Here is a 55,896-nt window from a genome sequence, read left to right as displayed (position 1 = left end):
CTTAAAATGGGGGGGAAAGTAGGGTCAACCCCTCCTTCCTTTTTCCCCCCCCGCACCCGGGTGTGGCGGATTGGGGGCCCCCCCGGCCCCCCCGGGAATTTCCCGGTGGCGACCTGGGGGTCCCGGGCCCCCCACAGGATCCCCCCCCGGGCCCCCCAAAAAACCCGGGGGGGCCCCCGGGGGGGGGAAAAGCCCCCCCCCCCCTTGGGGGCGGGTTTTTTAATTTTTTAAATTTTTTTTTTTATTTATCTTTTTTTCCTACTTTCAAATCAAATTAATTTTCCACTGCTTGTATATATATGATTAGACCAAAAACCCCCTCCCAAAACCCAAATTCCACTACTTTTATTCTTCTTGAAAGCAAGTTGTAAAGGCGTTCAATCTTATTCTATCTTATCTACCCCCTTATTCCCCTGTAACAATATTTTTTTCCTAAAGTCTCCCAAAAGGGATAAAGGTCAAAACTATATATCTAAACAAAGGGCCTCTTTCCTATTCCTTACCATCCCTTGTCTACACTTCCTCCTTTCTTTTGTGATATCATTTACAGCTACTTTTTTTACACTTAGGTTTATATATTCTCTTAATAATATGGTTTATTTTACATAAAAGCTACCCTAAAAACCACATTCATATAATCACACTTTTTGCACCTATTTTTAATCCCAAAATAGTTTTTTTACTTCTGTACCATTTTTTTTCCCAAACTGCACCTGTTTGTTCCTAACGTCACTTTTTTAAAAAGGCCCCAAACATTCTCCTTTCCCTTTTTTAATCCAGATTTTTTTTTTTTTCTAAAAAAGGGTCCTTCACCGCCGGTTAGTACTTGTTTGGGCCCCCTAACCCCTCAAGGTAAAAAAATAAATAAAAAAGATAAAAAATAAACAAAACTATTTTTTCCTTTTCCCACCCCCCTGTTCCCGACAGCCCCCCCTTCTCTCCCCATTTGGGGGAAGCGGTACCCCAAACAGAATTTAGCCTCCCTGTCGACCCCGTTTTGGGCCGGGGCTATGATGGACCAATCCCCCTGGGGCTTTTTGTGCGGCCAATCGGAAGGTTTCTGTTAGCTTTTCCCAAAGGTTTGGGCCCCCCCTGAACAAGCAGGAATTTTGACATCTCCCCCATCTTACAGGAGAAAAACACAAAAGATGCCAGCCAAATTCCCCCCACCCTATCTATACTCGGAAAACCGCCCCTTTAATTTTATACTCTCGGTTCCCCGTTACTAGGGCAACCCTCGTTTTTGATAATTTTAAAAACCACCCGTTACAATGCAGGCCTCCCTCCCCGTCAGGGTTTTTTAATAACCAAAAACCAATAACCAAAAACCAAATTCCCATTTTTTTGCACTCTCAATTACCATTTTTACACCCCTTCTATAAACTAAAATTCAATTTCGTCCTCCCATCCCCTTTTTTCCTACCTGTTTTTAGTAAAAAAATGCCTTGTCTCCGTTGGAGGGGGGGCTCTCTGAAACTTCACCCAAAATTGTTTAGCTAAAAAAATTTACTTACCTTATAAATTTCCCCCCCGTTTGTAAAACTTTGATCCCGGTATGGATTACGCAGCTGCCTTTTTTCTACTCAACAAATTGGGGGGGTTTCATCAAAAGGCCCTTTTTCCAAAAATAAGGCTATTGGATTTTTTTTTTTTAAAACTTTTTAGCTTTTTGTTAAATAAAGTACAAAGAATAAAAGAATGAATTAAAAAATTTTTTCTTTCCCCATTTTTTTTTTTTTGGTTTTGCGTTTTTTTTGGTTTTTTCTTTTTTTTTGGGGGTTTTTTTCGTAGAGAAATTAATTTGGTAAATTAAAATATTTTTTGGGTCAAAATGTTTGGTTTTTTCAAGAAAATGAATTTTTAATGACGGTTTTAATTTGTGTTTATTTTTAACAAAAAGGTTAATTTTAGGGTTTTTTTAAATTCAAAAAAAATTTTAAATTGCCCCAGTGAAATTTTTTTAAGTATGGAGGGCATTGATCAAAAGAAACAACATCCAACAAGGGTATTTTCCAAAATTTTTTTCAAAATGCATTAGCCGTGATGTTGCGGCCCTGTGTCCACTAGGAGGATTTTGGGTTTTTTTTTTTTTTTATTCTGCTGAACTGGAATGAATTTTTTAAAAATTTCCCAAAATTTTGGAAATTATGTTTTTAAAAACAAAAAATGGGAAAAACTTTTTTATGAATTTTCTTAGATTTCGTATTCTATTGGGTACATGAAAAAAAATTATTTTCTCAAGTTAATTGCTATTTTTTTGCTTAAATTTTCTTTTAATATCTCAAAAAGAAAAAATAAAACCCGGACATCATTAGAAAGGTCGAAATTTACAAGGTTTCAGATGGAGAAGCGTTTATTGGGCAAACGAACCGCTTTGAAATTTATGGGTTAAAAAGGGCTTTTAAAGGGGGTTAAAATTTTAATTAATGTTTCATTTGAGTCAAATTTCTTTTACGTGTGGTAAGGACTTTTGGCGGGTTTACAATGAGCCGTTTTAAATGTGTTCTAAAAAAAATTATCTTTTTTTCCCCCATTAGGTTTTCAATTTAGAAGTTAGGGCCAAATAACAGAAAATTACGCCTTTCAAGTGAAACTGTTATAAGTATTCCCCTGTTCCATCATTTTTTCTTTTTCTTTTTTAAAAATTTTCTGTAGTGGATAATGTACCCAGCAAAGCTTGTTTTGGGAAGAAAGAAAAAAGGGAAAAAATAATTTTTTTTTATTTTTTATGTATGTAATTTTATTTTTTCCTAAGGGGAAAGGTTTTTTTTTTTTCTTTTGATCTCACCCTTCGTTTCTCCTTCCTTTTCTTTTTTCCTTTCTTTTTTTCCTTTTTTTTTCTTTTTTTCCTTTTTTCCATTTTTTTTCCTTTTTTTTAATTTCATATTATTTTACCTTGAAAATTAAATTTTTTTTTTTTATTTTTTATCTGGTACTAATATCAAAAAACCCTTTTTAAACTTACCTGGTATTTAGGAACTTTTTAAACTTTCAGTTTTATTAATGGGGAAAGACAAATGTCATTTGCTTTGTCTTTTTGTCCTCAATTCCCCTTTCTTCATTTTGTGTCTTTCTTATTTTTTCTTTATATAATTTTAACGGACACATTAAATCGAAAAAACTTTCCACCATTTTTTTCTTTCTTATAAATTAATTTTTTTTTTATTTTATTAATTTTTGAAATCCAAAAATTCCCCTTTTTGTGAATTTTTAAAAAAGGTAAAAAAAAATAACCCCTGTAAAAGGTGGCTGGGAAGTAAAACTTGTAATAATGTGGTGTTAATAAGGTAAAAAAAATGGGAAAAGAAAAAAGGGGAAATCTTCTTTTCTGTTTGGCCCTTTTAAATGGGGGTTTTAAGTTCCACGTCCTCAATTTTGTTTTTCCTTTCAAAATTAAAAAAACCCGTTTACCCCTATTATCAGAAGTTGGGGTTCTTAAATTGGGAGAGAAAGAGGAAAGGAAAAAAGGCCACAAGTTTTTTTCCCCTTTTTTTGCCTTTGGCCACCCAAAACCCCGGCTTTATGGATTAAGTCATTGGGCCGGGGTTCTCTTTTTTTTGGTAGAATTTTTCTTTTCCCTAAAATTGACCCCCATTATTGACCAATTCAAGTTTTATTCCCCAAAATTTTATCTTTAAATAGGAAAATTTTATAACCCCGTAAAAGCCTTCTTTAAAAACTTTACTTTTCTTCAGAAGTCAGTGATGTGTGTCTACAAGAAGTTGATGCTGTTGACCTGTTGGCCATTTTGTTGGTAATGGTTGACAATGTGGCTGGTGAGGCCCTGTCCAGTTCAGATGTGCCACTCAAAAGCCCAGAATATTCACTGCCCACCTCATTTCTTTTTCTGCTCCCATATTTGCTGTCAGTTGGAGTAGATGATGTGTCGTAGTGTCCTGGATGATCCATTCTTTCTCATGTCTCCTCAAGCTCTGCTTCAGGTCAGTTTTTAAGCAGCCTGTAATTTTCCTCACAATCGTTTAAGATGGCCAATCCTCAAATGTGTGCAATGACCTCAACGCAACTTCACAAGAAGTCTCCAAACTCTCAAAGTGCTTGAGGAACATTTGCACCAATCGTAGGCCACTTCATAAGCTTGTTCAGAAAGGCCTTTTGTATAGTAACGGGTGTCCATATCTCTTGGTCAGGACAGTCCAGACACTCTCGTGTGTGTCCTCTGAGTTTCTGTAGTAAAGCCCCTCCACAGCCAGACACAACAACTTCTCACCAGTTGGAATGGGCCTACAGTCAGTAAGAATGAAGGATGTCCTCCATTCAATGAACTTAAAGTTATCTCTAGTAAATATGGTTGGTTCAGGTATGGGCTGATGGTTTATGGTTAGTGAACTTGCAATTGCGTAGGCAGGACAAACTAATTCTGGAGATGTGGACACTTCAGGAGGTACATATTGAGGCTGGAAAGCCACAGCTTCAGGATTTATTTGAGCTCTAAATTCAGTGTTGTGGTCAACAGAGTAGGTTGTGAGTTCATCCTCTGTCTGATGACTCTTCAGGTCACCTTTGAGATGCTGTAAGCTCTTACTTGGTCTGCTGCTGCTCTGACTTCTCTATCTGAGTGTATCTGCTGCAGTTTTGTTCTTCATTCTCCAGCTTTAGATTCATCTCCACTTCTTGCTGCTTTATTTCTGCCACCTTTTCTGTCTCATTGAGTTTCTATTCTCTCTCCAGTTTGTGAAGTCTTGTCTGCTGATAGCTTTGGCCTGCTCTGATTTGGCTGCACATTTGGCTTCAGAATCTGCTCGCTGGCTGGAGACCTTGAAGTTGGCTTTGAAGTGGTGGTCTGATCTTTGTGATAACGCTGTCTCCAGATAGCATAGCGGTCAAAGTCTGTTGCTCACAAGCTCTCCGATATCTGCAGTCAAGGTGACACAGGCATCCATTTTCTTAACGATGTCCGGAGTAGAAATCCAGTTGTGTTGAATGGGCTTATAATGTCGACACACCATTTCATGTCTGGTTTGAATGTCTTCTTGAGTTTTATTAAAGTCCTCTTCTTGACAGAACATTTTCAGTCTTGTCCTCGTCTTTCTTGCTATTTACTTCTTAGGAGTCATACGCCTTATTGAAAGTCTTCTCATGTTTCTTGGCTTCCTGATCCATGCAGTTCCTGGCCTTTCTCTTTCACCAGAGCAGATCAAACTTGTGCCGTCACCTGTCCGTCTTTATCTCTGGTGGTCACAGAGCAGCACAGAGCTGATGGAGACTTCATTTTCACACACAGAGAACAGAAATCAGACCTGCAGTGAGGACCTGTGAAGCCCAGCACTTCACTCTTCTTTTCCCAGGATTCTCTGGGGCTCGAGATTCATGTTAACAGAATGTGACCTTGTGTTGTGTAAGTCAACCTGTAAAGAGATTTTATCTGAAGAACGTGTCAAAGTGAAAACACTTACCAACTTTATACCAAATAAAAAGACGTTAACAGAACTCATGCAGAACATGTGATGTCAGACATGTCACTCAGCCCCCTCGGTCGTGTGCTGCCTGGGTTCAAATTGAGTCTCAGCCACCGTCTGTGCAGTCTTTTCATGTTCATTTCTCTTCAGTTTCTTCACAAAGACTCACAGCTGTAAAGTGATAAGTGGGTCTGACTGTGAGGGGCTGTTGGTAGAGACGCCAACAAGATGAAGGCAAGTAAGAAAGAGGGGCTCAGAAACAGGATACCTAAGAATCAAACCAAAATGAATTTTACAAGATAAATTTAATAAGAGATAACTGGTTTTGGTTTAGTCTAAAAGTGAAATGTTAGAAATGGTGTTTAATAAAAGATAAGCTGGGCTGGACAATGCATGTTTGAGTCGTTATTAACACAGTCCGAATCACAGGTCTGTCCACATCGGGCTCAGTTCTGTCCTAGTGGGTTGGTGTTTGAGGTTTTCAGACTCCCAGACCTCCATTCATCTCATTTACTGTTAAGTTGTGCTGCGTGCGCCATCATTACAAACCTATCAGAGATGTCAGCGCTAGCAGAGAAAGGGAATCATCAGGGATAAGAAACAAACCTCTCATCGAGACGGAGGAATGGAAACACTTTGTTATCCAAATCAGAGGTGAGAGTGAGGAGAGGCAGCGCAGCGGACCACTTGTGTGTTATCCAGCGAGGTGTGACCTAAACATTACTTGGATTAAAATCAAGGAAACATCACAGAATGAATGAAGAATAAAAAGTAAACCTTCAGAGTAAGACATAGAAAATGGAACAAAACACAGTTTCACATTATATTGTGCCTTTTACTGTCACAGCATGAAGTGCGGTTATTTGTGAAGTCATATATCTGCTCAGGGTCACACAGTGACATAAATGTTAAACACGTTGTCCTGTGATTTTCAGTCCATCTCCTTCACCAACAGGCTGCACTGAATGTCCTGCATGAAGAACACGAGAAATGTGAAGCAGAAAGACACGAGACTGCAGAGCGGAAAGGCACAGAAAGTTCTGTTTCATTTGTCACCCCAAGAAATGCAAGTCCTCTAATATCTTAAAGGAGAACCAAAGTAAATAATTTAATAATCGCATCACGGTGGAGCTGAGCAGGAGCCACCTCACTGGTGTGAGCCCAGGGCTCAGGGCGTGAACTCAGCTCTCCATTTTCAGTCAGCTCAGTTCTTACACCACCACATTTGACATCAGGGGCAGCACCTTCAGTCAGAGACCACCGAACACCTACAGGAGATCCACAGCGGCACTGAAAACTAAATGTGCGACAAAAGAATATTAAAAAATATATATACTTAATGAACACATGAAAATGTCTAAGAAAAGATGGAAATACAAAATATAAAAAGTAAGGAAAGTAATATTTACCAAACTAACACATACGTGAACATTACTTTATGGTTGAATCATTATAATGAAATATCTGTAAATATTGTCCTGTTGTTGATCATATATGGAAATAAATAGAAAATAAAAAAATATATGAAAGGAAAAATCAAAGTACTTAACCAAACATTGTCTTTAGCTATGGTGGAGCACATCTACGAGAATTGAGACAACGGGTTTACTGTGCTGTGCGGTGGTCCAGCGGGCTTCTTTATGTGGAGAAACTCGACGGAGGATTAAGAGAGCTTAACCAAATTATCATTAACATTAACTGTTTATCCTTTTCTTTATCAATCAATGTCCCCTTCAGGAAGTTCCTGGCGTTGATGTGCTAATTTACAGATGAGGGTGAAGAGGAGTCTGTTCAAGTGGCGGTGCAGAGCTACTTCAGATTCTGTTTGGCCCACAGACGTCTCCACCTTGTCAGTTTCTTTGAGAACGCAGACATCTTGCTGGGTGACGACTACACACTACTACACTGAATAATCAATAATCATAAAATCAGTGTTTCACTCTCTCAGGCTGATTGTCTATTCTGATTTTAATTATCTCAGGCTAAAGTTTACTTCACTGTGAGTTCAGCATAAATGCAGAAATGTTCTGGAATCACAACAAACTCTGCGATGAGCGTTGATTGAATTATAATGTGCGGCGGTCTTATAGGGGTCACTGGGGCCAGGAAAACATCTGCCAGCACCGATTATTGTGGGTCAAATGCAGCACAGCTCTGCCAGTGCACAGGGATTAGTATTACACAGTATATCCAGTGGCAGTGCTCGGAATTATCTCATTTTGTCAGCTAATGTACTCTTTAAATGAAAATGATGCAAGTTTTTTTTACATTTTTTTAAATGTGGTGGAAACCTGGCTGGAGTTCTGCATTCTGGTCATGACGTCATGTGATTGTAACGCAGATCTGCATCAATCTTACAGTATGTATGCATAAAAAGTCTGTGCATGGCTGCTACAGCAATATGATGTTACACTGGCCTCGTAAAGCATCTTGGGTAGCTGGCCAAGAAATGTTTGTCTAAGCCGGACGCACTGCGAATTTCCATAAAAATATTTTGTGAAGAAGGTTAGCGGTAAATACGACATATTCTGTGTGAAAAACACTGATCACAAATTCACTGATCACAGATTCACTGATCACAGATTCACTGATCACAGATTCGCTACTCTTTACTAGAACTTCTGTATGGAGACATCCTGGACAGACATCAGTTGTTTCTAGATGTATATTCATCTGTTATAATTGCTGTTGCATTGACGCTTACTTGCAGTACATATCGTATGTTCTGGGTTTTCTGGCCCAGGGATTTATTTTTTTGCATCAGTTTTTTATTCAGAATTGCTATTTTGATGTTAAAAATTCTGTTTTTCTTCCATGCTCTGCAACATCAAGGTTAGCACATCACTTGTTTTCATGGGACTCCATCTTTTGTGCAACGATTATATAACCAGTGGAACTTCTTAAAAGTCGACAGGTGCCGTCTCTCATTTATATGACATTAGATTCTTTCTTTGTGATCAAGATGCTTTATTTTGAGAGTTTGTTGGATTGACTTTGGCTCTAAACTTGCTTTGACTTTTGGTTATTAGTCCTGGTTTTGTAATTTCTCTATTTGGTCTCTAGTTTTTACAATGTGCTTCATTTTCTGACTTTGCCTTTTCTCCTTGGCTTTTCTCGTAAAGTTTTCTGGTCTCTCGTTGAAGTCAGTGCAGCATCAAGCATTGGTTTGGGGTCCATACTGTCACAGATATTATCAGAATGTGATCTGCTCCACCGATGTGTATTGTTTTCAAAGAAACTGTCGCCTGCAGAACAAAATTATGATGTGAGTATTGTACATTTATAGCCTTAAAATGGGCAAGGATGGAGGCACTGGAAGGAGTAAAATTCCCATTTCTTATTTCTTAGGTTTAATTTACATTTTATTACCACTCTGGTCAGAGGAACGGTAGGGTGGATGCCCTGTCCTGCCGTTTTGAACCTGATAATAGTCCAGCTGAGCTGAAACTTATCATTCTACTTGCTAAATGTCTGGAAGTAACATTTACTCCATCACCACTGGAGGATCAGACTTGATAAGACTTTTTATTTTCAGACATTTTCAAAAGCTGTTTCCTGATTTTTTTTGTTTTTTATAGGATGCTGAAAGAACCAGTATATTGCAGAACCTCACCCAACATGTGATGAAAAATATATGTGATCAAAGAAGGTGAAAGCCCAGAGGACATCGGCATTGTCCTGGAGGGTACCCAGGTTATGACTAATCTTGGAAGTGTGGCCAAGGCTTCCTCCATACTTCTAGGTCTGACTTATGCACTAAACCCAAATACCCATAAGAGCTAAAATATGCTTTTGAGGTGTTTCAGAAGCTCGTTTTTAATCTGGACAATTCAAAGTTGTCCTCCAAAGTGCAGGCTCTTAAGAACAAACGTTTAGCCTAAAAGTATTGTATTGTCTATTTCTTTTGTTTCATTATGACTTCTGTGCCCAGTTGAGTACCAATTAACATTAATGTGTTAATGGAGAAGTAATACTCTTATTTTGTTATAAAGAGTTGTGCAATAGGATTATTTTATTGAAAATGTCTGAGATGTGTTCTGTTCTGATGTGTGTGTGTGATTTTATATCACAGGGTACTTCAAGAAAATGCTGCTTCAAATTTTTATTTAAACAAAGTCCTGCTCCATTTAATCAAGTGGACAGAAAAAGAAATCTGTCTTACAACTGTGCAGTGGCAGACCCCATCAAGATCTACCAGGACCCTCGTTTTTCTTAAATTACATTACATATGGGGTTTCAAGGGATTTGGGATTTTTCTGATTAGCCAGATAAGCTCTGCTAGAGGTTGTGGAAAATTGTGGGCCATTCGAGCACTTGTAATACAAGTTAGGTAGTAATTGTGTTATTTGGGATGATTCTTTGGATATTCAGTTATCCATTTTGTCATTTTTCTTATGTTCAATTTGAAAAGGAATGTTAAGTTGAATGGATAGTTTTTTCACTGGAATGTTCAACTAATCAACACCAATTTAATGTATCATTGAATTTATAGGTTTTAGGAGGATGGAAAGATAAATTTGTCATATTATAATAAAGTTGCTAAACATCTATTACCAAAACAGTGGTTAATACACAGAAGACTGAAGAAATTTTAAAAAGTCATGCAGTCTCCTTAAAGATAAAAATTTGTTTAATTTCAAAAGAGATTTCTGACAAAGGTTCCTGGTGCTCAAGTATCAAATGTTTAAATCTGAAAATATAACTCAGTTTGTTTGACTATCTGGGTATGTTTGAATAAATCAAGAAATATGCAATTTTATCATTTGTTTGTTATACAGTCATTACTGTCGAGCACAGAATGTTGGATTATTACTGATTTTTTTGTGTAAATGAAAATCTGAGTAAAATAAAATTATTTTTGCTACTACTTATATTTAGTCAAACTCAGTTATTTTAGGTAAATTTGAGTAAATGAATATATTAAGTTTACTCAATAGTGTAGTAGAGTAAATCTACTCAGAAATATTGCTTGTAATTTGTTGCCTTATTTTTTTTTAAGTAATTTTAACACAGTACTTTTTACATTGTTGATAAACGCAAAATATATTTTATTTGGGAAAACAGAAAGAAGTTAGAAATTACATTTCAGCATACAAAACAATCCTTCCAAAGTCTGCCTATTGGGTTATTATTACTAATTCTGTGTCGCTCTTGACCCTTAGAAAGCTGTCGACACAGATTTCATTACAGATCTACCGCCATTTAACGATTACACTGCGTTATTTACTTCCTTCAAGAAACTTTCTACTGCAAAAGAATTAGCTAAATATTTTCTCAAGCATGTAGTTTGTTTGCATGGCTTTCCAGCTCAATTATTTCAAACCAAGGACTGTAATTTGTATGCCATTTCTGGTGGTTCACTTGTGAACTTTTAACTTGTACAGTTATTCTAACCTTGGGTTGTCACTAGAGAGGCCAGAGGCTGACAGAAAGAACTTAGCGTGACTTGGAGAATTTTCTCTATTGCACAGTCAATTCAAGTCAAAATGATAGGAGTGATTATTTGATCTTAGCTGAGATCACTAGAAATATCCTCAAGGGGTAAATCTTGGAATGTCTACACAGATTTCATTCTCCTCTATTAGATTTTTCTTCAATTTCTCTCTATTCTAGGTGGCAACTGGTGGGACATTAAGAGGCTCTGCCGAGTAGTTAGTGGATCACAAAAGGAGGGGATCCCTGTGTTTAAATTTAGCTAGTGGGTGTGAGTGGCCATCTGAGATATGCGACTAACTGGCATCTCAGTACTTTCATCCCTATCTGGAGACGTGAGAGTCCAGTATCATTCAGTCCAGCATTGGCAGCTCATTTTAAGACTCAGTTAACCTTCCATGTCTCCAGATTAAAACCTGTCAGGTATCATCCTTAACACTAGAATTACCAGAGCCTATGAAAAAACTCGTCCCACCTTAAATCGCTTTTTAAATCCCTTCACACCTCTCCGCCAGCGCCCTTTGTCTTCTAAATGTGCTGATAAAGAGAAGCTTGGAGCAGCCGGCTATTCCATCCCCCCACCAATTTAGAACGTGCACGAACTTCTCTCAGCTCAGGCCTTGATTGAGTATCTGGGAGTGAAGTGGAGTTTTAGAGTGGAAATAATAGACCGTTATTTGGAACACACGCATTTCATGTCTGTTCTGTTTCTACAGTAATCTCATGCAACGCATTGTTAAAACAGAAACGTTTTTATATTCTAGTAGTAGATGACAAAATGTAGGCATAAAGTATATAGTGTATGAAGCCTGAAGTCCAAATAACAAAGAAACACTTTCACAAAAGCTACAAATATAACACGACAATTGCACTTTTATTCAAAAATATAACTGCAGAAACAAAAATCCGCCTTAACATGCGACATTGACCAACCTTTATTCTGACTGCCTCCGTAGCGCAATCCAATCTGCTGCCGACTGGGAATCAAAAGGTCGCGAGTTCGATCCTGCACCACTCCGTTTTGAGAAGTAAACTGCTCTTAGTCTTATATTTTTGAATAAAAACATACATTTGATTTCAGTCTGTAACAGCCGGTGTAATTTATGATCCTTGTAAAGGTTAGCTTTTTTATTTTTAATTAGTCAGGTTTATTATCTCGGTCGTGTTCACGAGCCCAAACACACCCCATCCCCATATCTGACACTGCTGTTTTCACATAGACGCGCTGTAACAGACGTAAACTCAGCTCCCTTCTACATCGGAGCAAGAATGCACATACCATTGCTAGGATACTAAAGTGTCAGCAGGCACTTTTCGTGGCATTACACACATTTTTGCGCATGCCCTCTGCACACTACTTGTGACTTTAGGCTTTAGGAAGTAAGTAAATAAATAAAGGCAAATCGTGCCATAAGATGATTTCTTCAAAACGTCACATATATTTGTCTCTTTCTTTTTTTTAAAATGTGCGTTGATCACCGCCACCATATTGTAGCACACAGCATCTGTCCACCTGCATGTTCTTGCGCGCACTGAATAAGAGACAAATATACAGTCTGACTGAGAGAATCAGTCTGAAAAAAGCAAACATTTCGAAATGCCATACTTTTACAGCTGATCTGACGCTGTTCGTTTTCAAATAATATTACATTAGTGCAACAATGTTTACTGATTGGTACTATTGAGGTCATAAAATGATTTCTTCAAAATGTCACATGTATTTGTCTCCTTCTTTTTATTCCACTGCTGCGCTGACATCGTGTACCAGAAGACGTGAGCTTATTCAGTGTGGCAGGAGCACGCTGGTGGCCGGTTGCTTGTAGTATCACAAGCTTTTTTTAAAATGTGCGTTGATCACCGCCTGCGTGTTGTATGTAGCACACAGCAACTGGCCACCTGCATGTTCTTGTGCGCACTGAATAAGCTCCTGATCTGACTCGAAGTAAAAGCGCCAGCATAAATTCACAGCTGATCTGACGCTGTTTGTTTTCAAATAATATTACATTTGTGCGATGATGTTTTCACATATGTTGTTTCTTTCTTTCAGGTGTGTAATAGAAATCACAGTATAGAGAGAAGTGTGTACAACACTTCTTACAGGAAAAGGCGATGGAAAAAGAAAAGATGATGCAGCATCAACAAGCTTCAGTTCTTTATTTACCTTTAGTTACCTTCATTTATTTACTCACTTACTACAGAGTAAAGGCACGTGTAAAATGCAGAGCTTCCCATATACATCAACAACAACAACAACAACATTTATTTCTATAGCACATTTTCATACAAACAGTAGCTCAAAGTGCTTTACATAATAAAGAATAGAAAAATAAAAGACACAATAATAAAACAAAATGAATCAACATTAATTAACATCGAATAAGAGTAAGGTTCTTTGGCCAGGGGGGACAGAAAAAACAAAAAAACTCCAGACGGCTGGGGAAAAAATAAAATCTGTAGGGATTCCAGACCATGAGACCACCCAGTCCCCTCTGGACATTCTACCTCACATACAAAGTACAGCGATGGCAAAAGTGCGATGTGCAGTGTATCACGATACATTCTCTTACCAATGCTAACGAAATGAAGTGCCTGTATGCAATTTTTGTGGCATTACATGTGTATTTTTTGAGCATGTATATGCCAAATAAATAACATTCGAGCTGTAGCGCATCTTTAAGTGATCCAATTTCTCACATAAAGGCGATCTATAGCTTGAATGTTATTTATTTGGATCACATAAAGACGCGCTATAGCTCGAATTTTATTTATTTAGCATGGACAAGCTGAAAAAATACACGTGTAATGCCACAAAAAGTGCATGCAGACACTTCATTTCGCTAGCTTTGGTAAGAGAATGTATCGTGATACACTGCAGAGCTATAGCGCGTCTTTATGTGAAAACAGCAGTGTCAGATGTTTTGGGCTTAGGGAAGGATCCTGAACACGACTGAGAGAATGAAAAGTGAATAAAAAAAACCCAAAGGTAACCTTTACAAGTATCATAAATTACACTGGCTGTTACACACTGAAATCAAATGATGTTTTTATTCTAAAATAGTAAGAGTAAGAGCAGTTTACTTCTCAAAACGAAGTTGTGAGGGATCAAACTCATGACCTTTTGATCCCCAGTCAGCAGCTGCTACCTTTACGCCACCACGCCAGTTGTAGTGAATATGTGTCAGTATGGCCTGCTAAGGCGGCTTTTGTTTCTGCAGTTACACTTTAGAATAAAAGTGCAATTGTTGTGTTATATTTGTACCTTTTGTGAAAGTGTTTCTTTGATATTTGGACTTCAGGCTTCATACATTATATAGTTTATGCCTACATTTTGTCATTTACTACTAGAATATAAAAAACGTTTCTGTTTTAATAATGTGTTGACACAGATTACTGTAGAAACGGAACAGACATGAAATGCGTGTGTTCCAAACAACGATCTATTATTTCCAATCTAAAACTCCACTTCACTCCCAGATAATCAATCAAGGCATGAGGTGAGAGAAGTTTGTGCACGTTCTAAGTCAGTGGAGGGATGGAAGCCTGAGTTTATCAGCTCATTTAGATGACAAAAGACGCTGGTGGAGAGCTGTTAACAGATAAGGAAAATTCTTCCCGCTATCTCTGTCGATCATTCAGAGGAATTTGAATTTCAGTCTATTTTACTGTAGATCCCCATTGTCTGGGTAACTGTGCACTGGAGGGGTTATTGTCCAGGGGATCATTCTTGGGGTCATTCAGGTGATGCTTACGCTCCGAAACTGCTGTATAGGTGGGCCCGATGGATATGTTCAGAGACCATACCCTAGATGGGAGATCAGTTTTGATTGATGTTTTGCATTTCATTTTTCATTTTTCTTGGATTTTATCTCACATGAACAAATGTGTTCTACGTCTTTTCTAGGGAAAGATCATCCATCATTGTACCTGATGAGAATGTGATTGTGTGTCACCACAGTTTGTGTCTTCTCTTGTTAGATAGGGAAATGTATAAATACTTGGATTGAAATGAGAGAATGTGTACCTTTATAAAAAAGATTCATTTTCTTAGTTGATGAAGGAATAACTAAATGTGTGAGTTTCCAGGCAACAAGCAGTGTGTTTGGAGTTTCTTGTGTTCACTTTAAGACTCAGGTGAGGCCCTGTTGGCTGAATGCCTTGTTAAAGTGAAAGAGAAATCAGTGAAATACAAAAAGGGTGAGAGGAACTAAAGTGCTGGAGATTGAAGAGTTTGTTTAATTGTGCTCAGCCATTTTCTATCGCAGACTGATAACTTGAACTGAGGTGCGCTGACTGATTCTACAGAGAGCCGTCCAGCTTGTTGATCAAAGACAAATCCCCAGGAGAGCTCTGAGGTGAAACAAAGTGAGAGCAGGTAAGTCTGCCTCTGCCAGGAGCGCCTCGGCTGTTCACTGCATTGCTTACACAGCGGACAATAGGAATGAAACTGTGGACCCTTATTTAGTGAATTGTAGGTGGGCTGTGGCTTTTCAGCTTAGCCAGTTAAAGATGAATGAAGTGCAGGAGGCCTTCGTAGAAAATCAGAGAGTTGTACGTTTCTCAGGTTTAAAATGGAGAAAGCCTTGGCAGCAGCACTACGAAGAGTTTGTGCAGAATGAAAATACTTTTAAGCATTGGGGGCCTCTGATGTCAACCTTGATGTATGGGCGAGCTCTTTACTGCAAAAAGAAATGCAACAGAGCACTCCTACCTCTAGACATTTATCAAAGCTGTCGCTCTCTGATATGATTGCATTGTAACGTTCATATTAAGGACTGTGGTATCATACAGAGAAGTGAGTGAACATTCAGTGTACCGTGTGTGGTTGATTCTTCAATAAAGTCAAGTGTTAAGGTGTGAGAAATGAGAGAACCATTTCTGCCAGTCTGATGAGGGTGTGCCTAGACAGGCCTGATCTTGGCGTTTGTTAAGAAATATCTGAACATGGTGGGACTGTCAGGATAGGGAATGGCGTGTAAGACAAAGTGAAGTAGTCTGAAGGTACAAGCAGATCGTTTTGTCCTCACGTGAAGCAGACACTAAGGTGGATGTGGAAAAAACACTTGTGTGTATTCAGGTTAAGTTAAAAAATCAACACAACACACCACCAGTTCTACGTCTGCCTCTCACTCCAGCACTCTCCGTGTGTTCCTTTGTGTAGCTGAGATCTTTTTTTTTTATTATTAATTTTATTACAATCCATACAAAGCAATCAAGTTTTTACAAGAAGAAAAATTGAGTTAAGAACAGATCGATCCCCACCCCTGAGAGAGAGAGCAAGCCAAACGGCGTAAATTTAAGGCTTGTAAACATACCTAAATTAATAAATTCTCTGTGCTTTATGAACTTATTTTAAAATATTACTGATTAGATCCTGCCATGTTTTGAAAAAAGTCTGTATAGATCCTCTAACTGAGTATTTGATTTTTCCAATTTCAAATAATATAACACATCAGTTTCCCACTGACTTAAAGAGGAGAGTTTGGGTTCTTCCAGTTTATCAGAATAAGTCTGCGTGCCAACAGTGTAGTGAATGCAATCACAATTTGTTTGTCTTTCTCCACTTTAAGCCCCTCTGGAAGAACCCCAAACACAGCTGTTAATGGGTTAGGAGGGATTGTGAGTCCAAGGCTGTCTGAGAGGTAATTAAAAATTTTTGTCCAGAATAATGTTAATTTGGTGCAGGCCCAGAACATGTGACCCAGTGAGGCTGGGACTTGGTTGCAACGTTCAGGTTGGATCATGCCCTGGAAACATTTTGAGAGTTTTAGTCGAGACAGATGTGCTCGATATATAATTTTGAGTTGTATAATTGTATGCTTTGCATATGGAGCTCGAGTGAATTCTCTGCATTGCTACTTTCCACTCCTTTTCTGATATATTAATTGAGAGATCTTTTCCCAGTGTCCTCTTGGATCTTTGAAAGGAAGGGATTGTAAAATGATTTTATATATTGTAGAGATGGAGTCTAAGTCCTTGAGATTGAGCAATATTTTTCCAGCATGGATGAGGGTGCAAGATGAGGAAAATCTGGAAGGTTCTGTTTAACAAAGTTCCTGATTTGAAGATAGTGAAAGAAATGTGTAGCTGGAATGTTAAATTTGGAATGTAATTGTTCATAGGATGCAAAGACGTTGTCTATATAAAGATCTCTAAGCAAGTTAATTCCAAATTTTTCCAGATATTAAAACTGCATATGTTTGTGAAGGTTGAAAGAGGTGGTTCTCTTGCAGGGGTGCCACAGATAGAAGCTTCTCCGTCTTAAAATGCTTTCTACATTGGTTCCAGATTCTAAGTGAGTGGAGCACAATTGGGTTATTAGTGTATTGCCGATAACGTGTGTTTATTGGAGCACAGAGCAAGGAATACAAAGAAGTACTGCAGGATTTTACTTCTATTGCGGTCCAAGCCTGTGTATGTTCTTCTATTTGTGTCCAGGTTCTTATCGCCTGTATATTTGCTGCCCAGTAATAAAACTGGAAGTTAGGTAGAGCCATGCCACCTTCTGCCTTTTGTCTTTGTAGGGTCGCTCTTTTGATGCGTGGATGTTTTGAATTCCAAATAAATGAGGTTATTGTTGAATCTAATTGCTTAAAGAATGATTTATTAATGTATATTGGATGTTTTGAAATAAAAAAAGGAGCTTAGGAAGAATATTCATCTTAACAGTGTTAATTCTTCCAGCTAGTGTGAGATGAAGGGTTGACCATCTATGCAAGTCTTGTTTAATTTTTTCCATGCAGAGCGAAATTTTGTTGATAAAGAGCTTTATGTTTACTTGTGATGTTTACCCCGAGGTATTTAAACTGTTCTGCAATGATAAAAGGTAGGGTGTCTAATCTAATATTATATGCTTGAGAATTCACTGGAAAGAGTACACTTTTATTCAGATTAATTCTGAGACCAGAGATCTTTTGAAATTCTGTGAGTGCTGCTAAGACTGCAGGCACAGAATTTTCTGGGTCCGATATATACAGTACCATGTCATCTGCATATAATGAGATTTTCTGTTCCAGTCCTTCTCTGCTAATCCCCTTTATCTGATCAGTATTTCGACAATGTATTGCCAGTGGTTCAATGGCAATGCAAACAGCAGCGGTGACAAGGGCATCCTTGTCTAGTGCCACGTTCTAGTTTAAAGTAGTCTGAGCAAATGTTATTGATGCAAACTGAAGCTTCTGGGTTAGTATACAGTAATTTAATCCATGCACAAATGTTCGGGCCAAACCCAAACTTCTCCAATGTAGTAAAAGGTATTTCCATTCAATCATGTCGAATGCTTTTTCTGCATCCAATGATAATAATATTTCTGGGGTGTTTGATTTAGTTGGTGAGTATATTACATTAAACAGGCGTCGAAGATTTGAAGATAAGTGTCGGCCCCTAATAAATCCAGTTTGGTCTTGTGATATTACGAAGGGGAGCACTTTCTCCATCCTTCTAGCTATGATTTTAGAGAGTATTTTAACGTCGTTATTCAGAAGTGAAATTGGTCTGTATGATGCACATTGTAATAAGTCCTTATTTTGTTTTGGAAAGACAGTGATTAGTGCTTGGCGAAAGGTTTGTGGAAGAGATTGGTTATCTCTGGCTTCTGTAAATGTTGCTAATAGGAGGGAGCTAGCTGAGCGGAGAATTTCTTGTAAAACTCTGCAGGGTAGCCATCAGGGCCTGCTGCTTTCCACCTTGGAGTGACTTTATAGCATCTAGTAATTCTGATAATGCCAGAGGTTTATCAAGTTCCTCCACACTAAAAGCGTCTATTTGTGGTATCTGTAATGTATCCAGAAATGCATTAGATTGTATATTGTCTTCTTTAAACTCAGTAGTATATAGGGATTTATAGTAGTCTCTGAAAGTGTGCATTATATTTTTGTGTTCGATGATTTTATCTCCGTTCGTGTTAGTGATTACGAGATTGCGTTGCACTTCTTGCTTGTGAATTTGTTGAGCTAAAAGCTTATTAGCTTTCTCTCCATGTTCATAATAATGATGTCTGGATTTGTACTTTAGTTGTTCAGTTTCTTTAGTTGTCAAGAGGTTTAATTCTGAATGTAGAGCCTGCCTCCTACAATGTAGAGTCTCGCTTGGTAGTCTGGCATGTTCTTCATCTATTTTAGTAATTTCGCTTTTATCTCTGCTACTTTCTTGGCTTCGGATTTATTTCTGTGGGAAAGATATGAGATAATCTGTCCTCTTAAGAAGGCCTTAAGAGTTTCCCAGAGTATTCCTGCAGAGATCTCAGGGGATGTATTTGTCTCTAGAAAGAATTTGATTTGTTTGGATATAAATTCAGTACAATTCTCGTCAGCTAATAGAAGCGGGTTGAGGCCATCTGGGGTGAGTGTATGGGGCTTAGTAATTTCAGCTCCAAGATCATAGGTGCATGGTCAGAAATAACAATAGCATCGTATTTACAAGATTTAATCTTAGGCAAGAAGTTATTGTCTATAAAGAAGTAATCAATCCTTGAGTAGCAATGATGTACTGGTGAGTAAAAAGAATATGTTCTTGAATTTGGGTTTAAAACCTCCAGGGATCTGATAAGTTGTGATCAGTTATAAACTTTGTAATTATCTTTGCGGTGTTAGATGCGTTCCCCTGTGGAGGAAGTCCTATCTAAAAGTGGATTTAGAACACAATTAAAGTCCCCAGCCATTATAACTTTATGAGTGTTCAGATTGGGAATGGATGCAAATAAATTTTGTATAAATTCCTTATCATCAACATTAGGTGCATAAACATTTGTCAAAATCATTTTACAGTTAGATAAGTCTCCCATGACCATCACATATCTCCCTTCAGGATCCAATACTACATCTGATGCTACAAATGGTACTGTTCTATGTATGAGAATTCCCACCCTCTAGTTTTCTTTGTAAAACTAGAATGGAACATTTGGCCAGTCCAGTCTTTTGCAGCCGGAACTGATCCTTGCTTAGTAAGTGGGTTTCCTGTAAAAATACTATTTTAGCATTTAGACCTGTTAGGTGAGAAGTACTTTCTTTCTCTTTAATTCGTGATTCAGGCCTTTAACATTCCAGCTTACGAAGTTAACTGTCCCATCATGGAGACACTGATTCTGAGTTTTTGATGTCATTTTATAGTCTTAACTGGAAGTGAGACAGTTTAGGTCTTAATTTCCTATTTCCCCAGAGTTGTTGCCATGCAGCTTATTATTACGTTGATAGTTATAATTATAAAGATTGAGATGATAGATTAGGTATAGATCAAGCCTGCTCTCTTTCTCTCCCCTTAACCCCCACCCTCCCTTTTGCCTCCCCAGTGAGGCTAAAACCCACTTCACAGTCCCAGTCCTCTGACATACCCAGAGACAGAGCACGTCCAAAGCACAACAAGCCCCATGCAGCGCTTTAGGGTTAAAAGATAGAGATATCTGTTACCAATATAGTCTTTAAAAAAAAAAATTTTGCACTTAAAATATATATATAGTCTTCAGCAATTTTAGTGCATTAAGATGATACACCCAGATAATAAACCCAGGGGATGGTGTTAAAAATGTGTCCAGAATAAGCATAACAAGTCTTAATGCAGTAATAGCAATAACAATAAACCAAGGGTATGATATTGAACAGTCTCGTTTAGGGTAGAGATGAAATAATTAGAAAAAAAAGAGAAAAAAAAAAAGTAATTAAGCACAATAAAACATAAACAGATAGCGCCCTAGTAATACTAAGTAATAATGAGAATATATTCTGATAAAAACCCGTATTTTAAAACAAATAGATCAGACAATAGATTATTAATCCTTGCTATATCATTAACGCCATGACTCACTATTATGTATCAGAATAGTCCCGGGATCAGCTTTCTTAATTCCTTTTCTGCTTCTTCCTTGCTAGCGAAGACATAGAATTGACCTGCCATTCCACTTTCAGTTTTGCCGGATACAAGAGGCTGTATTTGACGCTGGCTTGCCGTAACCGCTGTTTGATGTTGTAGAAGGCTGCATGTTTAGTAGCTGTTGCTGGAGAGAAGTCAGGGAAGATACGAATGTGGTTATTTTCATATATAATATCTTGTAGCTGAGATCTTACAGATTGTTTTTGTAGCTTTTTGATGCCGGACTATAACTTCAACGTGATGCCTTCAGCATAACAAAACCGAGCCACCTTAAAGAACTACTGTATAATGTGTAATTACAACAATACTGCATACATTTACATATCACTTTACTACACTAGTAAAAAACAGAAAGTATTCCTCCGGACCCTCACCATGTGCTACCATCAACATTTGAAGGAAAGCTACAATATGCTGTTCATAACATTGACCTACAGAAATGCAAAAAGCATCCAGGACTGTTAGGTTTGTACAACCTTTAAAATAAAATGTCAGCAGCCTGGTGGCACAGTGGTGGTCTAACAAATCCAGACTCTTAGTTTGAATCCCCAGCCCTGACATGGTCTGTATGGAGTCTGCATGGTCTCTTTTTGTCTGTAGAGTTTGATTTTTGGATACTTTGGTTTTTGATTTGACATTGGCCCTGCGTAAGTGAATGAGACTTCATGCTCAAGTGTGCTCTGTGAAAGGCTGGTACCCCGTCCAGAATTAAAGTGTACAAAGTGGAGATATTTTATCAGTAAATTGATTATCTTTTTGAGGTAATGCATTATTGTTAATTACAAGAGAAAAGGAGGGCACAGCTACATGCTGGTCACCAGTGTATTAGTAAGGTGTGAGGAGTGGACTTCACAAGTCATTTGGAGACTGAAGTATAAGGTAAAGGTTAGTCTACCAGTCCACACGTGCATTAGCCTTATCTGCTGGTCTGATGATCATGTCATCCTTGTGGTTGACTAATCTGAGTGCCCATAAGTTACTTATCTACAGTAAGAGAACATGTGTGCATACTGAGAACTTGGCTACAAGACCAGTTAGTGAAATTAAGAGTGTGTAAAGATCTGGGAGTGAATCAAGAAACACCAATGTGGACAGGCAGTAGCATGACTCCAAAAAAGTCCATAAGTGTGCATTAAAGTGTGCAGCATAATGCAGATAATGCTGTGTGTCCATGTCACAGTGGTACGTGTTCTTCTCCATGCTGGTGTCAGTTCAATTGTGAGTTGATTTACATTTCAAGAATATCACAGTGTCCTCCATTTGATGAGCTTCACTGAGCTGTTCTTTCTTTTTCAGTTATGATCGTTCACATGAGATGGAGTCTCTTTATTTTATGGTTTTTACATCATGGAGACTTCTCCTGGGCAGGTGAGCGGTTTGTTTCTTTTCCTAATTTATGCTCTGTGTTTTTTCTATTTGAATGACACACAGTGCTGGTCAAAGTCCATTTGGAGCTCTATGCAGGGTGGATAGACGTTGCCTATTGTTGTCCACAATGGGTTGTCAGTGTTGTTAGACTTCGAGCAGACCTGAACTTCATAATGCATATGTTGTCTAATGTGTTGACCAGCTCTGATGACACAGCAGGACTTTTTACAGTCATTTTAAAAAGAAGAGTAAAGAGAGAATTCTGCTGAATTATGAATTGTTGTCCAAGTTGAACTTGCAGAGTGAATTGTCAACCTGTTAATTCAGACATGCAGGATGTTCTTCTGTTTTCTCACTTGAATTTCTTTATATTTAAACAGCTCATCTTGACTTTAACTCTATTCATTTCATTTTCAGAGAGGTTCACTGTTGTTGGTCCTTCTCCTTCCATTGTTTCTTACGTTGGTGAAGATGTCATCCTGCTCGCCTCCCTGTCACCAGCATTGGATGCTGAGGGCTTTGAGGTCAGGTGGTTCACAACTAATATCTTTTCTCCAGTGCTTTTATATGCGGATTACAGAATCATAAATCTCATCGACTCAAGAAGAGCTCTTTTTCAAGAGAAGCTGAAGAGCGGCAACGTATCTCTTATTGTGCAGAGTGTCCGTGTGTCTGATGAAGGCGTCTACACGTGTCTTGTGGCCTCTGGACCGTTGGAGGAAGACGTGAAGATTACACTGAATGTTGAAGGTAAGGGACAGTCTGGATATTCATTTATATTTCAACTAGACATTAAGCCCGTTACAATACCGGGCGCTAGAACAGTAGTACATAAACATTAGTAGGACCAGTCTATATTACAGTAAATGGCAAGGACCTTGACCTCATTCTGTTTCTTGTCTTCATTTTTTATTTTGTCAAAAATATTTTTTCAAGAAGCCTAAAGTAAAATAATATTAAAAATAAAATAGAAACATATATAACAATACAGTGAGTATAATTAATATTGCCTTAGTGTAAAACTTTGTAACAATCTGTAGTACACAATATCTGAAGAAGATATTTAGGAAACATGTTCTATTTTTTGACCTCATGAAATGTTTCTATAAAATTTCATTACAGACAACATTTCTTGTAAATATTCTGTCTGAGTTTGGCAGCAGTTTGCCTTGTTCAGGACCATCTACAACCTTGACAACAACATCTGGAGAACTTCCAACTCTTGATAATGCAACATATAACTGACCGCGGCTGAATGCTGGTTCTGGCAAGTAAATGCCAACCTTTTCTAAGGTTTGCTCTTCTGAGTCTTTCTCTTTTAGTGTTTTTCTGACAGTCATTTTCTTTTTCTTCAATCGATCTATTTGCTCGTATTTTTCTTTGTCTTTCAGTGTTTCTTTTGCTGATGTTTACTTGTTGAGCTGACCGTTCTTCAAGGAGATGTTGCTTATATAGGATTTGATTGTCTGTCTTTTGTCCTACTTGACGTCTCCTTTTACTTTGGGTGGCATGTTGTTAGTAGATACGTCCGTAATGTTTTCTCTTACAGTAATACTGGCTTGTATGTGGCTGTAATATGCGCCAGTGTATTGTGTGTCTTTAATGTTCTCTGACAGTAATACTGGTTTGTATTTCCGTAAAATGCCTGTAATTTTCTCTGACAGTAATACTGGCTTTGATGTCCGTAATATGACTTTAGTTTTCTGTCACAGCAGTGGGCAATCAGCAGAGTGTCCCCAGCAACTGATGTAATGTGTGGCATGTAGCTAGCTGATAATTGTGCCCGTGGCGTCTACCCAGCAACTACTGTTTAGTCTCCCCAGCAAGTATTTTAATCTGTGTTGGCGTGCAGCTGATTATTGTATGTGTGGCGTCTCCGCAGCAACGGATTTTAAGTGCGCGGCTGTGACTACCCAATCAGCACTCTTATCAGCAATATCGTCCTTTATTTCTTATCATGCGCAGCCGTGGCAAGGCCATTCACTGTGTGCCCAGCTTCCAGTGTGTGTGTGTCCACGGTGCTGTGTGCATGGCTGGGGCACGGGGCGATGTGAGGTGCGGCTCCGCACATGCGCACTTCACCAGAAGACACACACACGACACACGGACACCTGGACGCACACAGGGGTTTTATTAAAGAGGATATACGTATTTCATGGCTCCTCTAGCACTCCACGCTCTTTTATGCAATATGTCTTGTGTTGGACTTCAGAAACAATTTCTTCTGCTTTGGAGTGACTGTGGTCAGTAGGATTTGTATGCCATAACAGAAGCACTTCTATCCCCACATCAGTGTAAAGACTCAAACTCTTTTACATGAGTTTAAAAGCATATTTTCATTATTATTTATGCATTGTAAAATATTATTATAATTATTGGTGCTTTGAGTATATTGTCTTACCTTTTGAACCACAGGGCTCATCACATCATTGCTATTTAAGATGGCAGTACACTGTACCCAAGCAGCTGGGTTCTGTTATGATTTACTTGTTTTATATTTTTGCCATCTTTTTTTTTTTTTTTGTCTCTTTTCTCTTGACATCGCCATCCTGAGATTTTATTTCCTGGATGTGACGTTGGGTTCCAAGGGGGCTTATTCTGGAAGTTGCACATTCTGACATCATTAGCAGGTTGCTTTAAATAGCAGCACCACACATCCACCTCTGTCTAAGTTTACAGATTATTTAAATAAAAAATTAAAAAACAAACCTCTGTCAGTGTGTATTGTAGTGTCATTCAGATATTTCTGTTACATTTGTTTCTGACTTCAACACTTTGGAGTTTTGAGGCCCAGTTTTTAGGGGAAGATTTCAGAAGTCAGCAACTCATAATAAAGCGTCCATTCCAGTACATAAGTCTGTGATTTTGATGAGACGAGCTGCAGAATTCAATAAGCAGAAATGACAGAGTCTCAGTGTGCATGGCATGATGGTGCCAGTGTGAGATGATCCTGTCCACGAAGGCAGGACAAAACAGTTCTTGATTGACCACAAACGTACACAATGGAAAGACTCTTATTTTTCTGCCATAACTGCATGACTTAAGTATTGCATTACACACCGCTGACTAAGAAGCCTTAAATGCTCCATAAGTCGCTATAACAAAAGTAAAAGAGACGTAAGTTCAGAAGAAGTTGTTTTTTAAGGCCTTATTATTAACATCTGTGTCCTCCTTTGGGCCTTTTTGCTGGCTGCACCACCTGTCTGAATTCACAAAGCACCTTGCTGCTACGCTACCACTGCATTTTGGTTTGGCTGGTCGGACTGCCCAGAATGTTCTTCCCCGTGCCTTAGTGTGCACCATACTAAATATATATTCTGTATGCCGCTAGACTCCATGGTTACATTATAAAGAGAGAGTGCCTTGTCCGGGGCAGAGCGAAGAATACACCAGAGCAGACCATCATGCCTTCCTATCTGTGGTCACAGTGGGGTGAAGAGCATGAAGCCAAACCCTAGAACTGGTAACAGGAGGGCTTAAGGCAGCCCAAGTGAGGGGACGCTGGCACATGCATGTTGCTGCCGCTCCTCCCTATTAACAGTATTTTTCATTAAAATTCACATTAACTTTGCACTTCTTTCATCTTCTTTTATTGTATGTGCAGTTCAAGGATGCAGTTGACTCAAATAGTATTGATTTTAGATTTATTTTTCTAGACTTTGCCTTGATTGGGTTTGCAGCCTCAGGGACAACTGAATGTTTCTGTGGTTCAGTGGGTGAGACTTTCTTTTGATTGCCCCCTCCTGCCTGATGTTTGATCTCCAAACATTTTTTCTTTCCACCTTAGAGATCTCGGAGCTGCGGATGTTCTGTCTCCTTGATTATAATGCGTATGCTGGATTGCTGTTGATTGCTTCTATATGTGCTTCCACTAGGAATGACTGAGAAATGATCTGATGTTTGCAGCCTTGAGATGATCACGCCTGTAATACCCAGCACTATATGCATATGGTTGTATGTTGGAATCTGCGAATTCTGGTAGCTATCTTCCATGGGCATCTTGTTATATCACCTACTAAGCTTCTGGATTTTTGCTGCATTGCTATCTTTGCTCATTTGCATCATCCCATCCAGCTCATCTCACCTTCTCCGCTGTTCAGCTCCTTTAGAACATAAGGAGGTTTCCTTTAAACATTCATCTCCTTGGTATAATTCAGAGCTACGATCTATGAAAGCAGCTGGCAGACGCCTTGAGAGAATGTCATGTAAGACTGGCCTCACCGTGCACATCCAGGCTTTCTCTGACCATCTAAGGCCTTACAGGGATGCTCTAACTGCTGCCAAGAACATAAATTATGGCAGAATAATAGAAAGTGGCAAGGACAACCCAAGGGTTTTGTTCTCTGTAGTTAATAAACTACTCGAACCCGCATCTGGCCCAAACTACCTCTGTGAAAATCTGTGAAAAATTCCTCAACTTTTTCCATAATGTAGTACGTAGTTCCTGAGAGTGAGAAAAGGAACAAAATGCTGATAATTTCCCTTCAAAGTAGTTGCAGAAAATGACTGCTAATGTGATCTGTGAACTGCTGGGCATTTTATAGTGTTTAAAGTTAAATATTATAAAATTAATTTAGTCTAAATCATTGATTTGATCATATTCAAAAAATAGAAGTCAGAATAAGGATAAGATCACCTACGAAAATGACACTGTTGAATTATTTTAAAAAGACAAGGAAACCTCCTGGTGGTCCATATAAGGAAAGCTGAACATTTCCATTTTGGCCTCATATTCTTTTATTTTCAGTATGATCAAACACAGACCAACAGAGAGCACATCGCTGATCTAACTGTCCTAAGTGGTGCTCTTTAACTAAACATCAAGGCAAGGATTTAAAAACAACGTTTGAGTGTGGGCAGAAGTTGAGGGTGTTTGATGATCTTCTCGTTTGTCATCATTCATTTCTCTGTCATTGTCATTTTTGAATTCTGCATCGTGGAGTGTGTGTGTCACTTGTTGATGAACCTTAATACGAGCCAGCTGCTCAACAGCTCTCGGTGTTCAGGGTTACTTCTCCTTGTTCTTCATTATTGACGTGCCTCCTGTGTTTGGCTTGACGCTCAGGGGATGTCATCACTGAAGATCATTTTTGGTCCATCATGGTGTGTTGCACTGTTTTTTCTGATCATGACAATGATTTTGTTGGTAAGACAGGAGCACAGGGTTTGCAAGTTCATTATATATAATGTATGTGATGCTCAGCAGATGGTACTGCTGTTCTTTTTTTACTTTTTCTTCCTATGAGCAGCCTCAGTAATGCACTTCATGCTCTGCAGATGTTTCTGCTGCTGTTTGACTTTCTGTTAGGGCACCTTCTTAACTAGTTTACCATAAGAAAGACATGAATCCCAAAAACTTCAAGAAGGTGTCTGTTACCCAAATGTATTGTTTCACCTGAGTGTGTCAGGTGAAGACTCCAATATGACACTGCTAACGCACAAATAAACATTTCTCCGACTCCTCCCAGGCGAGTGTTGTCCTTCTTCTCTCCCGACTCCGACTCTCCCTGGCTTCCTCTTTTATCTTGGACCTTGGAGTGCTTCTGGTGCCAGGGCTCAGCACAAAGGAAGTACTTCCGGGTCAATCGAAAGTCCTGAAAAGTAGGGCTTGTGTCAGCTCCCCTTGGAGGTTCCCATGGGACTACAATATCCAGCATGCCCTGTGGGTGTCCACGTGGGAAACCAAAGTCAGGGAGATTGCCCTCTAATGTTTTGGTGAAGAAACTGCTCTGCATAGAATATCTTTCCTGAGCCATCCATGTTATGGGCATCTCTGCCAGGTAAAGATCCAAGTTCTATTCTGTCCGGGATGCCGATTCCCATGTGGTATCTCTCATAAAACATATTTGAAAAATACATGAGCATTGCAAGGATTTACTTTGTTAAACTTAAAATATCTTAACATTGGTAAAAATGTACATTGTACCTTAGAAAGACTAATGTAAGAAATTATCATCAGAAATTAGGTCTATAATATTAAAATTGTAAATTCCAATGACTATTTTATTGTTCTGTGTGATGAAACTAGAGACATGGTGGTTTTAAAACAACCGAATTTATACAATAAATATGTTAGTCAACTAGGGTTAGATTTGTAACAAGCTGCAATATGACTGATGGCAAAGCTGACATTACTGATACAATCCTTGAGACCCTCGACAGTCCTCGTTCAAAAACTTGTAATCTGCTTGGCCTTGGGTCTGGTGGAGCAGCTGTTCGGAGCAGAAAACAACAGGGAGGTGCAGAACTGCTGCAAGGACTGAACAGACGGACTGATGGACAACGTTCAATGTGTAAACCACTGAGGGACTCCTGCTAGTGCCCAAGAAGCTGCTGAAGTGCCTTATTTAGTGACATTGGATGATTCTTTCTTTATTCATCAGGTGTCTTGTTTTACTTTGATTTAAAATATATCGAACATTTCTCAGATTAAAGTTGAGAAAAGCCAAGCAAAATGACACCTTTTATTGGGTAACTAAAAAGATTACAATATGCAAGCTTTCGAGGCGACTCAGGCCCCTTCTTCAGGCGAGATGTAATACAGAAACTGAAGTTTCCTGTGTTTATATCCACACACTAGGACAAGAAACAACATTGGTAAATCTTTAAAGGAAAAATCTTAAATGTAAAAAATTAATAGGTTCATTCAGGCTAAGATTAATTTAACAGGAGATAGAAGAACAATGTATGGTCAAGATCTTTAGATAAGATAACTGTCCAACAAAGTCCTTTGAAGTTTGTGATGAGTTTTTCAAAACAATGCAGATCTGTAGTCAGGTTGTCTGTGTCAGTCTGAGAGATGCAAACAGTCTTCATATCTGGCTATAAAACTCTTGTCTCTGTTCAAGCCATGCTGTAATGTATTACATTTTAACATGAGCTTAACTTCCCATTCTTTTCTCTCTTGCTGCGTTTTGAAGTTGCCCATAAGCACTGTGACTTTAAAGTCCCTCTCACAGTGTCCATGGCTGTTGAAGTGGGCCGCTACAGGAACATCTGTGTTGCCATGTTTAATGTGGAATCTGTGTAAATTCATTCTCTGGCGGAGTGTTTGTCCAGTTTCTCCCACATAGAGTGCAGTGTCAGGACATTTCATAGAGAGAATGAGGTGGACCACATTAGATGATCTGCAGGACAATGATCCCTTTATGTGATGTTCTAGTCGGCCATGTGGTATAACTATACAGTCTGTATTGTAGATGTGGGCACACGTTTTACATCTTTTCTGTAGGCAGGGAGATGTGCCATTTTCTGTTGGTTCATTTAGGGAGCTTCGGACAATTAGTGGCTGAAGGTTTGGTGGTTGTCTGTATGCCAGGAGGGGAGGTTCAGGAAATACATTTTTTAGTGTTTGGTCGTTGTTTAGCATTGGCTGAAGTTCTTTTATAGTTTTTCGAAGTGTTTCAAGATGTGGGTTGTAGGTGACAACAAGGGGGATGCGGTTCTTGTTGTCTTTGTTTTATATTCCAGAAGGTTCTCTCTGGGTATGGCAGTAGCTCTTCTTATTTGAGTGTCTGTTGTTTTGGGGTATAACCTTGTCTGATGAAATCTTGTCTGAGCTCCTGCAGTTGTTGATCCCGGTCTGTCAGGTCTGAGCAAATACGATTGTACCGCATTGCTTGGCTGAAAATAATGGAGCCTTTATATGTTTGGGGTGAAAGCTATCACTTCTTAGGTAGGTCCGTCTGTCTGTTGGTTTGTGAAAAACAGAAGTTACAAGGGTGTTGTCGGTCAGTTGAACAGTGGTGTCAAGGAAGCTGACTTCTGTTTTGAGTAATTCAGCTTCAGCTTTATGTTGGGGTGAAAAGAATTGTATTCATTATGAAAATGGAGGAGGTCCTTCTCACTGGCAGTCCAGATTATGAAGATGTCTCTATGTATCGGAGATGCACGTTGGTTTTAAGATGCACATTGACATGAAATCTTCCTCCAATTTTGCCATAAATAGGTTTGCATAGTGAGGTACAAACCGACAGCCCATTGCAGTCCTCATTTGTTGCAAGTAGCAATCTTGTCCAAAAGAGAATAGATTATGTGTCAGAGTGAATTTGATCATTTCTATTACTGACTTTGTGGGTAAATCATGTTGTCCGAGATACGTTTCACATGCCAGTATGCCATCATCATCAGGGATGTTTGTATACAGGGCCTCAACATCCATTGTGGCCAGTAAGGTTCCCTCAGGTAAGGGGCCCAAAGCAGACAGTTTTATTAAGAAGTCAGTGGTGTCCTGGATGTCGCTGGTTGTATTGTGGGCGAGAGGTTTAAGGATCTGCTCCACCCAACCTGAAACCTTTTCTGTCAGGGAGCCAATTCCTGAGATGAGGGGCCTTCCTGGGTTCCCTTCATTGTGGATTTTAGGAAGCATGTAGAAGTAACCCATTTTGGGGTTCTCAGGAATTAAACTGTTTACCTGATCCCTGATGTCAAGAGGAAAGCTACTTACTATCTTTTTTAGTTCCTTTTTGTAGAGATCTGTTGGGTCTTCTTGTAGTTTGTAATACTGCATAGTATTGGACAATTGTCTTTGTGCCTCCTGAATATAATCTGATGTGTTCATGATGACTAAAGCACCCCCTTTGTCTGCTGGTTTGAGAAGGATTTCTGTATTATCTCTTAGTGAATGTATGGCTCTCCGCTCTTCCCCAGTGATGTTTTCTATCCGATTTTGCTGCCTGTTTAAGATCCCTGTTTTTACTCTCTGTCGGAAGCAGTCTATATAATTATCCAGGGAGGGGTTTCTGCCAGGTTCTGGTGTCCATGTGGATTTACTGGTGGGGTTGTTTTAACTGCTTGTTGTTGGTTCCTGTGTGTTACCGTTCTCTTTGTTGTGGAAAAATTCTTTTTAGTCTGAGTTTTCTGAAGAATTCTTCCATATCACTGCAGAGTCTGATGTTGTCAATGGGCTTTGCAGGACAATATGAGAGTCCCTTTGTGAGAACTGAAATCTCTGCTTCATTTGGTGTGTATGAGGAGAGATTAACAATGCAGGTCTGTTGCTCTTTGTTTTTTGTTATTAAGTGTCCAGCTTCCTCTCGTAATCTATGTAGCTTTTTCTTTTTGTTGACAATAAGGAGTTTTTAAGAGTTTTCCTTTAAAGATTTAACATTTAAAGTTGTTTCTTGTCCTAGTGTGTGGATATAAACACAGGAAACTTCAGTTTCTGTATTACATCTTGCCTGAAGAAGGGGCCTGAGTTGCCTCGAAAGCTTGCATATTGTAATCTTTTAGTTAGCCAATAAAAGGGTCATTTTGCTTGGCTTTTCTCTACATTCATAATGGCTAACACGGTATAACAACCTAGTACTTCAGATTAAAGTTAAAATAGCTAGTGACACAAGGTGGTTATCTCTTTATGCTACAGTACAGTCTCTAAGAGAATGCATTTAAAAGAGAAGGTACAAACAAAACAGTATTGTAGCTGAGGTTTAAATTGAAGTATTAAAACATGCAGAACACTTTTGTTGCTCCCCTAATGATGATTTCAGATATTTTGACTTTATTGTCTAACTTGAATAAAACATGGAAGAGATGTTACCTTGATAAAAATAAAGCCAATCTTACAAGCCACAAAAGTATCCATCGTGGAATTGTAGGACAACTCGGCACACATTTTCAAAATCTCCGTCAACTTCCTGCAGATGAGCAGTCAGACCTTCATACTGATTTTTCACATGCTAATGTTCATATATTCAAGATTACAATTTATGATGATACATAAGCATGGTGATTAACCACCATGATGCCAATGTCACTTTACAGTATTTATAAAGCATATTTAATACAACATCAGCAATGCTGCAGCCAAAGTGCTTTACATAGAACATGTAAAGTGAAAGACAACACTAGCAATAAAACAGAAAATATAAAACATAATACAACCAACAATAACGTGAAACAAACCACTGACTATGAAGGCAGGATTACCAGTATCACTGAAGATCTCAAAAAGATAAAGAATAGAAACGAGTCTTCAGTCTCATTTTAAACAGTTCAATTAAAGGTCACTCCTTAATGTAATGAGGTAAAGAATTCCACAAATGTGACGCAGCGGCTACAGAAGCCCTATACCCCTTCATTTTATACTTAATATGAGGGACAGCAAGAGATGACTGACCAGTAGATCTAAGCTCTCTGGATGGCTGGTGTAAAACAGACAATTCAGATAAATAGACAGGAACAAACCAACAGCAAAGTTTTAAAATCAATTCTGAAATTAATAGGCAGCCCGTATAAAGAGGCTAAAATTGGAGATACAAAAGCAAACTTTCTTGCCCCAACCAAAAAATGAGCAGCAGCATTCTGAACCAACTACAACCTAAATTTCAGAGATTTGCTAATCCCATAATACAAGGAGCTATAGTAATGAAGCTGAGAAAAGATTAGAGCATGAGTGAGTTTCTTTAGATCCCTGGGACACAGAAAAGACTTACCCTTAGCTAAAAGACAAAGCTGGAGAAAGCAACTCTTGTCTTGTCTGCAGAGTTAATCTGTTTCTGAACAGAGAGGTTACTTTCAAAAATAACCCCAAGATTCCAAACCTGAGGTGTACAGAAGTCTGCAAAAGTGCCAAGACGTTCAAATTCAACTTGAACTTTGGCTGCAGGACCAACTAACAGCAATTCCATTTAATTATGATTAAGCTTAAGAAAATTGTCAGTAATCCATGGCCTTAGTTCTGTAAGACAGTTATGCAACTGATTCATTGTAGAATTGCACACAGAAATACAAACCTGTGTGTCATCAGGATAACAATGAAAAATGACATTAAACTTCTGAAAAAATAGCTCCTATAGGATGAAGATATATAGAAAATAAAATATGACCCAAAATGGATCCCTGAGGAACATCACATTTAACAGGAGTAGTGGACAAAAAAAAAAAGGAAATGAGAATCACTAATAGTGTCTATCAGTGAGATATGACCTGAACCAGTTAAGAGCAGACCCTTAAAGTCCCATCAGATGCTGAAGCCACAACACTAAGATCTCATGATTGATAGATTGAACCAGATTGGTAGATCTCAGATAAATTATTAAACTTAAGATGATCTTCTAATAGGGGGCACGGTGGCACAGTGGGTAGTTCTGCTGCCTCGCAGTTAGGAGACCCGTCTGGATTCGCTTTTCAGGTCCTCCCTGTGTGGAGTCTGCATGTTCTCCCCATGTCTGTGTGGGTTTTCTCCCACAGTCCAAAGACATGCAGGTTAGGTGACTTGGTGATACATTGTCCCTAGTGTGTGCTTCTGGTGTGTGTGTGTGTGCTGGCACCCTGCCTGGGATTGGTTCCTGCCTTGCGCCCTGTGTTGGCTGGGATTGGCTCCAGCAGACCCCCGTGACCCTGTAGTTAGGATATAGTGGGTTGGGAAATGACTGACTGATTTTCCAATTGTTCATAAATAATTCTTTCTGATATTTTAGCTAAAAATGACAATTGAGAAATCAGATGACAATTGGCTAACACTCCATGCTCTAAGTCAGCCTTTTTAAGACAGAGTTGCACGCTTTATGTTTAAAAAATGAGGGCACAAACCCTCACTAATAGAACCATTAATAATATCAGCAATACAGGAACAAGGACATCAAATGGCTCCAATAAAAGTTGTGGTGGAACAACATCAGCTGGCAAAACGTACAGTAGGTCTGCATCTGTCAATAATTCTTTATAACTGTGAAAGTGTGACAATATCAAAGGAGTCCAAAACAATATCATGGCGATGATGCCAGTGTGGATAGTGTTGATTTTGCTGACAAATTAAAGAAACTGCTCACATGAATACGCAGTGCTATTTAAACCGTCCCAGAACAGGGGTGAATAGCTGCATTAACTGCCTTAAATGAAACCAAATCGGAGAAGTAGCCATATTTAACTGCCTCCTAAAAGTCAGACAGAGGGAGAGAGGTTGGCAGCATACACTGATAGCACATCACCGCACACTTCACACGACGAAACACCTGGATTGGGACCCGAGTGCAGCGGGTGACACAGAAATCCTAAAAATCTGCACATGTACAGTCAGTCTGCCTTTCTTCCATTGTTGCTCTGCAATACTATTGGTGTGGTGCCATTAAAACATGGAGGAGGTCTTCCCTTTTGGTAGAGGATTTTGAGCGGTAATTGATTCTAAAACCATTCTACAAGATGAATTAAAAAGTAAAACAGATCTGTCAACACTTTCACACTGGCCTTGTGAATCCAAAATGGTAAACATACTTTTAAAATCAGAAATAATAGAAGAATTTCAAATATGAGAATAGCATGGGACACAGATTGTGATAATATCATTAACAATAATATTCACATCATTCATGAGATAAAAACGATCAGAAATAAGAACATCGATATCTCAATGTTATTAACTGTAATACCTTGTGTAAGAACGACATCAAGAGTGTGAGCAAGAGAATGAGTTATAGTATTAATATGCTGAATAAAATCAAACCAGTCCAATAGTAATAAAAAGTCTTTAACCAACAGTCTAGATTGACAACAAACATGGATATTAAAATAAGAACTTTATCATTCCAAAGTGTAATATTAGCCAAAAGATCAGAGAATTCAGAAATGAAGATATCAGTAATCACTGAGGGCCTATAAACCACAGCATACAACAAAGATGAAGAATTACACACTTTCAAAAGTGCTAAAAGGACCCCAAGTAACGCTCGGACACAAGAAGACACTTTTAAAAAAGTGCCCACCACCTCCAACTGTGAGACAGCCTAGGAGAGTTCAAATGATGCTGGAGTTGCTGACATGCCAGTCATTTTCTCCTTTTGAAGTCTTCTCAATGCTGAAAGTAATGATAAGAGAGAGGATGTTGACATTCTAATTATTATTCTAAAAATGTTAGTCCTGCAGTCTTAATCTATAACTTTAAAGAAGAATCAAAAATGATTAAAGGACATTTGAACAAAAACATAAGTCAAAAGCTGCTAAAAGTAGTAGCAACCTCTGAGCCGAAGGAGTCTTTTCTAAATTTAGTAGAATTAGGTGCTGTAGGACTGGTCATACCTGTGAGCACAGCTGAATGGGACAAAAAAGAATCCACAGCTATCTGGGAACTCAAACGAGTCAACAGACACTAAATAATCTGGGGCTGAAGGTCCATGAGATTTGATCATGAAAAGGCTGCAGACTTTTAAGAAGAAGGCAAGAATTAAAATATCAAATACTAAGCTTGGTGATCACTTTGAGTGTGAAGAGGTTTTCATTACTTAATGACTAAATAATACTTTCAGCTCCAGTAAGCCCAGTTAGTCCTTCATCCCTCACCGCTGGGGAGAACACTGAACATGCCTGCCTGCTCAGCATCATAATGACAGGTTAATGGTGCGGTCGTAACCATAACTTCTTAACTATGAATGTTAACCTTGTATGAGGTTTATATCTCATTAATCACATCATCAGTCATAATCATAAATCATTAGTCATATCTCATTAATAGTGTACAGTTTATTTGTGGATTTAATTTAATTTCACATGATGAGGTCTAATTTATCTTTTCGCATTGAGGCCCATCAATTCAAGTTACAACAACAACAACAATATTTATTTACATAGCACATTTTCATACAATAAAAATGTAGCTCAAAGTGCTTTACAAAATGATGAATAGAAAAATAGAAGACACAATAAAAAAATAAACATAAGTCAACATTAATTAACATAGAATAAGAGTAAGTTCCGATGGCCAGGGGACAGAAAAAACAAAAAAACTCCAGACGGCTGGAGAAGAAATAAAATCTGTAGGGATTCCAGACCACGAGACCACCCAGTCCCCTCTGGGCAATCTACCTAACATAAATGAAACAGTCCTCTTTGTATTTAGGGTTATCTTGGAAGGGCTTGATGATGATGGTCACGTAGACTTCTGGCTTTTAATCCATCCATCATTGTTGGAGCATCATGAAGCTTTGAGTAGGTGGAGGTGGCGCAGGCCACCACAAAAGAAACCGGAAAAAGAAACAGAAGAGAGAGTTGGGGTCAGTACGGATATTAGAGCCACCAAAAATAGTTATTATGAAGAATTGAACATACAAAGTATCAGGATTAAGTTAAATTGAAGTTATAAAGGCCATGTTAAAGTAATGTGTTTTCAGCAGTGTTTTAAAGTGCTCTACTGTATCAGCCTGGTGAATTCCTATTGGCAGGCTATTCCAGATTTTAGGTGCATAACAGCAGAAGGCCACCTCACCACTTCTTTTAAGTTTTGTTCTTGGAATTCTAAGGAGACACTCATTTGAGGATCTGAGGTTACGATTTGGAATATAAGGTGTCAGACATTCCGATATATAAGATGGGGTCGAGATTATTTAAGGCTTTATAAACCATAAGCAGAATTTTAAAGTCAATCCTGAATGACACAGGTAACCAGACATCAAAACTGGGGAAATGTGTTCGGATTTTCTTTTCCCAGTTAGGATTCTAGCAGCTGCATTTTGCACTCGCTGCAAGTTATGTCTTTTTTGGGTAGTCCTGAGAGGAGTGCGTTACAGTAATCTAGTCGACTGAAAACAAACGCGTGAACTAATTTCTCAGCATCTTTCAGTGATATAAGAGGTCTAACTTTACTTATGTTTCTTAAGTGAAAAAATGCTGTCCTAGTGATCTGATTAATATGTGATTTAAAATTCAGATTACAGTCAACAATCACCCTAAGCTTTTTACCTCCGTCTTGAATTTTAATCATAATGTATCCAGTTTATTTCTGATAACCTCATTGAATCCATTATTGCCAATTACTAAGATTTCAGTTTTCTCTTTATTTAGTTTGAGAAAATTACTATTCATCCATTCAGAAATACCAGTAAGACATTGTGTTAGTGTATTGAAAGAGTCGGGGTCATCAGGTGCTATTGATAAGTACAGCTGTGTGCCATCAGCATAGCTGTGGTAGCTCACGTTGTAACCTGAGATAATCTGACCTAACGGAAGCATGTAGATTGAGAAGAGCAGCGGACCAGGATAGAGCCTTGTGGATCACCATATTGGATATCATGTGTCTTCGAGTTGTAATTACCACAACTAACAAAGAATTTTCTTCCTGCCAGGTAGGATTCAAACCAATTTAAGACACTGCCAGAGATGCCCACCCATTGACTAAGGCGATTTCTAAGAATATTATGATCAATGGTGTCAAATGCAGCACTCAGATCTAAGAGGATGAGAACAGATAAATGGCCTCTGTCTGCATTTACCTGCAAGTCATTTACTACTTTAACACTAGAATTACCAGAGCCTACGAAAAAACTCGTAATTCCGTCCCACCTTAAACTGCTTCTTAAATCCCTTCACACCTCTCCGCCAGCGTCCTTTGTCTTCTAAATGTGCTGATAAAGAGAAGCTTGGAGCAGCCGGCTATTCCATCCCCCCACCAATTTAGAACGTGCACGAACTTCTCTCAGCTCATGCCTTGATTGAGTATCTGGGAGTGAAGTGGAGTTTTAGAGTGGAAATAATAGATCGTTGTTTGAAACACATGCATTTCATGTCTGTTCCGTTTCTACAGTAATCTGTGTCAACACATTGTTAAAACAGAAACGTTTTTTATATTCTAGTAGTAGATGACAAAATGTAGGCATAAACTATATAGTGTATGAAGCCTGAAGTCCAAATAGCAAAGAAACATTTTCACAAGAATAACACAATTTTGCATTCAAAATATAACTGCAGAAACAAAAAGACACCATGCGACATTACAGCAGTATTGTAATTGACTCTGTGGTTCAATAGACTCAGCCCCGCTTGGGAATCAAGATGTCACGAGTTCGATCCTGCGCTCCTCCGTTTCAGAAGTAAACTGCTCTTAGTCTTACTGTTTTAGAATAAAAGCATACATTTGATTTCAGTCTGTAACAGCCGGTGCAATTTATGATCCTTGTAAAGGTTAGCTGTTTTTTTTAATTCACTTTTCATTCTCTCAGTCGTGTTCAGAATCAATCCATACAACCCCATCTGACACGGCTGTTTTCACTAAAGACGCGCTATAGCTCTGCAGTGTACCACGATGCATACTAATGCCACCGACCCGGGTTCTGACACACAAATGCTGGTGAAGCCGCCTTCTTCGTATCTCACCGTCATTTGCTTTTCTTTTTATTCAGTTTTATTGAGTGTTCCTGCCAGTCCCAGCATGTTGCTGTATGCTGTTTCTTTTGTACTCCAGGACATGCAGAGGAGAGAATGGTAAAGACCAGTAACTTCGGGCTATATGCAATCATCAGACACTCCCCATCTGCCCGTGTCGTTCAAACACAGGAACATATATTGGTGTAAAGTATAACAAAAGTGCACTTTTATTCAAGTGCACTTTTCCATCATTCTTTTCCTGTAAGAAGCAATGTACACACTTCTCTCTATGCTGTGGTTTCTATTACACACCTGAAAGAAAGACAATATATGTGAAAATATAATCGCACTAATGCAATATTATTTGAAAGCGAACAGCGTCAGATCGGGTGTGAATTTATGCAGGAACTGGAAATTCTCTGATCGGGGACCTTCCCCCAGGGAAGAAAGTACAGTGTCAGGTGCTCATTCAGTGTAATAGAAACCATAGCACAGAGAGGTGTGTACACGGCAACAAGTACACGTGTCGTAAATGTAGGAAGGACGGTCCTTGGGTGTGTGGGAACTGTTAATATTTGAATGTGATGATTTTATATATACGGAATGAAAATCTGCACTTCTTAGCATTGCACCATGCAAGATGTCGTATCAATCGCCTACTGTAACTTGCTTTCTTTTTCTTGGTTTATACAGGTAGTTTTGAATAAAAGTGCACTTGTTTTGTTTGCGAAATGAAGTGTCTGTGTGCACTTTTAGTGGCATTACACGTATTTTTGAGCATGCCCGTTTGAGCAGTATAAAAAGTATTGAAAAGTATAACAAAACAACGGGCAGATGGGGAGTGTCTGATGATTGCATATAGCGCCGAAGTTACTGCTCTTTACCATTCTCTCCTCTGCATGTCCTGCAGTACAAAAGAAACAGCATACAGCAACATGCGGGGACTGGCAGGAACACTCAATAAAACTGAATAAAAAGAAAATCAAGTGACGGTGAGATACGAAGAAGGCAGCTTTGCCAGCGTTTGTGTGTCAGAACCCTTTTTTCGGTGGCGTTAGTATGCATCGTGGTACACTTCAGAGCTATAGCGCGTCTTTAGTGAAAACAGCCGTGTCAGATGGGGTTGTATGGATTGATTCTGAGCGTGACTGCAGGATCGAACTAACGATCTCTTGATTCCCAAGCAGGGGCTGAGTGTATTAAACTACGGAGGCAGTTACAATAAACTGTTGTCAATGTCGCATGTTAAAGGCGGCTTTTGTTTCTGCAGTTATATTTTTGAATAAAAGCGCAATTGTGTTATTCTTGTGAAAATGTTTCTTTGCTATTTGGACTTCAGGCTTCATACATCATATACTTTATGCCTACATTTTGTCATCTACTACTAGAATATAAAAAACGCAGACATGAAATGCGTGCGTTCCAAATAACGATCTATTATTTCCACTCTAAAACTCAACTTCACTCCCAGATACTCAATCAAGGTCTGAGCTGAGAGAAGTTCGTGTACGTTCTAAATTGGTGGGGGGATGGAATAGCCGGCTGCTCCAAGCTTCTCTTTATCAGCACATTTAGAAGACAAAGGACGCTGGCGGAGAGGTGTGAAGGGATTTAAGAAGCAGTTTAAGGTGGGACGGAATTACGAGTTTTTATAGGCTCTGGTAATTCTAGTGTTAACGAGTGCAGTTTCTGTGCTGTGATTTGTTCTAAAACCCGACTGAAATTTATCAAGAATAGCAGTTTTATTGAGATGGTCATTTAACTGCATAATGACTGCCTTCTCTATAATTTTACTTAAGAAGGGCAGGTTAGAGATGGGTCTAAAATTTTCAAAGGCAGAGGGGTCGAGATTATGTTTCTTAAGTAGGGGTTTAACTACAGCAGTCTTAAGTCAGTCTGGGAAGACCCCCGTATCTAATGACGAATTAACTATGTCCAGAATATTATCAATTAGTACGCCCGACACCTCTGGTTAAAGTGTTCATTCTTCTCTTCACTGATCTTCCACTCCTTTGTGTTTCATTAGTTTTAGGTGCTCAGCCCTCCATTTCTATGAGCTCCACTGAAGGCCAGAAGACCCGACTGGAGTGCAGCGCTGAGAAGTGGAACCCCCAACCAGAAGTCACCTGGAGGGACATGAATGGGGCAGACGTGACGTCACAGTCCACAATAAAGTCAGAGCGGGACTCCGAGGGTCTTCTGAGAGTGAGCAGCGTCCTCCCGGTGAAGGAGGAGTACAACGTGTTCAGCTGTCTGATGAGAAGTAAAGCACCAAAGCCAGACTGGCACTCCGGACTTGGCATCTACAGTGAGTGATCAGATGGAGTTTAGTCATCATCACTGCCATTTGCTCTTTTAAAATATTGAGATTATTATGGGATAAAAAATGCCTTCACTGTTTTCCAGCCAAATCATTAATGCACCACTTTTATACAGAATGCTGCACTGAAAGTTTAGGCTGCCATTGAGAGAATATCATGCCAAAGTTGAACCACTGAATTGGGAAAATACTTTCAAACAAAGGAAACATTCGTAGCAAAGCACATTCTGCTCGTGATAATTTCAAATATTACAAGTGAAGAGCAAACAATAAACAACCAGGCTGTCATTTTTCTTTACTGTTGAAATGGCACACTAATTGAAATGTGTTACTTTTATGAAATCTATCATTTTAAATCAAGTATAGCAAATAAAAGGTGCAGACCCCTGAGACGTGGCTTGGCATATCAGGAGCTGTCAGACGATCAGTTACAATATGGAGGTGTGTCTCACACCAGTAAAGAGTGGCGCTCATAGACTGGAGTTGACCCCGACACTGGTTATGGCTGCCTGGCTGTAAGTCTCAGTCCTGAGCCCTGACTCTCTGTGTCACCCTGAGTGAGTCACGTCACTTTCCCACTTCTCAGACTCATGAACATATGACGTTCTGAAACCTGTTTAGTTCGGTTCAGGTTGTGGGGGGTGCAGCCTGGCCCAGCAGCACAGGTCACAAGGCCCAGTTAAAGCCACACACAGGCCCAGTTTGAATTGTCCAGTTTCCCTAACATTTGGTTTGAGTTTCCTCCTAAATGTGTGTTTAAAATGCAGTTGACTGACTAAACTCATGTCAGATAATCTGTAACATAAAGAAGAGATGAAAGTGAAATATGAATATGAGATGGAATGATTAGAACAGAAAAAACAGCAACACACGCATACATGTCAGCTACAATGGACAAGAAGTGCGACTTAAAATCAAAGTCATCTGATATCAGACTAAAATAAAAATATACTGGGGGCTCAGTCTAGGAATAGACCCCTAAATCTGTGCCTCACGATTTTAAGAAATGAAATAAAATGTAAAGTTTTTATTAAAAGACTTAAGAGACAAAACAGGAATTAAAGGACATTGAGTGGACAGTGATGAAGATGAATTACTGAACAGGAAATCTGTGATTTTGTGCTCATATCATTTATGATGGATCACTAAAGCTGATGGACACGCTGATGACATGAAGGTGTGAAGGTGTGTTTGGTCCCAGGCTCCAGCTACAGGAGCACATCATCTGTGGTGTAAATGCAGGCTCTCATGATGCTCCCCTTAGCATGAAGGAGTCCCACTTGATGGATTCTTCTGTGTGTTCCTCACCTGAACCTCATTCCTGTCTCACAGACTCACACGTCTTCCCCTCATTTTGCAGGTTTCTCCCCAGGGGTCTCTGGCTGGTTGGTGGCTTTCTGTGTCTTGTTGGTTCTTTGCTTAGTGGTGACTCCCCTGCTGGTCATTCAATGGAGAAGAATGAGAGGTGAGGACAGAAGATCTCACACCGACATCAGAACAGACTGACTGCTCAGTAAACAGTAAAGTCATTCAGAATACAAGTCATGTTTATGTTATTTTCCTTTTTTGTCTTTTCTCAGAAACAAACACCAGATATGACTCAATAGGTGAGTGAAATTCTAAACCTTTTTCTTCTCTAACTCAGATGTTTGACTCCAGTTATCGTGTGGGCACTGAATGATGAGACCTGTCACAGTGGTGGGGTTTAGACCACCCAGTTTACTGTTCACAGCAGTGACTAAATATATAGAGGTGCACATGGGAGACACATTTGAACAGGAGAAGACCACTCACAGGAGACATCTTCACCAGGAGCTAACCTGGAGTTTGAGTTCTGTGGGCTGACAGCACTATGTGTGCCATGTGTGCCACATAAGCAGAAGGTGTTGTCCTCCATTATACTTCACCATCAACACAAAGACCCGTTCAGGGTGGCGTAGTTGTAATTTCACACAGAACTCTCAACATGAGAGAGTTTGGCTCTAGGACTGGTCCCATTAGCTTAGCTTCTACTGGAGCCACCTCTCATCTGTGTGCTGTAATGGTGTGGTGGTATCACAGGGGGGTTTGAACATCTAGCAGTTAAACTACTCAGGATTGTAGTTACAAGGATGAGTGAATAAATCTGCTTGAGCCATCAAGGACGTCAGATGAACCTATGCAATGTAGCAGAGGAGTCCATAAGATTAGGAAATCAAAAGCAGATCTTCGTTCATCAATCCATCTGTTCTCTGAGTCTGGTTTTACAAGAGTAGAGAGCAGGCTGTGTGGGGTGCCAGTCCACGATTGGCCTCACACACACACACACACACACACACACACACACACACATTGTATCACAATTAACTTATTTAGTGTTGATTTGGCTGTCTTGTCTTTGAAATGAAAAGTGGAGTAAAAGCACACAGAATACAAGATGCAGACACAGAAGGAACATCCAAACTCAACATACAATGGCTTGGCCAGGCAGATGTGCTAACTACTGTGCCACCATTTTCAGTTGTATGACTATGGTGGGTCTTCATGCACAGTACACAAATGTATGTAGTCTGTCAACAGAAAAGTCTTCACTTGTGAGAACATCACTTGACCAACTGAGAAGAAGAAATAATTAACTGTAATTTGACACAATGGCCTGATGGTGGGACGAGACACGGATGGAGAGATTGCTGTCATCAGTCTCTAATTTTCTCTCAAATGTTTGCTTTCTTCTTCTCTTTCACTCCAGTCGGATTCCTTCCTATTTGGTTTCTGCACAAGGAAATTGGTAAGAAAAAGATTTAATCCTGATGAATTAAAATTTAAATTAAAAACTTTGAAAGCTGTGAATGGAGTGAGTCTATAAAGAAAGACAAATCAAGGATTACACCATGAAAGGTTTGGTCTTAGAAATGACATCTCCAGCCTAGAGAGTGTTGGTCAGGAAGAGCATGGAGTCTTGGGATCCTCCCCTAATATTATTGTGAATATTTATTGACTTTATTCTTTATCTGTGACAGGATTGGTGTTTAATAGTAAACGCACTCCTGTCAACACACACACTGCCCTCCTCTCATCCGGAGGTGCCCACTGTGCCATCCTCTCATGTCTTATTCATACCCGCTCAAAAAGGTCCCTTATGTTTTCTTCTCATCTTCTTCCTCTTTGATTTTTTGTCCTGCTGTCCATATCGTTGGTCCATCTATCAGATTCAATAAATTTGAGGGTCCTGGGGCTCAGACCCTACCTCAGTAGTACTGGACACAACACAAGAGTCCTCCTTATCTTTTGTCTGTTGTTGTTTTTTATTTTATTCAAAGCTCTGTCTGTTCCAGTCAGTCTGATTATTAAACATTTGGATGTAAACCCCTAAGACAGAACTGGACTCAGTAAAGTGGACAGCACATGTCACCTGACAGAAGTTCAGTCCTCTGTTGTCACTCTGGTTTCTCAGTTCACAGCGCAGTTTGTTTCTTATGTGGTCACTGATACTCGGACGGTTGGCATTGAGAAACCATTTAAGCTGACAATATAGTAGATGGCTGGCATATTTGAAATTAGGAGTCACCCTGGTAAAGAAGAGGGTCTGTCCACCTAATAAATAAACAGAACACAATGACAGATGGAGTAAAGACAAAACACAATAAAGAAAATCAGGGAGAACAAGAAAAGCATGGGGGGCACCAAAGGACAACAAGCAGTCTGAGGGCTGACTGGAGACAAAACCAAAAGTGTTAACAAACAGTCGGGCTAAACGGGACCACCTGATATCAACTGGCCATCCAGTTTGTGACGAGTGAGCAGGTTGTATGAAGTTGGTGCCCAGAAATGCCAACAGGAGATTTGCCCTTATCTGTCACCACAGTTACAATGACTGGCACGTGTCTTATTGTATTACAGTCACACTAATTTACACCTGCAGCGTTCATTTCTGTGTTTCTGTGGTCACGAGGACACGGTCAGAAGTCTCACAGTAGGACCTCCACTCCTAATAATCATAAATAATTCTGTTCCTTCTTCATCAGACGTCACGCAGATTCAAAGCCAAAGGCCAGTAGGCTGTTAATTCTGCAAATCCACTTTCAGTCTGTGCTTGGCACTCCAGCTATTGTCATGTCCATTGTTCTGCTGTCTATTATAAGGGGTCTTTATGAAATGAAATTTGAAATGCAAAGATATTTTAAGACTTCAGAAGAGGAAAATGAAAGTAAATGAAAGTAGCGAGTGAGAACTGAAGAGATGATGTGTTAAGTTGACCCACCTGATTATTCACTCAGTAACGCAGCTCTCTTCTTCTGCAGAAAAGTCACAACGCGTCACCAATGCAGGTACAATATTTGAACTGGGGGTCACTGGGGGTCTTTCAAGTCTCACTCTTTATTGGACTCATTAAGTTTATTTCTTTATTTCTTATTTTACAGAATGGAGGAGAATATGCAGCTCAGCAGGTACGGTTGATAAGCTGCTCATGAAATTCTCATTTTCTGTGTCTGTAGTCTTTGTGTCTTCATGTTAAACGTGTCACCTTCATGACCATGACAAGCAGCACCTTGTGAGCTCTGTGACTGTCCCCCAGGTCTCAGTTAATGACTGAGGTCCCTCTGTGTGGGTGACATGGTGACACAGTGGTAGCACTGCCGTCTCCCAGTAAGGACAGTGGGGTTCACATCCTGGGGACTCCTTGTGTGGAGTTTACATGTTCTGCCTGTGACTGTGAGGGTCTCCTCCGTGTGCTCCAAAGACATGCAGGTTAGGTGGTCCGGTGACGCTCAGTTAGCCCTGATGTGTGTCTGAGTGTCTGCACACTGATGGACTTGTGTCCCGTCCATGTGTTGTTCCTGTCTTGCCCTGATGCCTGCTGTGATCGGCTCCATCTGCCCCTCGACTCTGCCCTGGATAAGCAGGTTATGACAATGGATGGCTGCTTGTTCTGTGTGTTTAAAGGCAGATGAGCTGCTAGTTCAGGAACAGGAAGACCTCAGCCTCTACTGCCCCCTGGTGGTCTCTTTGAATATCACTAGTTATCTTATTAGGAAGATGGCGCCGACTGGTGTGGCTGGCCGTCTGCTCGTCTCTCTAGTCTATGTTTTAACTTTGTTTTTATGTTTTATTTCATCCCAATGGTCACTGTCCTATGATCGGGAGTCTTTACTAAACATATTTTCTGGCCTACTTTCCTCTCAATTTTCATCTTCTGATTGGATTTTGCTTGAACCTCCACCGTTGTTTTATTCATCTCCTGACTTCTTCACCTGGACACCGTTGTTCACCTGTATCAGTCAGTTGAATGCCCCTCGGAGACGCAAACGTACCCCGCCCGTCGTGGGAAAAGAGCCAGAATTGCTGATAACACTAGAATTACCAGAGCCTACAAAAAAACTCGTAATTCCGTCCCACCTTAAACTGCTTCTTAAATCCCTTCACACCTCTCCGCCAGCGCCCTTTGTCTTCTAAATGTGCTGATAAAGAGAAGCTTGGAGCAGCCGGCTATTCCATCCCCCCACCAATTTAGAACGTGCACGAACTTCTCTCCAGCTCATACCTTGATTGAGTATCTGGGAGTGAAGTGGAGTTTTAGAGTAGAAATAATAGATCGTTATTTGGAACACACGCATTTCATGTCTGTTCCGTTTCTACAGTAATCTGTGTCAACACATTGTTAAAACAGAAACGTTTTTTATATTCTAGTAGTAGATGACAAAATGTAGGCATAAACTATATAATGTATGAAGCCTGAAGTTCAAAGAAATAGACAAATCAACACAACAATTGCGCTTTTATTTAAAAATATAACTGCAGAAACAAAAGCCGCTTAACATGCAATCAAGTTTAAGGTGCAATGAGTTCCTGGTATCAAAAGGTCACGAGTTTGATCCTGCGCCCCTCCGTTTTGAGAAGTAAACTGCTCTTAGTCTTACTGTTTTAGAATAAAAGCATACATTTGATTTCAGTCTGTAACAGCCGGTGCAATTTATGATCCTTGTAAAGGTTAGCTTTTTTTTTTTTTTTAATTCACTTTTCATTCTCTCAGTCGCGTTCAGAATCAATCCATACAACCCCATCTGACACGGCTGTTTTCACTAAAGCGCTATAGCTCTGCAGTGTACCACGATGCATACTAACGCCACCAAAGGGTTCTGACACACAAACGCTGGCGAAGCCTTCTTCTTATCTCACCGTCACTTGATTTTCTTTTTATTCAGTTTTATTGAGTGTTCCTGCCAGTCCCCGCATGTTGCTGTATGCTGTTTCTTTTGTACTCCAGGACATGCAGAGGAAAGAATGGTAAAGAGCAGTAACTTCGGCGCTATATGCAATCATCAGACACTCCCCATCTGCCCGTGTCGTTCAAACACAGGAACATATATTGGTGTAAAAGTATAACAAAAGTGCACTTTTATTCAAGTGCACTTTTTCCATCGCCTTTTCCTGTAAGAAGCAATGTACACACTTCTCTCTATGCTGTGGTTTCTATTACACACCTGAAAGAAAGAGACAATATATGTGAAAATATAATCGCACTAATGCAATATTATTTGAAAACGAACAGCGTCAGATCGGGTGTGAATTTATGCAGGAACTGGAAATTCTCTGATGCGGGACCTTCCCCCAGGGAAGAAAGTACAGTGTCAGGTGCTCATTCAGTGTAATAGAAACCATAGCACAGAGAGGTGTGTACACGGCAACAAGTACACGTGTTGTAAATGTAGGAAGGACGGTCCTTGGGTGTGTGGGAACTGTTAATATTTGAATGTGATGATTTTATATAGCACGGAATGAAAATCAGCACTTTTTAGCATTGCACCATGCAAGCTGTCGTATCAATCGCCTACTGTAACTTGCTTTCTTTTTTCTTCGGTTATACAGGTAGTTTTGAATAAAAGTGCACTTGTTTTGTTTTTGAAATGAAGTGTCTGTGTGCACTTTTCGTGGCATTACACGTGTATTTTTTGAGCATGCCCGTTTGAGCAGTATAAAAAGTATTGAAAAGTATAACAAAACAACGGGCAGATGGGGAGTGTCTGATGATTGCATATAGCGCGCCGTTACTGCTCTTTACTATTCTCTCCTCTGCGTGCCTTTAGTACAAAAGAAACAGCATACAGCAACATGCGGGACTGGCAGGAACACTCAATAAAACTGAATAAAAGAAAGCAAGTGACGATGAGATACTGGTCTTTAAGAAGGCAGCTTCACCAACGTTTGTGTGTCAGAACCCGGGGTTTGGCGTTAGTATGCATTGTGGTACACTGCAGAGCTATAGCGCGTTTTAGTGAAAACAGCCATGTCAGATGGGGTGGTATGGATCGATTCTGAACGCGACTGATAGAATGAAAAGTGAATTAAAAAAAAAGCTAACCTTTACAAGGATCATATATTACACCGGCTGTTACAGACTGAAATCAAATGTATGCTTTATTCTAAAACAGTAAGACTAAGAGCAGTTTACTTCTCAAAATGGAGGGGCGCAGGATCGAACTCGTGACCTCTTGATTCTCAAGCGGGGGCTGAATCTACTGAACCACGGAGGCAGTTACAATAAACTGGTGTCAATGTCACATGTTTAGGCGGCTTTTTGTTTCTGCAGTTATACTTTTGAATAAAAGCGCAATTGTGTTATTCTTGTGAAAATGTTTCTTTGATATTTTGACTTTAGGCTTCATACACTATATAGTTTATGCCTACATTTTGTCATCTACTACTAGAATATAAAAAACGTTTCTGTTTTAACAATGTGTTGACACAGATTACTGTAGAAACGGAACAGACATGAAATGCGTGTGTTCCAAACAACGATCTATTATTTCCACTCTAAAACTCCACTTCACTCCCAGATACTCAATCAAGGCATGAGCTGAGAGAAGTTCGTGCAAGTTCTAAATTGGTGGGAGGATGGAATAGCCAGCTGCTCCAAGCTTCTCTTTATCAGCACATTTAGAGGACAAAGGACGCTGGAGTAGAGGTGTGAAGGGATTTAAGAAGCACTTTAAGTTTGGACAGGATTACGAGTTTTTTCGTAGGCTCTGGTAATTCTAGTGTTAAACAACCCCGACTCAAGTTCCAGAGCTTTGTTTCCTGATGCCTGCGAGTTGTCTATGACCCATCTTCTCCTTTTGAGGAATCCATCACTGATTCATGGGCGCTGGACACCGGATTTAATTTCTCCATTTCAAGACAGCATCACTTTTCCTCGGTATGCAATCAGGCAGTAAACGCTGCTAATCTTCGCACTCTCACCCGTGCTTATCCTGCAACGAGCTCTTCTACTTCTATCAAGGCTGCTCTCCTGAACGTGAGATCAGTGTCTAATAAAAGTTTTATTCTGCAAGACTTTATTACATCAAATAATCTGGATTTCTTCTTCATCACTGAGACTTGGATTTTAAATGATGACTCTTCATGTTTTTTCCACTATATCTGATTTTAAAACCATTTTCTCTAGTCTTTATATGCATGACCAAAATAATGATATCAATGACTCTGTCAACAACAACAACAACAACATTTATTTATATAGCACATTTTCATACAAACAGTAGCTCAAAGTGCTTTACATATTAAAGAATAGAAAATGAAAGACATAATTATAAAAAATAAATCAACATTAACATCGAATAAGAGTAAGGTTCAATGGCCAGGGGACAGAAAAACAAAAACTCCAGACGGCTGGAGAAAAATAAAATCTGTAGGGATTCCAGACCATGATACCGCCCAGTCCCTCTGGGCATTCTACCTAACATAAATGAAACAGTCCTCTTTGGATTTAGGGTTCTCACGGAAGGGCTTGATGATGATGATGGTCACGTAGACTTCTTCCTTTTAATCCGTCCATCATTGTTGGAGCATCATGAAGCTTTGAGTAGGTGGAGGTGGCGCAGGCCACCACCACAAAGAAACCGGAAAAAGAAACAGAAAGAGAGTAGGGGTCAGTATGGATTTTAGAGCCACCATGAATAGTTGTTATGATGAATTGAACATACAGAGTATCAGGATTAAGTTAAATTACGATTAAAATGAAGTTATAAAAGGCCATGTTAAAGTAATGTGTTTTCAGCAGTGTTTTAAAGTGCTCTACTGTATCAGCCTGGTGAATTCCTATTGGCAGGCTATTCCAGATTTTAGGTGCATAACAGCTGAAGGCCGCCTCACCACTTCTTTTAAGTTTTGTTCTTGGAATTCTAAGGAGACACTCATTTGAGGATCTGAGGTTACGATTTGGAATAAAAGATGTCAGACATTCCGATATATAAGATGGGGCGAGATTATTTAAGGCTTTATAAACCATAAGCAGAAATTTTAAAGTCAATTCTGAATGACACAGGTAACCAGTGTAGTGACATCAAAACTGGAGAAATGTGTTCGATTTTCTTTTCCTAGTTAGGATTCTAGCAGCTGCATTCTGCACTAGTTGCAAACGATTTATATCTTTTTGGGTAGTCCTGAGAGGAGTGCGTTACAGTAATCTAGTCGACTGAAAACAAACGCGTGAACTAATTTCTCAGCATCTTTCAGTGTTAAAAGAGGTCTAACTTTACTTATGTTTCTTAAGTGAAAAAATGCTGTCCTAGTGATCTGATTAATATGTGATTTAAAATTCAGATTACAGTCAACAATCACCCCTAAGCTTTTTACCTCCGTCTTGACTTTTAATCCTAATGTATCCAGTTTATTTCTAATAATCTCATTGTATCCATTATTGCTGATCACTAAAATTTCAGTTTTCTTTATTTAACTTGAGAAAATTACTATTCATCCATTCTGAGATACTAGTCAGACATTGTGTTAGTGAATCAATAGAGTCGGGGTCATCAGGTGCTATTGATAAGTACAGCTGTGTGTCATCAGCATAGCTGTGGTAGCTCACGTTGTGCCCTGAGATAATCTGACCTAACGGAAGCATGTAGATTGAGAATAACAGCGGACCCAGGATAGAGCCTTGTGGAACACCATATCGGGATATCATGTGTCTTTGAGATTTGATTACCACAACTCACAAAAATTTTCTCCCTGCCAGGTAGGATTCAAACCAATTTAAGACACTGCCAGAGAGGCCCACCCATTGACTAAGGCGATTTCTAAGAATATTATGATCAATGGTGTCAAATGCAGCACTCAGATCTAAGAGGATGAGAACAGATAAATGGCCTCTGTCTGCATTCACCTGCAAGTCATTTACTACTTTAACGAGTGCAGTTTCTGTGCAGTGATTTGTTCTGAAACCCGACTGAAATTTATCAAGAATAGCAGGTTTATTGAGGTGGTCATTTAACTGCATAATGACTGCCTTCTCTGTCGTAAAATTTAATTCCTCCTGTGAAACGGTTTTAGATGCAATTGCTCCGCCCAAGACACGCAGTAATAAGATAAGACCTGCTCCCTGGCTAAATGAAACTACGCTGATCGCCACCACGCCTGTCGAACTGCTGAACGGTGTTGGAAAAAAGATGGACTGACTATCTCTAAACAGACAACTGTCTTCTCTTTTCAATTTCCAGGCTGAAGTTAAGAAATTGAAACATGACTTCTTTGCCGATGTAGTATCCCGCCATTCAAACAATCCTAGGGTTTTATTTAATTCAATTAATGCGGCCATTCACCCTCATTCTGTGATGGGATTAAATAGCACTGTTCATTCATGTGAGCAGTTTCTTGATACTATCCGCCGTGGCATTGTTCAAACTTGCTATGAACTTCCTACTGTTAATCATGACATTGTTCTAGATTCTTTTGTTCAAGTCTCACTTTCAATGCTAAAAAGAACTATTGACACCCTTAAACCAGCTTCCAGCCACCTTGATGTTGTACCACCACGTCTCTTAGTGGAAGCCTTTGATGTGTGTGGTCCATCTTTACTAGCCATTATAAATGATTCTATTAGTTCAGGGGTTGAGTCCTCATTTTTTAAACATGCTGCAGTCCGTCCTCATCTAAAAAGGCAGGATTAGATCCTGGAGTTTTAACCAACTTTCATCCAATTTCTCAGCTCCCATTTCTGGCTAAAATTCTAGAAAAAATTATTTATAATCAATTGGTCGATCACCTTAACTCCAATAATTTATTTGAGACCTACCAATCTGGTTTTAGGTGTTATCATGGTGTTGAAACGGCACTCCTGAAAGTGTTCAACGATATATCTCTTATTACTGACTCAGGTGATGCGGCAGTCCTTGTCCTCCTTGACCTGTCCGCTGCCTTTGACACTATTGACCATGAAATATTGCTGATGTGGCTCGAACATCTTGTTGGGCATAAAGGGGCCGCTCTTAACTGGTTCAGGTCATATCTAACTGGTAGACACTTTCAGTGACTTTAAATTACTCTTTTCGCTCTACTGCTCCTTTTAAATGTGGTGTTCCTCAGGGATCCATTTTGGCTCCTGTTTTATTCTCTATATACCTTCACCCTATTGGAGCTATTTGTAGGAAATTTAACATTTCTTTTCACTGCTATGCTGATGATACTCAGGTTTATATTCCCATCTGCAATTCTGCAACAAATCAACTCCACAACTGTCTGTCTGAACTAAGATCGTGGATGGCCAATAATTTTCTTGATCTGAATCAACCTAAAACAGAGAGCAGCTTATAGTAGGTCCATCAGCTAAAGCCCACATTAGTCTTGGACTTCTCGGCTCTTTCTCTGTCTTTTCCAAACATCAAGTCCGCAATCTTGGTGTTACCTTTGATAGTAACCTCTCGTTTGAGAAACAAGTAAATTCTCAAGAGTTGCTTTTTCCAACTTCGTCTATTAGGTAAAATCGAGCCTATATTATCTTCTAAAGATCTTGATAAAGCTACTCATGCTTTTATTTTTTCTCGCCTCGATTTTTGCAATTCGCTGTATTCTGGAATTAGCAAATCTCTGATACACAGGTTACAGCTGGTCCAAAATGCTGCCGCTCGCTTTCTGGTTGGGGCAAGAAAGTCTGGCTCTGTTTCTCCCTATTGTAGCTTCATTACACTGGCTGCTGCCTGTCAGTTTTCGAATTGATTTTAAAATATTGCTTCTAGTTTCTAATCGTTACATGGGGTCGCTCCTGCCTATTTATCTGAACTGTGTGTTTTACACCAGCCATCCAGAGTGCTTAGATCTTCTGGTCAGTTGTCTCTTGTTGTCCCTCGTACCGAGTGTCAAACTAAGGGGGACACACAGGGCTTTGACAGCTGCTGCCCCTCACCTGTGGAACTCTTTACCTCATCATATTAAGGAGTCGTCTACAATTCAAAACGAGATTAAAAACTCACTTCTTTTCACTTGCATTCAGTGACCTTCAGTAATACTGAGGGTTTCCTCTTTGTGATCATATAACATTATTTCTATTTATTATCTATCTTATTTCATGTGAATATATTTTATCACTGTTTATGTTTTATTGTTTACTGTTTCTGTTTTCTTTTATTCTATTATTGTAAAGCACTTTGGCCGCAGCATTACTTTGTTGTTTTAAATATGCTATATAAATAAATTGACATTGACATATTCCTATGAAGTTCACTAAACAATCCTCTGTCATAAACAGCTGGATTCTCCTTGGCAGGCGGACATTACTTTATTTTGTGTTTCAAGAACGTCAGACAAGTCAGTGAAGACAGAACTAAAGACCGGACCCTCCTCGTGCAGACACAACTCCTCAGATGTCTTCCTCGGTACAAAGGATGCTCGTTTGTCTTGTAGACTTTATTCTCAGAAGATCATTTTGATTCAGTGGTCTCGTACCGATTAGTACTGCTTGTCATTGTCACTAATCCTGTTACTTAAAGACTCCGTGATGTCCCTTCTGTCACTTAGGACCCTCTTGTGTTTCAGTGCAGACCCTTTCTCAGTCCCCCATTTCCAGCATGTCGATGTTGAAGTATTTGTGAGATGACAACACTGAGGACACACTTGAGGTTTTCACTCCCAACGTTTGCTCTTTTTAAAGTAAACTGAGTGCTGCTGAGTCCTCACAGGGCCCGCTGTCCATTCTCAGCCCCTCAGTGTCCAGTCCTGTCCCCTCTTTAGTGCCACTTTGTGTTTTGTCCTGCTGTCCTGTCCTTTGTCATCACTATCAGTGTTGTCACCTTGTATGTCCTCTCGTCCCCCTCTCCTTATTAAAGCCCCCCTCACCTGTACTGACCAGTCACATGGTGTCCCTGCTGACTGATGACTTGTGACACTTCATCCTCGTCACTGACAGACGGCCATCTTGTGTTGTTAGATTCAGGGTCATAAATTCAGTGCCCCCCATTGTCACTTCTGACAAGGAACTGAGAAACATAAAATGGGGGTCTGCTAAATAAAAGGCCACCAACGCAGTGTAAGGACGAGAAAACTGACAGAGTCCTGACAGAGCAGAGCAGAGCAGCACAAAATGAATCAAAGTGGACAGGAATGACAGGAACAGGAGGACAACAGGCCAGGGGGGACATGAGACCCTCAGGTTAGTGAGGACCAGTCTGAGAGCTGCTGGTGAGTCTGTGAACGAGTGCCAGGCCTCACTGGTGGTCTTCTTGTTTGTGTCTTTAACAAATCCTCGCTGTGTGATTCGTCTTTTATTAAAATGTTCACAGCGTGGTGATCAGGCTCTTTAGGGTTAAATGAAGATAAAATGGAGGAGGTCAGAGGTGCGACTACACAGGGGGGCCGAGCAGTGACACAGAGAGACACACGAGGGGCTTGGTGGGCTGAGAACTGAACACGTGCTGTTTGAGATCTTTGTCTTTTTAATGTTCAGGTCCTTCAAGGAGTGTAAATGTGTTGTTGTCTTCCTCAAGTCCCCTGATTTCCTGACGTCTTCCTCTTTTCTTCTTCTTCTCCTCAGCTGATGTCACTTTTGACCCTGAGACTGCACATCCATGTCTCATTGTGTCTGAAGACGGGAAAGAAGTGAGACTGACAGACACATGGCAGAGTGTGACGGAAAATCCAAAGAGGTTTAACCACTGTGTTTGTGTACTGGCCAGAGAAAGATTCACGTCAGGGCGACACTACTGGGAGGTGGAGGTCGGGGGGAAGACTAACTGGGATTTAGGAGTCGCCAGAGAGTCGGTCAGCAGGAAGGGGGATATTACAGTGCGCCCATATGATGGATACTGGACTGTGTGTCTGAGGAATGAGAACGAGTATGTAGCTTGCATTGGCCGTTCTCTCCCCCTCCCGCTGAGAGTGAAGCCCCAGACAGTGGGGGTCTTTCTGGACTATGATGGAGGTCAGGTCTCCTTTTACAATGCCCAGTCCCGCTCTCACCTCTACACCTTCACAGACTCCTTCACTGAGCCCCTCTATCCGTACTTCAATCCTAATCTTAATGACGATGATAAAAACGCGGCCCCTCTGGTCATCTGCCCCCTGCGCACACACTGACCCCTCTGTATTAATGTCGTCTGTCCATCTCTGAGCAGCACAAAGCCGATGGAGACTTTCTTTAACATCAGACCACCGAACTCAAAGCCCCTGAGGTTTCCTGCTGTTTGCTGCTTGTCTGATTTTCATTTTCAGGATTTCTGTGTTTAATGAGACATCAGGACTGAACACTTGGGATTTTAAATGTCGCCGGATCAAAGCGTCGGCTCCATCATCAAATGTGAATCTGAGGGTCTGAGAATGAACAGAAATCCTGAGTGCGCGTCTTTAATTTGACATTCAAAGAGGAATTCAACAAAGATGGTCGTGTTCTCCACAGCACCGGATTGGTTTTCTTCAGTCGTTGTGTGACGTCACTTGCTGGTGGTCAGTCCTGATGACCCTGAGGTGCCCACTTTGTGACATTTAAAAGACTGAGAGGACATCAGAGACCCTGAATATCGAGACCACCGTCCATTTTGTAACTTGCTTATCTAATTCAGGGTCACAGGGGGCTGTCAATGTGGGGGGCAACACGGATAAGAACCAACCTGTGACACCAGGTCGACTTCCGGTTGAGTGAACGCTGGCGTGACTGGTCGCCGCTGCTCGCCGGTAACTAGAATATTGATTTTGATGGTATTTCTTTTGCCATATTGCTGACATCTCTGCGTGGCTATATATGCTATATACTATATAATATATGCTGTGTCTGCATTTAGCTTCAGCCTTACCTCCGTTTTGTTTGAAACTTACCGGTTTATTCTCTGCACGCCTGAGCTGCTTGCGCCTCCTCGCCTACAATGTGGACTGGTAGGATATCTGCTTGGTTGTTTGTTTGGAGTCTTCTGTCACACGTTATTCAACCTGCGAATGGCCTCCTCCAGTACCCAGCTGCTGAGCTGCTTCGACTGCGCCTTCTCCAGTCTGTGCCTCTGCTGTTGGTGCTATATTTCGACCGGACGTCATACTTCTCCCTCGTCGGAGATACATCCATCGTGGGTCCGCCGGACATTCCGAACGGATGCCTCGAAAGGAATGAACTCTTTTTGGTCTGATTTTCGGCACCCTCCACATAACACAGATTGGAACGCTGACCATAGCGTGTTGGCCAGCTTAGCTCGG

General features: G+C 39.8%; 1 protein-coding gene across 1 annotated transcript; it reads left to right on the top strand.

The window, feature by feature from the left end:
* Positions 1-15,197: 15,197 nt before the first annotated feature.
* On the top strand, positions 15,198-54,877 carry LOC120521193 (butyrophilin subfamily 1 member A1-like). Its single transcript, XM_039742987.1, has 10 exons — positions 15,198-15,222; positions 22,008-22,079; positions 22,497-22,829; positions 40,177-40,458; positions 41,831-41,935; positions 42,051-42,077; positions 43,199-43,237; positions 44,751-44,777; positions 44,871-44,897; positions 54,251-54,877. Exons 2-10 carry the CDS (start codon positions 22,010-22,012, stop codon positions 54,790-54,792), a joined length of 1,452 nt encoding a protein of 483 aa, XP_039598921.1. The 5' UTR covers positions 15,198-15,222; positions 22,008-22,009; the 3' UTR covers positions 54,793-54,877.
* The last annotated feature ends 1,019 nt before the right edge of the window (positions 54,878-55,896 follow it).

The sequence above is a fragment of the Polypterus senegalus genome, unplaced genomic scaffold, assembly GCF_016835505.1.
Source record: "Polypterus senegalus isolate Bchr_013 unplaced genomic scaffold, ASM1683550v1 scaffold_4722, whole genome shotgun sequence".
Classification (NCBI taxonomy): domain Eukaryota; kingdom Metazoa; phylum Chordata; class Cladistia; order Polypteriformes; family Polypteridae; genus Polypterus; species Polypterus senegalus.
Note: the sequence above shows the minus strand (reverse complement) of the source record. Positions and strands in the feature narration are given on the sequence as shown.

Bases quoted from the DNA above. Each gene is read 5' to 3' on its own strand.
- LOC120521193 (XM_039742987.1), top strand. From the start codon at position 22,010: ATGATCGTTCACATGAGATGGAGTCTCTTTATTTTATGGTTTTTACAT. The intron at 22,080-22,496 runs GTGAGCGGTTTG...TTTCATTTTCAG, and splicing joins TGGAGACTTCTCCTGGGCAG to AGAGGTTCACTGTTGTTGGT. The intron at 42,078-43,198 runs GTGAGTGAAATT...CTTTCACTCCAG, and splicing joins CACCAGATATGACTCAATAG to TCGGATTCCTTCCTATTTGG.